This window comes from Aristolochia californica, unplaced genomic scaffold, assembly GCF_029961685.1.
Source record: "Aristolochia californica isolate CCGP_79_NKW_82.1479 unplaced genomic scaffold, dmAriCali1.0.hap1 SCAF_1, whole genome shotgun sequence".
Lineage (NCBI taxonomy): Eukaryota > Viridiplantae > Streptophyta > Magnoliopsida > Piperales > Aristolochiaceae > Aristolochia > Aristolochia californica.
The window spans coordinates 23,860,336-23,932,424 of NW_027181770.1; positions in this window are offsets into that span (position 1 = coordinate 23,860,336).

Below are 72,089 nucleotides of genomic sequence, written 5' to 3' on the forward strand. Positions count from 1 at the left end.
TAAGTCCTTTTTAGTTTTTATATATCAGGTTTTGCAATCGTCTGGAAAAGGGGGAGGCGAGGGATTTTTAACTGAGTGTTGACTCCCAATCCATATGACATTTATTTGGGAAATATTGCCCGTTACGCATGATAAATCACTTTACAATCATCTATGATCGCCAGGTCAGCTTTTTTTATATGGGTAAAATAACGAATTGTTTGACTCGGGTAAATATCCCACCACACGTTCATTTGAGAATTTAATGAGCCTTTGTTATTCTCTTTAAAAGGTTTGGATCCATAGGTGATTTTCATCTTTAACATGTTTCAAGCATGCATATCCATTTTTAAAGCATGTGTGGAAGAAATCTCTTTCTCATAAAATTCGAAGCTATTAGGGTCAACAACTAGTGGAATTTCCCAAAATTGGATAACAAAACTTTTGAGTTCATTTGTGGTGTGTGACTAAATTATCTTTACTTACATTTGTTATTGTTTAAAACTATTTCCATACATAAACTCTAAAAATTTCAATTTGTTGTGATCTATTTGCCTTATTTGCTTACGGGATGAAGGGACAGCGAAAACTAAAAGTTTTGATTTAAGAAAAAAGTGTACACCTAAAATTAAAAAGAAATGCACAAATATAGAGAGACATTATTCCAAAGAGTGTCTTTAATCTTTAGGGATTGTAAGCTCTTTTTATTTTTTATATATCCGGTTTTTCAATCGTCGAGCAAAGGGGGAGGCGGTGGATTTTTAACTGAGTGTTGACTCCCTATCTATATGAGATTTCTTAGCGTAATATAGCCCGTTACGCATGATAAATCACTTTACAATAATATATGATCGTCAGGTCTGCCTTTTGTATATGGGCAAAATATTGGCTTGTTTGACTGGGGAAAATATCCCACCGCACGTTCACTTGAGAATTTAATGAGCGTTTGTTATTCTCTTGAAAAGGTTTGGATCCATAGGTGATTTTCATCTTTAACATGTTTAAAGCATGCATATCCATTTTTAAAGCATGTGTGGTTGAAATTTCTTTCTTTTAAAATTCTAAGCCGTTAGGGTTGAACTAATGGAATTTCCCAAACTTGGACAACAAAACTTTTGTGTTCATTTGTGGTGTCTAAATAAATTTTCTTGACTTACATTTGTTATTCTTTTAAATTTTTTCCATACATAAACTCTAAAAGTTTCATTTTGTTGTGATCTATTTGCCTTTTATGTTTACGGCATGAAGGGAGAGCGAAAACTTAATGTTTTGATTTAAGAAAAATGTGTACATCTAGAATTGAAATGCACAATGGACAAATGTAGAGGGAGATAATTCAAAAGAGTGTCTGTAATTTAGGGATTGTAAGCACTTTTTAGTTTTTATTATCTGGTTTTGCAATCGTCGGGAAAAGGGGGAGGCGGCGGAGTTTTAACAGAGTGTTGACTCCCAATCCATAAGTCATTTCTTAGGGTAATAAAGCACGTTACTCATGATAAATCACTTTACAATCATCTATGATCGTTAGGTCAGCTTTTTGTAAATGGGAAAAATAATCGCTTGTTTGACTCGGTATATATCCCACCGCACGTTCACTTGCGAATTTAATGAGTGTTTGTTATTCTCTTTAAAAGGATTGGATCCATAGGTGATTTGCATCTTTAACATGTTTCAAGCATGCATATCCATTTTTAAAGCATGTGTGGATGAAATCACTTTCTAATAAAATTCCAAGCTGTTAGGGTTGAGCTAGTGGAATTTACCAAACTTGGACAACAAAACTTTTTTGTTCATTTATGGTGTGTGAATAAATTTTCTTTACTAACATTTTTTATTGTTTTAAATTTTTTCCATACATAAACTCTAAAAATTTTATTTGGTTGTGATCTATTTGCCTTTTTGGTTTACGGGATGAAGGAGAGCGAACACTAAAAGTTTTTATTTAAGAAAAAAAGTACATCTAAAATGGAAATGAACAATGCACAAATGTAGAGAGAGATAATTCCAATGAGTGTCTGTAATTTTTAGGGATTGTAAGCTCTTTTTAGTTTTTATATATCAGGTTTTGCAATCGTCGGGAAAAGAGGAAGGTGGGGGATTTTTAACTGAGTGTTGACTCCCAATCTATAAGTCATTTCTTAGGGTAATATATCCCGTTACGTATTAGAAATGACTTTACAATCATCTATGATTGTTAGGTCAGTCTTTTATAAATGGGAAGAATAATGGCTTGTTTAACTCGGGTTATTATCCCACTGCACATTCACTTGAGAATTTAATGAGCTTTTGTTACTCTCTTTAAAAGGTTTAGATCCATAGGTGATTTGCATCTTTAACATGTTTCGAGTATGCATATCCATTTTTAAAGCAAGTGTGGATGAAATCACTTTCTTATAAAATTTCAAGCTATTAGGGTTGAACTAGTGGAATTTCCCAAACATGGACAACAAAAATTTTGTGTTCATTTGTGTTGTGTGAATAAATTTTCTTTACTTACATTTGTTTTTGTTTAAAATTTTTTCCATACATAAACTCTAAAATTTTCCTTTTTTTGTGATATATTTGCCTTTATGGTTTACAGGATGATGGGAGAGCGAAAACTCAAAGTTTTGATTTAAGAAAAGATTGTACATCTAAAATTAAAGTGCACAATCCACAAATATAGAGAGAGATAATTCCAAAGAATGTCTGTAATTTTTAGGGATTGTAAGCTCTTTTTAGTTTTTATATATATGGTTTTGCAATCGTCGAGAAAGGGGGGAGGTGGGGGATTTTTAACTAAGTCATGACTCCCAAACCATATGACATTTCTTAGGGTAATATAGCCCGTTACGCATGATAAATCATTTTACAATCATCTATGCTCTTCAGGTCAGCTTTTGTATATGGGCAAAATAATGGCTTGTTTGACTCTGGCAAACATCCCATCGCACATTCACTTGAGAATTTAATGAGCGTTTGTTACTCTCTTTAAACAGTTTAGATCCATAGTTGATTTTCATCTTTAACATGTTTCAAACATGCATATCCATTTTTAGAGCATGTTTGGATGAAATCTCTTTCTTATAAAATTCGAAGATGTTAGGGTTGAACTAGAGGAATTTGCCAAACTTGGACAACAAAACTTTTGTGTTCATTTCTCGTGTGCGAATTTTCTTTACTTACATTTGTCATAGTTTAAAATTTTTCCCATATATAAACTCTAAAATTTTCATTTTGTTGTGATCTATTTGCCTTTTTGGTTTACGAGATGAAGGGAAAGAGAAAACTCAAAGTTTTAATTTAAGAGAAAAGTATACATCTAAAATGGAAAAGCAAAATGAACAAATATAGAGAGAGATAATTCCAAAGTGTGTCTGTAATTTTTAGGGATTGTAAGTCCTTTCTAGTTTTTATATATCAGGTTTTGCAATCGTCTGAAAAAGGGGGAGGCGAGGGATTTTTAACTGAGTGTTGACTCCCAATCCATATGACATTTCTTTGGGAAATATTGCCCGTTACACATGATAAATCACTTTACAATCATCTATGATAGTCAGGTCAGCTTTTTTTATATGGGTAAAATAACGAATTGTTTGACTCGGGTAAATATCCCACCACACGTTTATTTGAGAATTTAATGAGCCTTGGTTATTATCTTTAAAAGGTTTGGATCCATAGGTTATTTTCATCTTTAACATGTTTCAAGCATGCATATCCGTTTTTAAAGCATGTGTGGAAGAAATCTCTTTCTTATAAAATTCGAAGCTGTTAGGGTCAACAACTAGTGGAATTTCCCAAACTTGGACAACAAAAATTTTGAGTTCATTTGTGGTGTGTGAATAAATTATCTTTACTTACATTTGTTATTGTTTTAATTTTTTTCCATACATAAGCTCTAAAAGTTTCATTTTGTTGTGATCTATTTGCCTTTTTAGTTTATGGCATGAAGGGAGAGCAAAAACTCAAAGTTTTGATTTAAGAAAAACGTGTACATCTAAAATTGAAATGCACAATGGACAAATGTAGAGGGAGATAATTCAAAAGAGTGTCTGTAATTTTTAGGGATTGTAAGCACTTTTTATTTTTTATTATCTAGTTTTGTAATCATCGGGAAAAGCGGGAGGTGGGGGAGTTTTAACTGAGTCTTGACTCCCAATCTATAAGTAATTTCTTAGGTTAATATAGCACGTTACGCATGATAAATCACTTTACAATCATCTATGATCGTTAGGACAGCTTTTTGTGAATGGGAAAAATAATGGCTTGTTTGACTCGGGTAAATATCCCACCGCACGTTCACTTGAGAATTTAATTAGCATTTGTTATTCTTTTTAAAAGGTTTGGATCCATAGGTGATTTTCATCTTTAACATGTTTCAAGAATGCATATCCATTTTTAAAGCATGTGTGGATGAAATCTCTTTCTAATAAAATTCCAAGCTGTTAGGGTTGAACTAGAGGAATTTCTCAAACTTGGACAACAAAACTTTTGTGTTCATTTGTGGTGTATGAATAGATTTTCTTTACTTAAATTTGTTATTTTTTAAAAAAATTTCGATACATAAACTCTAAAATTTTCATTTTGTTGTTATCTATTTGCCTTATTGGTTTACGGGATGAAGGGAGAGCGAAAACTCAAAGTTTTGATTTAAGAAAAAAGTGTACATCTAAAATTAAAAAGCACAATGCAAAAATATAGAAAAAGATAATTCCAAAGAGTGTCTTTAATTTTTAGGGATTGTAAGCTCTTTTTATTTTTTATATATCCGATTTTTCAATCGTCGAGAGAAGGGGGAGGCGGGGGATTTTTAACTGAGTGATGACTCCCTATCCATATGAGATTTCTTAGGGTAATATAGCCCGTTACACATGATAAATCACTTTACAATAATCTATGATCGTCAGGTCTGCCTTTTGTATATGGGCAAAATATTGGCTTTTTGACTCGGGCAAATAACCCACCGCACGTTCACTTGAGAATTTAATGAGCGTTTGTTATTCTCTTGAAAAGGTTTCGATCCATAGGTGATTTGCATCTTTAACATGTTTAAACCATGCATATCCATTTTTAAAGCATGTGTGGATGCAATCTCTTTCTTTTAAAATTCTAAGCTGTTAGGGTTGAACTAGTGGAATTTCCCAAACTTGGACATAAAAACTTTTGTGTTCATTTGTGGTGTGAGAATAAATTTTCTTTACTTAAATTTGTTATTCTTTTAAATTTCTTCCATAATTAAACTCTAAAAGTTTCATTTTGTTGTGATCTATTTGCCTTTTTGGTTTATGGCATGAAGGGAGAGCAAAAACTCAAAGTTTTGATTTAAGAAAAAAGTGTACATCTAAAATTGAAATGAAAAATTGACAAATGTAGAGGGAGATAAGTCAAAAGAGTGTCTGTAATTTTTAGTGATTATAAGCACTTTTTAGTTTTTATTATCTGGTTTTGCTATCGTCGGGAAAAGGGGGAGGCGAGGGAGTTTTAACTGAGTGTTGACTCCCAATCCATAAGTCATTTGTTAGGGTAATATAGCACGTTATGCATGATAAATCACTTTACAACCATCTATGATCGTTAGGTCAGCTTTTTGTAAATGGGAAAAATAATGGCTTGTTTGACTCGGGTAAATATCCCATCGCACGTTCACTTGAGAATTTAATCAGCGTTTGTTATTCTCTTTAAAAGGTTTGGATCCATAGCTGATTTGCATCTTCAACATGTTTCAAGCATGCATATCCATTTTTAAAGCATGTGTGGATGAAATCTCTTTCTAATAAAATTCCAAGCGGTTAGGGTTGAGCTAGTGGAATTTACCAAACTTGGACAACAAAACTTTTGTGTTCATTTGTGGTGTGTGAATAAATTTTCTTTACTAAAATTTGTTATTCTTTTAAATTTTTTCCTTACATAAACTCTAAAATATTTTCCTTACTTAAATTTGTTATTTTTTAAAAATTTTTCGATACATAAACTCTAAAATTTTCATTTTGTTGTTATCTATTTGCCCTATTGGTTTACGATATAAAGGGAGAGCGAAAACTCAAAGTTTTGATTTAAGAAAAAACGTGTATATCTAAAATTAAAAAGCACAATGCACAAATATAGAGAGAGATAATTCCAAAGAGTGACTTTAATTTTTAGGGATTGTAAGCTCTTTTTATTTTTTATATATCCGATTTTTCAATCATCGGGAAAAGGGGGAGGTGGGGGATTTTTAACTGAGTGTTGACTCCCTATCCATATGAGATTTCTTTGGGTAATATAGCCCATTACGCATGATAAATCACTTACAATAATATATGATCGTCAGGTCTGCCTTTTGTCTATGGGCAAAATATTGGCTTGTTTGATTCGGGCAAATATCCCACCGCACGTTCACTTGAGAGTTTAATGACCGTTTGTTATTCTCTTGAAAAGCTTTGGATCCATAGGTGATTTGCATCATTAACATGTTTAAAGCATGCATATCCGTTTTTAAAGCATGTATGGATGAAATCTCTTTCTTATAAAATTCTATGCTGTTAGGGTTGAACTAGTGGAATTTCCCAAACTTGGACAACAAAAGTTGTGTTCATTTGTGGTGTGTGAATAAATTTTCTTTACTTACATTTGTTATTATTTTAAATTTTTCAACACATAAACTCTAAAAATTTCATTTTGTTGTTATCTATTTGCCTTTTTGGTTTACGGGATGAAGGGAGAGCGAAAACACAAAGTTTTAATTTAAGAAAAAAATGTACATCTAAAATGGAAATGCAAAATGCACAAATATAGAGAGACATAATTCCAAAGACTGTCTGTAATTTTTAGGGATTGTAACCTCTTTTTAGTTTTTATATATTAGGTTTTGCAATCGTCGGGAAAAGGGGGAGGCGGGTGAATTTTAATTGTGTTGACTCCCAATCCATATGAAATTTCTTTGGGTAATATAGCCCGTTACTTATGATAAATCACTTTACAATCATCTATGATCGTCAGGTCAGCTTTTTGTATATGGGTAAAATAATGGCTTGTTTGACTCGGGTAAATATCCCCCCTCACGTTCACTTGAGAATTTAATGAGCATTTGTTATTCTCTTTAGAAGGTTTGGATCCATAGGTGATTTGCATCTTTAACATGTTTCAAGCATGCATATCTGTTTTTATAGCATGTGTGGAAGAAATCTCTTTCTTATAAAATTCCAAGCTGTTAGGGTCAACAACTAGTGGAATTTCCCAAACTTGGACAACAATACTTTTGTGTTCATTTGTGGTGTGTGAATAAATTATCTTTACTTACATTTGTTATTGTTTTAAATTTTTTCCATAAATAAACTCTAAAAGTTTCATTTTGTTGTGATCAATTTGCCTTTTTGGTTTACGGCATGAAGGGAGAGCGAAAAGTCAAAGTTTTGATTTAAGAACAAAGTGTACATCTAAAATGGAAATGCACAATGCACAAATGTAGAGGGAGATAATTCAAAAGAGTGTCTGTAATTTTTAGGGATTGTAAGCTCTTTTTAGTTTTTATATATCAGGTTTTGCAATCGTCGGGAAAAGGGGGAGGCGGGGGATTTTTAACTGAGTGTTGACTCCCAATCCAGAAGTCGTTTCTTACGGTAATATAGCACATGACGCATGATAAATCACTTGACAATCATCTATGATCGTTAGTCAGCTTTTTGTAAATGGGAAAAATAATGGCTTGTTTGACTCCAGTAAATATCCCACCGCATGTTCACTTGAGAATTTATTGAGCGTTTGTTATTCTCTTAAAAAGGTTTGGATCCATAGGTGAAATGCATCTTTGACATGTTTCAAGCTTGCAAATTTATTTTTAAAGCATGTGTGGATGAAATCTCTTTCTTATAAAATTCCAAGCTGTTAGGGTTGAACTAGTGGAATTTCCTAAGCTTGGACAACAAAACTTTTGTGTTCATTTGTGGTGTGTGAATAAATTTTATTTACTTATATTTTTTTTTTTTTTAAATGTTTTCCTTACATAAACTCTAAAATTTTCATTTTGTTGTGATCTATTTGCCTTTTTGGATGACAGGATGAAGGAAGAGCGAAAACTAAAAGTTTTGATTTAAGAAAAAAGTGTACATATAAAATGGAAATGCACAATGCACAAATATAATGAGAGATAATTCCAAAGAGTGTTTGTAATTTTTAGGGATTGTAAGCTCTTTTTAGTTTTTACATATCAGGTTTTGCAATCGTCGAGAAAAGGGAGAGGCGGGGGATTTTAACCTGAGTGTTGACTCCCAATCCATATGACATTTCTTTTGGTAATATAGCCTGTTACGCATGATAAATCACTTTACGATCATCTATGATCATCAGGTCAGCTTTTTGTTTATGGGTAAAATAATGGCTTGTTTGACTCGAGTAAATATTCCACCGCATGTTCACTTGAGAATTGAATGAGTGTTTGTTATTCTCTTAAAAAGTTTGGATCCGTAGGTGATTTGCATCTTTAACATGTTTCAAGCATGCATATTCATTTGTTATTGTTTTAAATTTTTTCCATACTTAAACTCTAAAATTTTTATTTTGTTGTGATCTATTTGCCTTTTTGGTTTACAGCATGAAGGGAGAGCGAAAACTTAAAGTTTTGATTTTAGAAAAAGGCTTACATCTAAACTGGAAATGCACAATGCACTAATGTAGAGAGATATAATTCATAAGAGTGTCTGAAATTTTTAGGGATTGTAAGCTCTTTTTTGTTTTTATATATCTGGTTTTGCAATCGTTGGGAAAAGGGGGAGGCGGGGGATTTTTAATTGAGTGTTCACTCCCAATCCATATGTCATTTCTTAGGGTAATATAGCCCGTTACACATGATAATTCAATTTTAAATTATCTATGATCATTAAGTCAGCTTTTTGTGAATGGGCAAAATAATGGCTTGTTTTAGTCGGGTATATATCCCACCGCACGTTCACTTGAGAATTTAATGAGCATTTGTTATTCACTTGGATCCATAGGTGATTTGAATCTTTAACCTGTTTCAAGCATGCATATCCATTTTGAAGGCATGTGTGGAAAAAATCTCTTTCTTATAAATTTCCAAGCTGTTAGGGTTGAACTAGTGGAATTTCCAAAACTTGGACAACAAAACTTTTGTGTTCATTTGTGGTGTGTGAATAATTTTTTTTTACTTACATTTGTTATTGTTTTAATTTTTTTCCATACATAAACTCTAAAATTTTGATTTTTTTGTGATCTATTTGCCTTTTTGGTTTATGGGATGAAGGTAGAGCGAAAATTCAAAGTTTTGATTTAAGAAAAAAGAGTACATCTAAAATGGAAATGCACAATGCACAAATGTAGATACACATGATTCCAAAGAGTGTCTATGGCTTGTTTGACTCAGTAAATACCCCACAGCACGTTCACTTGAGAATTTAATGATTATTTATTATTCTCTTTAAAAGGTTTGGATCCATAGGTGATTTGCATCTTAAACATTTTCAAAGCATGCATATCCATTTTTATAGCATGTGTGGAAGAAATTTCTTTCTTTAAAATTCCAAGTTGTTAGGATTGAACTAGTGGTATTTCCCAAACTTGGACAACTAAACATTTGTGTTCATTTGTGGTGTGTGAATAAATTTTCTTTACTTACATTTGTTATTGTTTTAAATTTTTTCCATACATAATCTCTAAAATTTTCATTTTGTTGGGATCTATTTGCCTTTTTGGTTTACGGGATGAAGGCAGAGCGAAAAATCAAAGTTTTGATTTAAGAAATATGAGTACATCTAAAATGGAAATGCACAATGCACAAAATCAGGTTTTGCAATCGTTGGGAAAAGGGGGAGGCACGGGATTTTTAACTGAGTGTTGACTCTGAATCCATAAGTCATTTCATAGGGTAATATAGCCCGTTACGCATGATAAATCACTTTAAAATCATCTGTGATTATTAGGTCAGCTTCTTGTAAATGGGCAAAATAATGGCTTGTTTGACTAAAGTAAATATCCCACTGCACATTCGGTTGATAATTTAATGAGTGTTTGTTATTCTCTTTTAAAGGTTTGGATCCGTAGGTAATTTTCGTATTTAACATGTTTCCAGCATGCATATCCATTTTTAAAGAATGTGCGGAAGAAATCTCTTCCTTATAAAATTCCAACATGTTAGGCTCAATAACTTCTGGAATTTCAAAAACTTGGAGTACAAAACTTTTGTGTTCATTTGTGGTGTGTGAATAAATTTTCTTTGCTCGCATTTGTTATTTTTTAAAATTTTTTCCATACATAAACTCTAAAATTTTCATTTAGTGTTGATCAATTCGCCTTTTTGGTTTACTGGATGAAGGGAGAGCGAAAACTCAAAGTTTTGGTTTAAGAAAAAAGAGTACATCTAAAATTAAAATTGAAATGCATAATGCATCTAAACTCTTTTTAGTTTTTATATATTTCGTTTTGCAATCGTAGGGAAAAGGGGGAGCGGGGGATTTTTAACTGAGTGTTGACTCCCAATCCATAAGTCATTTATTAGGGTAATATAGTCTGTTACGCATGATAAATCACTTTGCAATCATCTATGATCATTAGGTCAACTTTTTGTAAATGGGCAAAATAATGGTTGTTTGACTCGGGTACATATTCCACAGCACGTTCACTTGAGAATTTAATGAGCGTTTTTTATTCTCTTTAAAAGGATTGGATGCATAGGTGATTTGCATCTTTAACATGTTTCAAGCATGCATATCCATTTTTAAAGCATGTGGGGATGAAATCTCTTTCTTATAAAATTCCAAGCTGTTAGGGTTGAACTAGTGGAATTTCCCAAACTTGGACAACAAAACTATTGTGTTCATTTGTGGTGTGTGAATAAATTTTTTTTACTTACATTTTTTTTGTTTTAAAATTTATCCATACATCAACTCTAAAATTCTCATATAGTTGTGATCTATTTGCTTTTTTTATTTACGGAATGAAGGGAGAGCGAAAACTCAATGTTTTGATTTAAGAAAAAAGAGTACATCTAAAGTGGAAATGCACAATGCACAAATGTTGGCAGAGATAATTCCAAAGAGTGTCTGTAATTTTTAGGGATTGTGAGCACCTTTTAGTTTTTGTATATCAGGTTTTGCAATCGTTGGGAAAAGGGAGAGGCGGGAGAGGCGGGAGATTTTTAACCGAGTGTTGACTCCCATTCCATAAGTCATTTCATAGGCTAATATAGCCCGTTACGCATGATAAATCACTTTAAAATCATCTTTGATCATTTGGTCAACTTTTTGTAAATGGGCAATATAATGGCTTGTTTGACTCGGGAAAATATCCCACAGCACGTTCACTTGAGAATTTAATGAGCTTTTGTTATTCTATTTAAAAGGTTTGGATTCATAGGTGATTTGCATCTTTAACATATTTCAAGCATGCATATCCATGTTTAAATCATGTGCGGAAGAAATCTCTTTCTTATAAATTCCAAGTTGTTAGGGTTGAACTAGTGAAATTTCACAAACTTGGACAACAAAATTTTTGCATTCATTTGTGGTGTGTGAATAAATTTTCTTTACGTACATTTGTTATTGTTTTAAATTTTTTCCATACATAAATTCTAAAATTTTCATTTTGTTGTGTTCTATTTGCCTTTTTTGTTTACGGGATGAAGGGAGAGTCAAAAATCAAAGTTTTGATTTAAGAAAAAAGAGTACATCTAAAAAGGAAATTCCTATGATCGTCAGGTCAGGTTTTCATAAATGGGAAAAATATTTGCTTGTTTGACTCAGGTAAATATCCCACAGCATGTTCACTTGAGAATTTAATGAGCGTTTGTTACTCTCTTTAAAAGGTTTGAATCCGTAGGTGATTTACCTCTTTAACAAGTTTCAAGCATGCATAACCATTTTTAAAGCATGTGTGGAAGAAATCTCTTTCTTATAAAATTCCAAGCTTTCAGAGTTGAACAAGCGGAATTTCCCAAACTTGGACAACAAAACTTTTGTCTTCATTTGAGGTGTATGTAACCATTTTCTTTACTTACATTTGTTATTGTTTAAATTTTTTTACATACATAAACTCTAAAATTTTCATTTTTTTGTGATCTATTTGCCTTTTTGGTTTACGGTATGAAGGGAGGGCAAAAACTCAAAGTTTTGTTTTAAGAAAAAAGAATACATCTAAAATGGAAATGCACAATGCACAAATGTAGAAAGATATAATTCCAAAGAGTATCTGTAATTTTTAGGGATTGTAAGCTCTTTTTATTTTTTTATATATCAGGTTTTGCAATTGTCGGGAAAAGGGGGAGGTGGGGGATTTTTAACTTAGTGTTGACTCCCAATCCATAAGTAATTTCTTAGGGTAATATAGCCCGTTACATATAATAAATCACTTTATAATCGTCTATGATCATTAGGTCAACTTTTTGTAAATGGGCAAAATAATGGCTTGTTTGACTCGAGTAAATATTCCACCGTATGTTCACTTGAGAATTGAATGAGTGTTTCTTATTCTCTTAAAAAGGTTTGGATCCATAGTGATTTGCATCTTTAACATGTTTCAAGCATGCATATCCATTTTTAAAGCATGTGTGGAAGAACTCTCTTTCTTATAAAATTCCAAACTGTTAGGGACAACAACTAGTGGAATTTCCCAAACTTGGACAACAAAACTTTTGTGTTCATTTGTGGTGTGTGAATAAATTTTCTTGACTAACATTTTTTTTTGTTTTAAATTTCTCCTTACATAAACTTTAAACTTTTTTATTTTGTTGTGATTTATTTACCTTTTTGGTTTACGAGATGAAGGGAGAGCGAATGCTCAAAGTTTTGATTTAAGAAAAAAGAGTACATCTTAAATTGAAATTCACAATTCACAAATGCAGAGAGAGATAATTCCAAAGAGTGTCTGTGGTTTTTAAGGATTGTATACTCTTTTTAGTTTTTATATATCAGTTTTTTCAATCATTGGGAAAAGGGGGAGGCGGGGGATTTTGAACTGAGTGTTGACTCCCAATCCATAAGTCATTTCTTAGATTAATCTAGCCCGTTCCGCATGATAAATCACTTTACAATCATCTATAATCATTAGGACAACTTTTTGTAAATTGGCAAAATAATGGCTTGTTTGACTCGGGTAAATATCCCATTACACGTTCACTTGACAATTTAATGAGCGTTTGTTATTCTCTTTAAAAGGTTTGGATCCATAGGTGATTTGCATCTTTAACATGTTTCAAGCATGCATATCCGTTTTTAAAGCATGTGTGGAAGAAATCTCTTTCTAATAAAATTCCAAGCTGTTAGGGGTTAACTGGTAGAATTTCCCAAACTTGGACAAAAATTTTTTTGTCTTGTATTGTGGTGTGTGATTTAATTTTCATTACTAACATTTGTTATTGTTTTAAATTTTTTCCATACATAAACTCTAAAATTTTCATTTTTTTGTGGTCTATTTGACTTTTTGGTTTACGAGAGGAAGGGAGAGAGAAAACTCAAAGTTTTGATTTAAGAAAAAAGAGTACATCTAAAATTGAAATGCACAATGCACAAATGTAGAGAGACATAATTCCAAAGAGTGTCTGTAATTTTTAGGGATTGTAAGCTCTTTTTAGTTTTTATATATCAGGTTTTGCAATCGTCGGGAAAAGGGGGAGGCAGGGGATTTTTAACTCAGTGTTGATTCTCAATCCATAAGTCATTTCTTAGGGTGATATAGCCCATTACGCATGATAAATCACTTTACAATCATCTATCATAGTTAGGTCAGCTTTTTGTAAATCGGCAAAATAATGGCTTGTTTGACTCGGGTAAATATCCCACTGCCTGTTCACTTGAGAATTTAATGAGCATTTTTTATTCTCTTTAAAATTTTTGGATCCATAGGTGATTTGCATGTTTAACATGTTTCAAGCATGCATATCCATTTTTAAAGCATGTGTGGAAGTAATCTCTTTCTTATAAAATTCCTAGCAGTTAGGGTTGAACTAGTGGAATTTCCAAAACTTGGACAACAAAAATTTTGAGTTTATTTGTGGTGCGTGAATTAATTTTTTTTACTTACATTGTTATTTTGAAATTTTTTTCCATACATAAGCTCTAAAATTTTTATTTTTTTGTGATCTATTTACCTTTTTGGTTTACGGGATGAAGGGACAACAAAAACTCAAAGTTTTGATTGAAGAAAAAAGAGTACATCTAAAATTGAAATGCACAATGCACAAATGTAGAGAGTGTCTGTAATTTTTTGGGATTGTAACCTCTTTTTAGTTTTTATATATTAGGTTTTGCAATTGTCGGGAAAAGGGGGTGGTGGGGGATTTTTAACTGAGTGTTGACTCCCAATCCATAAGTCATTTCTTAGGTTAATATAGTCCGTTTCACATGATAAATCACTTTGCAATCATCTATGATCGTTAGGTTAGCTTTTTTAAAATGGGCAAAATAATGGTTGTTTGACTCGGGTAAATATCCCACAGTACGTTCCCTCTAGAATTTAATGAGCGTTTGTTATTCTCTTAAAAAGCTTTGGATGCATAGGTGATTTGCATCTTTAACATGTTTCAAGCATGCATATCCGTTTTTAAAGCATGTGTGGAAGAAATCTCTTTCTAATAAAATTTCATGCTGTTAGGGGTTAACTAGCAGAATTTCCCAAACTTGAACAACAAAATTTTTGTCTTGTATTGTGGTGTGTGATTAAATTTTCTTTACTAAAATTTGTTATTGTTTTAAATTTTTTGTCTTGTCTTGTTTTGTGGCGTTTCATTTTTTTGTGATCTATTTGCCTTTTTTGTTTACGGGATGAAGGGAGAGCGAAAACTCAATGTTTAGATTTAAGAAAAAAGAGTACATCTAAAGTGAAAATGCACAAGGCACAAATGTAGAGAGAGATAATTCCAAAGAGTGTCTGTAATTTTTAGAAATTGTGAGCTCTTTTTATTTTTTTATATATCAGGTTCTGCAATCATCGGGAAAAGGGCGAGGCGGGGGACTTTTAACTGAGTGTTGACTCCCAATTAATAAGTCATTTCTTAGCGTAATATATCCCGTTATGCATGATAAATTACTTTATAATCGTCTATGATCAATAGGTCAGCATTGAAAATGGGAAAAATAATGGCTTGTTTGACTCGAGTAAATATTCCACCGCATGTTCACTTGAGAATTGAATGAGTGTTTGTTATTCTCTTAACAAGGTTTGGATCCGTAGGTGATTTGCATCTTTAACATGTTTCAAGCATGCATATCCATTTTTAAAGCATGTGTGGAAGAAATCTCTTTCTTATAAAATTTCAAGCTATTAGGGACAACAACTAGTGGAATTTCCCAAACTTGGACAACAAAACTTTTGTGTTCATTTGTGGTGTGTGAATAAATTTTCTTTACTAACATTTGTTATTGTTTTAATTTTTCTCCTTACTTAAACTTTAAATTTTTTTTATTTTGTTGTGATTTATTTTCCTTTTTGGTTTACAAGATGAAGGGAGAGCGAATACTCAAAAGTTTTGATTTATGAAAAAAGAGTACATCTAAAATGGAAATGCACAATGCACAAATGCTGAGAGAGATAATTCCAAAGTGTGTCTGTAATTTTTAAGGATTGTATGCCCTTTTAAGTTTTTATATATCAGGTTGTGCAATCATCGGGAAAAGGGGGAGGCGGGGGATTTTGAACTGAGTGTTGACTCCCAATCCATAAGTCATTTCTTAGGGTAATCTAGCCCGTTACGCATGATAAATCACTTTACAATCATCTATGATCTTTAGGCCAGCCTTTTGTGAATGGGCAAAATAATGGCTTGTTTGACTCGGGTAAATATCCCTCCGCACGTTCACTTAAGAATTTATTGAGCGTTTGTTATTCTCTTTTAAAGGTGTGGATCCATAGATGATTTGCATCTTTAACATGTTTCAAGCACGCATATCCGTTTTTAAAGCATGTGTGGAAGAAATCTCTTTCTAATAAAATTCCATGCAGTTAGGGGTTAACTAGTAGAATTTCCCAAACTTGGACAATAAAACTTTTGTCTTCAATTGTGGTGTGTGATTAAATTTTCTTTACTAACAATTGTTATTGTTTTAAATTTTTTCCATACATAAACTCTAAAATTTTCATTTTGTTGTGATCTATTTTCCTTTTTTGTTTACAAGATGAAGGGAGAGCGAAAACTCAAAGTTTTGATTTAAAAAAAAAGAGTACATCTAAAATGGAAATACACAATGCACAAATGTAGAGAGACATAATTCCAATGAGTGTCAGTAAGTTTTAGGGATTCTAAGCTCTTTTTAGTTTTTATATATAAGGTTTTGCAATCGTTGAGAAAAGGGGGAGGCAGGGGATTTTTAACCGAGTGTTGACTCCCAATCCATATGTCATTTCTTAGGGTAATATAGCCCGTTATGCATGATAAATCACTTTACAATCATCTATGATCGTTAGGTCAGCTTTTTGTAAATGGGAAAAATAATGGCTTGTTTGACTCGGGTAAATATCCCACTGCTCGTTCACTTGAGAATTTAATGAGCATTTGTTATTCTCTTTATAAGGTTTTGATCCATAGTTGATTTGCATGTTTAACATGTTTCAAGCATGCATATCCATTTTCAACGCATGTGTGGAAGTAATCTCTTTCTTATAAAATTCCAAGCTGTTAGGGTTGAACTTGTGGAATTTCCCAAACTTGGACAACAAAAATTTTGTGTCCATTTGTGGTGTGTAAATTAATCTTTTTACTTACATTTTTTATTTTTTAAAAAATTTTCATACATATACTCTAAAATTTTCATTTTTTTGTTATCTATTTGACTTTTTGGTTTACGGGATGAAGGGAGAGTGAAATTGAAAATTTTGATTTAAGAAAAAAGAGACATCCAAAATGGAAATGCACAATGCACAAATATAGAGAGATAAAATTCCAAAGAGTGTCTGTAATTTTTAGGGACTGTGAGCTCTTTTTAGTTTTTTTGTATCATATTTTCCAATCGTCAGGAAAAGGGGGAGGCAAGGAATTTTTAACTGAGTGTTGACTCCCAATCCATAAGTCATTTCTTAGGGTAATATAGCCCATTACGCATGATAAATCACTTTTGCATCATCTATGATTGTTAGGTCAACTTTTTGTAAATGGGCAAAATAATGGCTTGTTTGACTCGGATAAATATCCCACCGATCGTTCACTTGATAATTTAAAGAGTGTTTGTTATTCTCTTTAAAAGGTTTGGATCGGTAGGTGATTTGCACCTTTAACATGTTTCAAGCATGCATATCCATTTTTATAGCATGTGTAGAAGAAATCTCTTTCTTATAAAATTCCAAGCAGTTAGGGTCAACAACTAGTGGAATTTCCATACTTTGGACAAAAAAACTTTTGTGTTCATTTGTGGTGTGTGAATAATTTTCTATACTAACATTTGTTATTATTTTAAATTTTTTTGATACATAAACTCTAAAATTTTCATTTTGTTGTCATCTATTTGCCTTTTTGGTTTACGGGATTATGGGAGAGCGAAAACTCTAAGTTTTGATTGAAGAAAAAAAAGTACATCTAAAATGGAAATGCACAATGCAAAAATGTAGAGAGAGATAATACCAAAGAGTGTCTGTAATTTTTTGGGATTGTAAGCTCTTTTTAGTTTTTATATATTAGTTTTTGCAATCGTCGGGAAAAGGGGGTGGCGGGGGATTTTTAACTGAGTGTTGACTCCAATCCATAAGTCACTTCTTACGGTAATATAGTCCGTTACGCATGATAAATTACTTTACAATCATCTATGATCGTTAGCTCAGCTTTTATTAAATGGGCAAAATAATGGTTGTTTGAGTCGGGTAAATATCCCACAGCACGTTCACTTGAGAATTTAATTAGCGTTTGTTATTCTTTTTAAAAGGTTTGGATGCATAGGTGATTTGCATCTTTTACATGTTTCAAGCATGCATATCCATTTTTAAAGCATGTGGGGATGAAATCTCTTTCTTATAAAATTCCAAGTTGTTAGGGTTGAACTAGTGGAATTTCCCAAACTTGGACAACAAAACTTTTGTGTTCATTTGTGGTGTATAAATAAAATTTTTTTACTTTTATTTTTTATTATTTTAAAATTTTTCCATACATCAAGTCTAAAATTTTTATTTTGTTGTGATCTATTTGCCTTTTTTATTTATGGGATGAAGGGAGAGCGAAAACTCAGTGTTTTGATTTAAGAAAAAAAAGTACATTAAAAGTGAAAATGCACAATGCACAAATGTAGAGAGAGATAATTCCAAAGAGTGTCTGTAATTTTTAGGGATTGTGAGCTCTTTTTAGTTTTTTTATATAAGGTCTAGCAATCATTGGGAAAAAGGGGGAGGCGGGGAATATTTAACCGAGTGTTGAATCCCATTCCATAAGTCATTTCTAAGGGTAATATAGGCCGTTACGCAGGATAAATCACTTTACAATCTTCTATGATCATTAGGTCAACTTTTTTTAAATGGGCAAAATAATGGCTTGTTTGACTCGGGTAAATATCCCACAGCACGTTCACTTGAGAATTTAATGAGTGTTTGTTATTCTCTTTAGAAGGTTTGGATCCATAGGTGATTTGCATCTTTGACATGTTTCAAGCATGCATATCCATGTTTAAAGCATGTGTGAAAGAAATCTCTTTCTTATAAAATTCCAAGCGGTGAGGGTTGTAGTGAAATTTCACAAACTTGGAAAACAAAACTTTTGTGTTCTTTTGTGGTGTGTGAATAAATTTTCTTTACATACATTTGTTATTGTTTTAAATTTTTTCCATACATAAAATCTAAAAATTTCATTTTGTTGTGATCTATTTTTCTTTTTGGTTCACGGGATAAAGGGAGAGCTAAAACTCAAAGTTTTCATTTAAGAAAAAAGAGTACATCTAAAATAGAAATTCACAATCCACAAATGTAGAGAGAGATAATTCCAAATAATGTCTATAATTTTTAGGGATTGTGAGCTCTTTTTACTTTTTATATATTAGGTTTTTCAATCGACGGGAAAAGGGGGAGGGGGGGGATTTTTAACTGAGCGTTGACTCCCAATTCAAAAATCATCTCTTAGGGTAATATAGCTTGTTACGCTTGATAAATCACTTTACAATCATCTATGTTCGTTAGGTCAGTTTTTTTAAATGGGCAAAAATATTGGCTTGTTAGACTCGGGTAAATATCCCACAGCACGTTCACTTGAAAATTTAATGAGCGTTTGTTATTCTCTTTAAAAGGTTTGGATCCATAGGTGATTTGCATCTTTAATATGTTTCAAGCATGCTTATCCATTTTTAAAGCATGTGTGGAAGAAATCTTTTTCTTATAAAATTCCAAGCTGTTAGGGTTAAACTAGTGGTATTTCCCAAACCGGGACAACAAAACTTTTGTGTTCATTTGTGGTGTGTGAATAAAATTTTTTTACTGACATTTGTTATTGTTTAAATTTTTTTCCCTACATAAACTCTAAAATTTTCATTTTGTTGTGATCTATTTGCCTTTTTGGTTTACGGGATGAAGGGAGGGCGAAAACCAATAGTTTTGATTAAAGAAAAAAAAGTACATATAAAATGGAAATGCACAATGAACAAATGTAGCGAGTGATAATTCCAAAGAGTGTCTGTAATTTTAAGGGATTGTAAGCTCTTTTTAGTTTTTATATATCAGTTTTGCAATCGTCGAGAAAATGGGGAGGTGGGGGATTTTTAATTGAGTGTTGACTCCCAATCCATATGTCTTTTCTTAGGGTAGTATAGCCCGTTACGCATGATAAATCACGTTACAACCATCTATCATTGTTAGGTTAGCTTTTTGTAAATGGGCAAAGTTATGGCTAGTTTTACTCGGGTAAATATCCCACCGCACGTTCAATTGAGAATTTAATGAACGTTTGTTATTCTCTTTAAAAGGTTTTGATCCTAAGGTCATTTGCATCTTTAATATGTTTCAAGCATGCATATCCCTTTTTCAAGCATGTGTGGAAGAAATCTCTTTTTTTTTAAATTCCAAGCTGTTAGGGTCAACAACTTGTGGAATTTCCCAAACTTGGACAACAAAACTTTTGTGTTCATTTGTGGGGTGTGAATAAATTTTCTTTACTCACATTTTTTATTAATTTAAATTTTTTCCCTACATAAACTCTAAAAGTTTCATTTTGTTGTGATCTATTTGCTGTTTTTGTTTACGGGATGAAGGGAGAGCGAAAACTGAAACTTTCGATTGAAGAAAAAAGAGTACATCTAAAATGGAAATGAAAAATGCACAAATGTAGAGAGAGATAATTCCAAAGAGTTTTTTTAATTTTTTTGGATTGTAAAATCTTTTTAGTTTTGATATATTAGGTTTTGTAATAGTCGGGAAAAGGGGGAAGCATGGGATTTTTAATTGAGTGTTGACTCCCAATCCATAAGTCATTTCTTAGGGTAATATAACCCGTTACGCATGATAAATCACTTTACAATCATCTATGATCGTTAGGTCAGCTTTTTGTAAAGGGCAAAATAATGGTTGTTTGACTCGGGAAAATATCCCACCGGACGTTCACTTGAAAATTTAATGAGCGTTAGTTATTCCCTTTAAATGGTTTGGATCCATAGGTGATTTGCATCTTTAAAGCAAGTGTGGAAGAAATCTCTTTCTTATAAAATTCCAAGCTGTTAGGGTTGAACTAGTGGAATTTCCAAAACGTGGACAAAAAAACTTTTGTGTTCATTTGTGGTGTGAGATTAAATTTTGTTTACTTACATTTGTTATTTTTTTAAATTTTTTCCATACACAAACTCTAAAATTTTCATTTTGTTGTGATCTATTTGCCTTTTTGGTTTATGAGATGAAGGGAGAGCGAAAACTCAAAGTTTTTATTTAAGAAAAAATAGTACTTCTAAAATGGAAAAGCATCATGCACAAATGTAGATAGATATAATTCCAAAGAGTGTCTGTAATTTTTTGGGATTGTATGCTTTTTTTAGTTATTATATTTTAGGTTTTGCAATCATCGAGAAAAGGGGGAGGCGGGGGATTTTTAACTGAGCGTTGACTACCAATCCATAAGTCATTTCTTAGGGTATTATAGCCCTTTACGCATGATAAATCACTTTACAATCATCTATAAATGTTTGGTCAGCTTTTTGTAAATGGGAAAAATAATTGCTTGTTTGACTCAGGCAAATTTTCTACCGCACGTTCACTTGAGTATTTAATGAGCATTTTTTATTCTCTTTAAAAGGTTTGGATCCATAGGTGATTTGCCTCTTTAACATGTTTCAAGCAAGAAAATCCATTTTTAAAGCATGTGTGTATGAAATCTCTTTCTTATAAAATTTCAAGCTTTTAGGATTGAACTACCAGAATTTCCCAAACTTCGACAACAAAACATTTGTGTTCATTAGGTGTGTGAATAAATTTTCTTTACTTGCATTTTTTATTGTTTTAAATTTTTTTCATACATAAACTCTAAAAATTTTATTTTGTTGTGATCTATTTGCCTTTTTGGTTTACGGGATGAAGGGAGAGCGAAAACTCAAAGTTTTTATTTAAGAAAAAAGAGTGCATCTAAAATGGAAATGCACAATACGCAAACGAAGAGAGATATAATTCCAAAGAGTGTCTGTAATTTTTAGGGATTGTAAGCTCTTTTTATTTTTTTATATATCAAGTTTTGCAATCGTCAGGAATAGTGGGAGGTGGGGGATTTTTAACTGAGTGTTTACTCCCAATCCGTAAGTCATTTCTAAGGGTAATATAGCCTGTTACACATGATAAATCACTTTACAATCTTCTATGATCATTAGGTCATCTTTTTGTAAATGGGCAAAATAATGGCTTGTTTGACTCGACTAAATATTCCACCGCTTGTTCACTTGTGAATTTAATGAGCACTTGTTATTCTCTTAAAAAGGTTTGGATCCATAGGTGATATGCATCTTTAACATTTTTCAAACATGCATATCCATTTTTAAAGCATGTGTGGAAGAAATCTCTTTCTTATAAAATTCCAAGCTGTTAGGGTCAACAATTAGTGGAATTTCCCAAACTTGGACAGCAAAACTTTTGTGTTCATTTGTGGTGTGTGAATAAATTGCTTTACTAACATTTGTTATTATTTTAAATTTTTTCCATACATAAAATTAAATTTTTTGATTTTGTTGTGATCTATTTGCCTTTTTGGTTTACGAGATGAAGGGAGAGCGAATACTCAAAGTTTTGATTTAAGAAAAAAGAGTTCATCTAAAATGGAAATGCACAATGCACAAATATAGTTATAGATAATTCCAAAGAGTGTCTGTAATTTTTAGGGATTGTAAGCTCTTTTTAGTTTTTATATATCAGGTTCTGGAATCATCGGGCAAAGGGAGAGGCGGGGGATTTTTAACTGAGTGTTGACTCCCAATCAGTAAGTCATTTCTTAGTGTAATCTAGCCCGTTACGCATGATAAATCACTTTACAATCATTTATGATCGTTAGGTCAGCTCTTTTTAAATGGGAAAAATAATGGCTTGTTTGACTCGGGTGGATATCCCACCGTACGTTCACTTGAGAAATTAATGAGCGTTTGTTATTCTCTTTAAAAGGTTTGGATCCATAGGTGATTTGGATCTTTAACATGTTTCAAGCATGCATATCCATTTTTAAAGCATGTGTGGAAGAAATCTCTTACTCATAAAATTCCAAGCTATTAGGGGTTAACTAGTGGAATTTCTCAAACTTGGACAACAAAACTTTTGTCATCATTTGTGGTGTGTGAATAAATTTTATTTATTAAAATTTTTTATTTTTTTAGATTTTCTCCATACATAAATTCTAAAATTTTCATTTGGTTGTGATCTATTTGCCGTTTTGGTTTACGGTATGAAAGGAGAGCGAAAACTCAAAGCTTATATGTAAGAAAAAAGAGTACTTCTAAAATGGAAATGCATCATGCAAAAATGTAGAGAGACATAATTCCAAAGAGTGTCTATAATTTTTTGGGATTGTAAGCTCTTTTTAGTTTTTATATATTAGGTTATGCAATCGTCCAGAAAAAGGGGAGGCGGGGGATTTTTAACTGAGTGTTGATTCCCAATCAATAAGTCATTTATTAGGGTAATATAGCCCTTTATACATGATAAGTCACTTTATAATCATCTATGATTGTTAGGTCAGGTTTTTGTAAATGGGAAAAATAATTGCTGGTTTGACTCAGGTAAATATCACATCGCATGTTCACTTGAAAATTTAATGAGCGTTTGTTATTCTCTTTAAAAGGTTTGGATCCGTAGGCGATTTGCATATTTAACATGTTTCAAGCATGTATATCCATTTTTAAAGCATGTGTGGAAGAAATCTCTTTCTTATAAAATTCCAAGCTTTTAGGGTTGAACTAGCAGAATTTCCCAAACTTGGACAACAAAACTACTGTGTTCATTTGAGGTGTGTGTATAAATTTTCTTTACTTACATTTGTTATTGTTTTAAATTTTTTACATACATCAACTCTAAAATTTTCATTTTGTTGTGATATATTTGCCTTTTTGGTTTACGGGATGAAGGGAGAGCGAAAACTCAATGTTTCGATTTAAGAAAAAAGAGTACATCTAAAATGGAAATTCACAATGCACAAATGTAGAGAGACATAATTCCAAAGAGTGTCTGTAATTTTTTTGGATTGTAAGATCTTTTTAGTTTTTATATATCAGGTTTTGCAATCGTCGGGAAAAGGGGGAGGCGGGGGATTTTTAACTAAGTATTGACTCCCAATCCATAAGTTATTTCTTAGTGTAACATAGCCCGTTATGCAAGATAAATCACTTTACAATCATCTATAATCGTTAGGTCAGCTTTTTGTAAATGGGCAAAATAATGGCTTGTTTGACTCGGGTAAATATCCCACGGCCCGTTCACTTGAGAATTTAATGAGCGTTTGTTATTCTCTTTAAAAGGTTTTGATCCATAGGTGATTTGAATTTTTAACATGTGTCAACCATGCATATCCATTTTTAAAGAATGTGTGGAAGAAATCTCTTTCTTATAAAATTCCAAGCTATTAGGGTTGAACTAGTAGAATTTCCCAAACTTGGACAACAAAATTTTTTTGTTCATTTGTGGTGTATGAATTAAGTTTTTTTACTTACATTTGTTATTTTTTAAAAACTTTTCCATACATAAACTCTAAAATTTTTATTTTGTTGTGATCAATTTGCCTTTTTGGTTTACGGGATGAAGGGAGAGCGAAAACTCAAAGTTTTGATTTAAGAAAAAAGTGTACATCTAAAATTTAAGTGCACAATGCACAAATGTAGAGAGAAATAATTCCAAAGAGTGTCTGTAACTTTTAGGGATTGTTAGTTCCTTTTTGTTTTTGTATATCAGCTTTTGCAATCGTCGGGAAAAAGGGGGAGGCAATGAATTTTTCACTAAGTGTTGACTCACAATCCATAAGTCATTTTATAGGGTAATATATCCCGTTATGCATGATAAATCTCTTTTCCATCATCTGCGATCGTTAGGTCAACTTTTTGTAAATGGGCAAAATAATGGCTTGTTTGACTCGGGTAAATATCCCACTGATTGTTCACTTGATAATTTAATGAGTATTTATTATTATCTTTAAAAGGTTTGGATCGGCAGGTGATTTGCATCTTTAACATGTTTCAAGAATTCATATCTAGTTTTCAAGCATGTGTGGAAGAAATATCTTTCTTATAAAATTCCAAGCTGCAAGGGTCAACAACTAGTGGAATTTCCATGGACAACAAATAAATTTTTTAGACTTACATTTTTTATTGTTTTAAATTTTTTCGATACATTAACTCTAAAATTTTCATTTTGTTGTGATCTATTTGCCTTTTTGGTTTATAGAATGAAGGGAGAGCGAAAACTCAAAGTTTTGATTGAAGAAAAAAAAGTACATCTAAAATGGAAATGCACAATGCATAAATGTAGAGAGAGATAATACCAAAGAGTGTCTTTAATTTTTAGGGATTGTGAGCTCTTTTTAGTTTTTATATATTAGGTTTTGCAATCATCGGGAGAAGGGGGAGGCGGGGGATTTTTAATTGAGTGTTGACTCCCAATCCATAACTCATTTCTTAGGGTAATATAGTCCATTACGCATGATAAATCACTTTACAATCATCAATGATCGTTAGTTCAACTTTTTGTAAATGGGCAAAATAATGGTTGTTTCACTCGGGTAAATATCCCACAACACGTTCACTTGAAAATTTAATGAGCGTTTGTTATTCTCTTTAAAGGGTTTGGATGCATAGGTGATTTGTATCTTTAACATGTTTCAAGCATCCATATCCATTTTTAAAACATGTGGGGATGAAATCTCTTTCTTATAAAATTCCAAGCTGTAAGGGTTGAACACAATGTTTTTATTTAAGAAAAAAGAGTACATCTAAAGTGGAACACAATGCACAAATGTAGAGAGAGATAATTACAAAGAGTGTCTGTAATTTTTAGAGATTGTGAGCTCTTTTTAGTTTTTGTATATCAGGTTTTGCAATCGTTGGGAAAAAGGGGGAGGCGGGGGATTTTTAACCGAGTGTTGAATCCCATTCCATAAGCCATTTCTTAGGGTAATATAGCCCGTTACACATGATAAATCACTTTACAATCTTTTATGATCATTAGGTCAACTTTTTGTAAATGGCCAAAATAATGGCTTGTTTGACTCGGGTAAATATCCCATAGCACGTTCACTTGAGAATTTAATGAGCGTTTGTTATTCTCTTTAAAAGGTTTGGATCCAAAGGTGATTTGCTTCTTTAACATGTTTCAAGCATGCATATCCATGTTTAAAGCATGTGTGGAAGAAATTTATTTCTTAGAAAATTCCAAGTTGTTTCGGTAGAACTAGTGAAATTTCACAAACTTGGACAACAAAACTTTTGTGTTCATTTGTGGTGTGTGAAAAGATTTTCTTTACGTACATTTGTTATTGTTTTAAATTTTTTCCATACATAAACTCTAAAATTTTCATTTTGTTGTGATCAATTTGCCAGTTTGGTTTATGGGATGAAGGAAGAGTGAAAACTCAAAGTTTTGTTTTAAGAAAAGAGAGTACATCTAAAATGGAAATTCACAATACACAAATGTAGAGAGAGATAATTCCAAAGAGTGTCTGTAATTTTTGGGGATTGAGAGCTCTTTTTAGTTTTTATGTATCAGGTTTTGCGATCATTGGGAAAAGGGGGAGGCGGGGGATTTTTAACTGAGTGTTGACTCCCAATCCATAAGTCATTTCTTATGGTAATATAGCCCTTTACGCATGATAAATCACTTTACAATCTTCTATGATCGTTAGGTCAGTTTTTTTAAATTGGCAAATTATTGGCTTGTTTGACTCGGGTAAATATCCAACAACACGTTCACTATAGAATTTAATGAGTGTTTGTTATTCTCTTTAAAAGGTTTGGATCCATACGTGATTTGCATCTTTAACTTGTTTCAAGCATGCATATCCATTTTTAAAGCATGTGTGGAAGAAATCTTTTTCTTATAAAATTCCCAGCTGTTAGGGTTAAACTAGTGGAATTTCCCAAACTTTGACAACAAAACTTTTGTCTTCATATGAGGTGTGTGAATAAAGTTTTTTTAATTACATTTGTTCTTTTTTAAAAATTTTCCATTCATAAACTCTAAAAATTTCATTTTGCTGTGATCTATTTGCCTTTTTGGTTTACGGGATGAAGGGAGAGTGAAAACTAAAAGTTTTGATTTAAGAAAAAAGAGTACATATAAAATGGAAATGCACAATGAACAAATGTAGAGAGAGATAATTCCATAGAGTGTCTATAATTTTTAGGGATTGTGAGCTCTTTTTAGTTTTTATATATCAGGTCTTGCAATCGTCGGGAAAAGGGGAAGGCGGGGGATTTTTAACTGAGTGTTGACTCCCAATCCATATGTCAATTCTTAGGGTAATATAGCCCGTTATGCATGATAAATCACTTTCGAATCATCTATGATTGCTAGGTTAGGTTTTTGTAAATGGGCAAAATTATGGCTTGTTTTACTCAGGTAAATATCCCAACGCACGTTCACTTGAGAATTTAGTGAGCATTTTTTATTCTCTTTAAAAAGTTTTGATCCAAAGGTGATTTGCATCTTTAACATGTTTCAAGCATGCATATCCCTTTTTAAAGCATGTGTGGAAGAAATCTCTTTTTCTAAAATTCCAAGATGTTAGGGTCAACAACTTGTGGAGTTTCCCAAACTAGGACAGCAAAAGTTTTGTGTTCATTTGTTGGGTGTGAATAAATTTTATTTACTGATATTTTTTATTGTTTTAAATTTTTTCCCAACATAAACTCTAAAATTTTCATTTTGTTGTGATCTATTTGCCGTTTTGGTTTACGGGATGAAGGGAGAGCGAAAACGCAATGTTTTGATTGAAGAAAAAAGAGTACATATAAAATAGAAATGCAAAATGCACAAATGTAGAGAGAGATAATTCCAAAGAGTGTTCATAATTTTTGGGGATTGTAAACTCTTTCTTGTTTTTATATATTAGGTTATGCAATCATCAGGAAAAGGGGGAAGCGGGGGATTTTTAACTGGGTTTCGACTCCCAATCCATAAGTCATTTCTTAGGGTAATATAGCACGTTATGCATGATAAATCACTTTACTATCAACGATGATCATTAGGTCAGCTTTTTGTAAATGGGCAAAATAATGGCATCTTTGACTTGGGTAAATATCCAACCGCCTATTCACTTGAGAATTTAATGAGCGTATGTTATTCTCTTTAAAACGTTTTAATCCATAGGTGATTTTAATGTTTAACATGTTTCAAGCATGCATATCCATTTTTAAAGCATGTGTGGAAGAAATCTCTTTCTTATAAAATTCCAAGCTGTTAGGGTTGAACTAGTGGAATTTCCCAAACTTGGACAACGAAATTTTTTTGTTCATTTGTGGTGTGTGAATTAATTGTTTTTACTTACATTTGTTATTTTTTAAATTTTTTTTCCTTACATAAACTCTAAAAGTTTCATTTTGTTGTGACTTATTTGCCTTTTTCGGGGTGAAGGGAGAGCAAAAACTCAAATATTTGATTTAAGAAAAAATAGTACATCTAAAATGGAAATGCATAATGCAACAATGTATAGAGATATAATTCCAAAGTGTGTCCGTAACTTTTAGGGATTGTGAGCTCTTTTTAGTTTTTGTATATCAGGTTTTGCAATCGATAGGAAAAGGGGGAGGCAAGGAATTTTTAACTGAGTGTTGACTCCCAATCCATAAGTCATTTTTAAAGGGTAATATAGCCCGTTATGCATGATAAATCACTTTTCCATCATCTATGATCATTAGGTCAACTTTTTGTAAATAGGCAAAATAATGGCTTGTTTGACTCGGGTAAATATCCCACCGATCGTTCACTTGAGAATTTAAAGCGTTTATTATTCTCTATAAAAGGTTTGGATCGGTAGGTGATTTGCATCTTTAACATGTTTCAAGCATGCATATCCATTTTTCTAGCATGTGTGGAAGAAATCACTTTCTTATAAAATTCCAAGCTATTAGGGTCAACATCTTGTGGAATTTCCATAACTTGGACAACAAAACTTTTGTGTTCATTTGTGGTGTGTGAATAAATTTTCTACATTTACATTTGTTATTGTTTTAAATTTTTCGATATATAAACTCTAAAATTTTCATTTTGTTGTGATTTATTTTCCTTTTTGGTTTACTGGATGAAGGGAGAGCGAAAAATCAAAGTTTTGATTGAAGAAAAAAGAGTACATCTAAAATGGAAATGCCCAATGCATAAATGTAGAGAGAGATAATACCAAAGAGTGTCTGTAATTTTTAAGGATTTTAAGCTCTTTTTAGTTTGAATATATTAGGTTTTGCAATCATCCGGAAAAGGGGGAGGCGGGGGATTCTTAACTGAGTGTTGACTCCCAATCCATAAATCATTTCTTAGGGTAATATAGTCCGTTGCGTATCATAAATCACTTTACAATCATCTGTGATCGTTAGCTTAGCTTTTTGTAAATGGGCAAAATAATGGTTGTTTGACTCGGGTAAATATCCCACAGCACGTTCACTTGAGAATTTAACGAGCGTTTGTTATTCACTTTAAAAGGTTCAGATGCATAGGTGATTTGCATCTTTAACATGTTTCAAGCATTCATATCCATTTTTAAACCATGTGCGGAAGAAATCTCTTTCTTATAAAATTCCAAGTTGTTAGGGTTGAACTAGTGAAATTTCAAAAACTTGGACAACAAAACTTTTGTGTTCATTTGTGGTGTGTGAAAAAATTTTCTTTACGTACAGTTGTTATTGTTTTAAATTTTTTCCATACATAAACTCTAAAATTTTCATTTTGCTGTGATCTATTTAGCGTTTTGGTTTATGAGATAGAGGGAGAGTGAAAACTCAAAGTTTTGATTTCAGAAAAAAGAGTACATCTAAAATGGAAATTCACAATGCACAAATGTAGAGAGAGATAATTCCAAAGAGTGTCTGTAATTTTTAGGGATTGTGTGCTCTTTTTAAATTTTATGTATCAGATTTTGCAATCGTCGGGAAAAGGGGGAGGGGGGGATTTTTAACTGAGTGTTGACTCCCAATCCATAAGTTATTTCTGATGGTAATATAGCCCGTTACGCATGATAAATCACTTTACAATCATCTATGGTTGTTAAGACAATTTTTTTGAAATAGGAAAAATAATGCTTGTTTGACTCGGGTAAATATCCCACAGCTCGTTCACTATAGAATTTAAAGAGCGTTTGTTATTCTCTTTAAAAGGTTTGGATCCAAAAGTGATTTGCATCTTTCACTTGTTTCAAGCATGCATATCCATTTTTAAAGCATGTGTGGAAGAAATCTCCTTTTTATGAAATTCCAAGCTGTTAGGGTTAAACTAGTGGAATTTCCCAAACTGTGACAACAAAACTTTTGTGTTCATTAGTGCTGTGTGAACAAAATTTTTTTAATTATATTATTTATTTTTAAAAGTTTACCATACATAAACTCTAAAATTTTCATTTTGTTGTGATCTATTTACCTTTTTGGTTTACGAGATGAAGGGAGAGCGAAAAATAAAAGTTTTGATTTAAGAAAAAAGAGTACATATAAAATGGAAATGCACAATGAACAATGTAGAAAGAGATAATTCCATAGAGTGTCTGTAATTTTTTGGGATTGTGAGCTCTTTTTAGTTTTTATATATCAGTTCTTGCAATCGTTGGAAAAAGGCGAAGGCGGGGATTTTTAACTGAATGTTGACTCCCAATCCATATGTCATTTCTTAGGGTAATATAGCCCGTTATGCATGATAAATCACTTTCAATCATCTACGATTGTTAGGTTAGCTTTTGGTAAATGGGCAAAATTTAGCTTGTTTTACTCGGGTAAATATCCCACCGCACGTTCACTTGAGAATTTAATGAGCGGTTTTATTCTCTTTAAAAGGTTTTGATCCAAAGGTCATTTGCATCTTTAACATGTTTCAAGCATGCATATCCCTTTTTAAAGCAAGTGTGGAAGAAATCTCTTTTTGCTAAAATTCCAAGCTGTTAGGGTGGGGTGTGAAGCAATTTTATTTACTGACATTTGTTATAGTTTTAAATTTTTTCCCTACATAAACTCTAAAATTTTCATTTTGTTGTGATCTATTTGCCGTTTTGGTTTACAGGAAGAAGGGAGAGCGAAAACTCAGAGTTTTGATTGAAGAAAAAAGGGTACATCTAAAATAGAAATGCCAAATGAAAAAATCTAGAGAGAGATAATTCCAAAGAGTGTTTGTAATTTTTGGGGATTGTAAACTCTTTCTAGTTTTTATATATTAGGTTATGCAATCGTCGGGAAAAGGGGGAAGCGGGGGATTTTTAACTAAGTGTTGACTCCCAATCCATATGTCATTTCTTTGGGTAATATAGCCCGTTACACATGATAAATCACTTTACAATCATCTATGATCGTTAGGTCAGCTTTTTGTAAAGGGCAAAATAATGGCTTGTTATACCCAGGTAAATGTCCCATCGCACGTTCACTTGATAATTTAATGTGCGGTTGTTATTCTCTTTAAAAGGTTTGGATCCGTAGGTGATTTTCATCTCTAACATGTGTCAAGCATGCAGATCCATTTTTAAAACATGTGTGGAAGAAATATCTTTCTTATAAAATTCCAAGCTGTTAGGCTCAATTACTACTGGAATTTCCCAAACTTGGATAACAAAACTTTTGTGTTCATTTGTGGTGTGTGAATAAATGGGCAAAATAATGGCTTGTTTGACTCGGGTAAATATCCCACCGCTCGTTCACTTGAAAATTTAATGAGCATTAGTTATTCTCTTTAAATGGTATGGATCCATTGGTGATTTGCATGTTTAACATATTTCAAGCATGCATATCCATTTTTAAAGCATGTGTGGAAGAAATTTCTTTCTTATAAATTTCAAAGCTCTTAGGGTTGAACTAGTGGAATTTCCCAAACTTGGACAACAAAACTTTTGTGTTCATTTGTAGTGTGAGAATAAATTTTCTTTACTTACATTTTTTATTGTTTTAAAATTTTTCCATACATAAACTCTAAAATTTTCATTTTGTTTTGATCTATTTGTCTTTTTGGTTTACCGGATCAAGGGAGAGCGAAAACTCAAAGTTTTGATTTAAGAAAAAAGAGTACATCTATAATGGAAATGCACAATGCACAAATGTAGAGAGATATAATTCCAAAGAGTGTCTGTAATTTTTAGGGATTGTGACCTCTTTTTAGTTTTTGTATATCAGGATTTGTAATCGTCGGGAAAAGGGGGAGGCGGGGGATTTTTTACTGAGTTTTGACTCCCAATCCATAAGTCATTTCTTTGGGTAATATAGCCCGTTAGGCATGATAAATCATTTTACAATCATCTATAATCGTTAGGTCAGATTTTTTTTAAATGGGCAAAAAAATTGCTTGTTTGACTCGGGTAAATATCCCACCGCACGTTCACTTGAGAATTTAATGAGCTTTTATTATTCTCTTTAAAAGGTTTGGATCCGTAGGTGATTTGCATCTTTAACATGCTTCAAGCCTGCATATCCATTTTTCAAGCATGTGTGGAAGAAATCTCTTTCTGATAAAATTCCAAGCTGTTAGGGTAACCAACTAGTGGAATTTCCCACGCTTGGACAACAAAACTTTTGTTTTCAATTGTGGTGTTTGAATAAATTTTCTTTACTTACATTTTTTGTTGTTTTAAATTTTTTCCATACATAAACTCTAAAATTTTCATTTTCTTGTGATCATTTTTCCTTTTTGGTTTACTTGGGATAGCGAAAACTCAAAGTTTTGATTTAAGAAAAAAGAGTACATCTAAAATGGAAATGCACAATGCACAAATGTAGGGAGAGATAATTCCAAAGAGTATTTGTAATTTTTAGGGATTGTAAGCTCTTTTTAGTTTTTATTTATCACGTTTTCCAATCATCGAGAAAAGGGGGAGGCAGAGGATTTTTAGCTGAGTGTTGACTCCGAATCCATAAGTCTTTTCTTAGGGTAATATAGCCCGTTATGCATAATAAATCAGTTTATAATCATATATGATCGTAAGATCAGCTTATTGTAAATGGTAAAAATAATGTCTTATTTGACTCAGGTAAATGTCTCACAGCACGTTTGCTTGATAATTTAATGAGCAGTTGTTGTTTTCTTTAACAGGTTTGGATCCGCAGGTTATTTTCATCTTTAACATGTTTCAAGCATGCATATCCATTTTTAAAGCATGTGCAGAAGAAATATCATTCTTATAAAATTCCATGCTTTTAGGGTTGAACTAGTGGAATTTCCCAAACTTGGAAAGCAAAACATTTGTGTTCATATGGGGTGGGTGAATAAATTTTCTTTACTTGCATTTTTTATTGTTTTAAATTTTTTCCATACATAAACTCCAAAATTTTAATTTTGTTGTGATCTATTTGCCTTTTTGGTTTACGAGATGAAGGCAGAGCGAAAACTCAAAGTTTTGATTTAAGAAAAAAGAGTACTTATAAAATGGAAATGCACAATGTGGAAATGTAGAGAGACATAATTCCAAAAAGTGTCTTTTATTTTTAGGCATTGTAAGCTCTTTTTAGTTTTTATATATCAGGTTTTCCTATCGTCGGGAAAAGAGGGAGGGGGGAATTTTTAACTGAGTGTTGACTCCCAATCCATAAGTCATTTCTTAGGGCAATATAGCTCATTACGCATGATAAATCATTTTGCAATCATCTATGATCGTTAGGTCTGCTTTTTGTAAATGGGCAAAATAATGGTTGTTTGAATCGGGTAAATATCCCACAGCATGTTCACTTGAGAATTTAATGAGCGTTTGTTATTCTCTTTAAAAGGTTTGGATCCATAGGTGATTTTCATCTTTAACATGTTTCAAGCATGCATATCCATTTTTAAAGCATGTGTGGATGAAATCTCTTTCTTATAAAATTCCAAGCTGTTAGGGTTGAACAAGTGGAATTTCCAAAACTCGGACAACAAAACTTTTGTGTTCAATTGTGGTGTGTGAATGAATTTTATTTACTTACATATGAGATTGTATTAAACTTTTTCCATACACAAACTCTAAAATTTTCATTTTGTTCTGATCTATTTGCCTTTTTGGTTTACGGTATGAAGGTAGAGCGAAAACTCTAAGTTCTGATTTAAGTAAAAAGAGTGCATCTAAAATGGAAATGCACAATGCACAAATGTAGAGAGACATAATTCCAAAGAGTGTTTGTAATTTTTAGGGATTGTGAGCTCTTTTTAGATGTTGTATATTAGGTTTTGCAATCGTCGGGAAAAGGGGGAAAAGGGGATTTTTAACCAAGTATTGAATCCCAATCCATAAGTCATTTCTTAGGGTAATATAGCCCGTTACACTTGATAAAACACTTTACAATCATCTCAGGTCGTTAGGTCAGCTTTCTGTAAATGGGCAAAATAATGGTTTGTTTGACTCGGGTAAATGTCCCACAGCATGTTCACCTTAAAATTTAATGATTGTTTTTTATTCTCTTTAAAAGGTTTGGATCCATAGGTGATTTTCATCTTTAACATGTTCAAAGCATGCATATCCATTTTTAAAGCATGTGTGGAAGAAATCTCTTTCTTTAAAATTCCTAGTTGTTAGGATTGAACTAGTGGAATTTCCCAAACTTGGACAACAAAACATTTGTGTTCATTTAAGGTGTGTGAATAAAATCTCTTTACTTACATTTGTTATTGTTTTAAATTTTTTCCATACATAAACTCTCAAATTTTCATTTTGTAGTGAACTATTGGCCTTTTTGGTTTATGGGATGAAGGCAAAACGAAAACTCAAAGTTTTGATTTAAGAAAAAAGAGTACATCCAAAATGGAAATGCACGATGCACTAATGTAGAGAGAGATAATTCCAAAGAGTGTCTCTAATTTTAAAGGATTGTAAGCTCTTTTTAGTTTTTATATATCAGGTTTTGCAATCGTCAAGAAAAGGGGGAGGCGGGGGATTTTTAACTGAGTGTTGACTCTCAATCTATAAGTCATTTCTTAGGGTAATATAGCCCGTTACCCATGATAAATCACTTTACAATCATCTTTGATTGTTAGGTCAGCTTTTCTTAAAAGGGCAAAATAATGGCTTGTTATACCCAGGTAAATGTCCCACCGCACGTTCACTTGATAATTTAATGTGCGTTTGTTATTCTCTTTAAAAGGTTTGGTTCCGTAGGTGATTTTCATCTTTAACATGTTTCAAGCATGCAGATCCATTTTTAAAACATGTGCGGAAGAAATATCTTTCTTATAAAATTCCAAGCTGTTAGGCTCAATTACTACTGGAATTTCCCAAACTTGGACAACAAAACTTTTGTGTTCATTTGTGGTGTGTGAATAAATTTTCTTTGCTTACATTTGTTGTTGTTTTTAATTTTTTCCATACATAAACTCTAAAATTTTCATTTTGTTGTGATCTATTTGCCTTTTTGCTTTACGGGATGAAGGGAGAACGAAAACTCAAAGTTTTGATTTAAGAAAAAAGAGTAGATCTAAAATGGAAATGCACAATGCACAAATGTAGAGAGACATAATTCCAAAGAGTCTGTAAATTTTAGGGATTGTGAGCTTTTTTTAGTTTTTATATATCATGTTTTGTAATCGTCGGAAAAAGGAGGAGGCGGGGGATTTTTTACTTAGTGTTGACTCCCAATCTATAAGTCATTTCTTAGGGTAATATAGCCCGTTACGCATGACAAAATCTCTTTTCCATCATCTATGATCGTTAGGTCAGCTTTTTGTAAATGGGCAAAATAATGGCTTCTTTGACTCAAGTAAATATGCCACCGATCGTTCACTTGATAATTTAATGAGCATTTGTTGTTCTCTTTAAAAGGTTGGGATCGGTAGGTGATTTGCATCTTTAACATGTTTCAAGCATGCATATCCATTTTTAAAGCATGTGTGGAAGAAATCTATTTCTTATAAAATTCCAAGCTGTTAGGGTAAACAACTAGTGGAATTTCCCAAACTCTGACAACAAAACATTTGTGCTTATTTGTGGTGTGTGAATAAATTTTCTATACTTACATTTGTTATTGTTTTAAATTTTTTTGATACATAAACTCTAAAATTTTCATTTTATTGTGATTTATTTCCCTTTTTGGTTTACGGGTTGAAGGGAGAGAGAAAACTCAAAGTTTTGATTGAAGAAAAAAGAGTACATCTATAAAGGAAATACACAATGCATAAATGTAGAGAGTGATAATGCCAAAGAGTGTCTATAAATTTTAGGGATTGTAAGCTCTTTTTAGTTTTTATATATCAGTTTTGCAATCGTTGGGAAAAGGGGGTGGTGGGGGATTTTTAATTGAGTGTTGACTCCCAATCCATATGTCATTTCTTAGGGTAATATAGCCCGTTATGCATGATAAATAACTTTACAATCATCTATGATCATTAGGTCAGCTTTTTGTAAATGGGCAAAATAATGGTATTTTGACTCGGGTAAATATCCCATAACACGTTCACTTGAGAATTTAATAAGCATTTGTTATTCTCTTTAAAAGGTTTGTATCCATAGGTGATTTTCATCTTTAATATGTTTCAAGCATGCATATCCATTTTTAAAGCATGTGTGGATGAAATCACTTTCTTATAAAATTCCAACCAAACTTTTGTGTTCATTTGTGGTGTGTGAATAATGTTTTTTTACTTCCATTTGTTATTGTTAGAAAATTTTTCCATACATAAACTCTAAAAGTTTCATTTTGTTATGATCTATTTGCCTATTTTGTTTACGGGATGAAGGGAGAGCGAAAACTCATTGTTTTGATTTAAGAAAAAAGAGTGCATCTAAAATGGAAATGCACAATGCACAAATGTAGATAGACATAATTCCAAAGTGTGTCTGTAATTTTTAGGGATTGTGAGCTCTTTTTCGTTTTTGTATATTTGGTTTTGCAATTGTCGGGAAAAGGGGGATTTTTAACCGAGTGTTGACTCCAAATCCATAAGTCATTTCTTAGGGTAATATAGACCGTTACACATGACAAATCACTTTGAAATCATCTATGATCGTTAGGTCAGCTTTTTGTAAAAGGACAAAATAATGGTTTGTTTGACTCGGGTAAATGTCCCACAGCACGTTCACTTTAGAATTTAATGATTGTTTGTTATTGTCTTTAAAAGGTTTGGATCCATAGGTGATTTTCATCTTTAACATGTTCAAAGCATATATATCCATTTTTAAAGCATGTGTGGAAGAAATCTTTTTCTTATAAAATTCCAAGCTGTTAGGGTCAACAACTAGTAGAATTTAATGAGCGTTTTTTATTCTCTTTAAAAGGTTTGGATCCAAAGGTGATTTGCATCGTTAACATGTTTCAAACATGCATGTCCATTTTTAAAGCACATGTTGAAGAAGTCTCTTTTTTATAAAATTCCAAGCTGTTAGGGGGGAACTACTGGAATTTCCCAAACTTGGACAACAAAAGTTTTGTGTCATTAGTGGTGTGTGAATAAATTTTCTTTACTTACAAATTATTATTTTTAAAAAATTTTTCCATTCATAAACTCTAAAATTTTTATTCTTTTGTGATCTACTTGCCTTTTTGGTTTACCGGATGAAGGGATAGCGAAAACTCAAAGTTTTGATTTAAGAAAAAAGAGTTCATCTAATATGGAAATGCACAATGCACAAATGTAGAGAGAGATAATTCCGAAGAGTGTCTGTCATTTTTAGGGATTGTAAGCTCTTTTTAGATTTATATATCAGGTTTTGCAATCGTCGAGAAAAGGAGGAGGCGGGGGATTTTTAACAGAGTGTTGAGTCTAAATGCATAAGTCATTTCTAAGGGAAATATAGCCCGTTACACATGATAAATCACTTTACAATCATCTATGATCCTTAGGTCAGCTTTTTGTAAATGGGCAAAGAAATGGCTTGTTTGACTTGGGTAAAAATACCACCGCATGTTCACTTGATAATTTAATGAGCATTTGTTATACTCTTTAAAAGGTTTGGATCCGTAGGTGATTTGCATCTTTAACCTGTTTCAAGCTTGCATATCCATTTTTAAAGCATGAGTGGAAGAAATCTCTTTCTAAAAAAATTCCAAGATGTTAGGGTTGAACTAGTGGAATTTCCCAAACATGGACAACAAAAGTTTTGTGTTCATTTTTGGTGTGTGAAAAATTTTCTTTACTTACATTTGTTATTTTTTATAATTTTTTCCATCCATAAACTCTAAAATTTTCATTTTGTTGTGATCTTTTTGCCTTTTTGGTTTACGGGATGAAGGGAGAGCGAAAACTCAAAGTTTTGATTTAAGAAAAAAGAGTTCATCCAAAATGGAAATGCATAATGCACAAATGTAGAGAGAGATAATTCCAAAGAGTGTCTATAATTTTTAGGGATTGTAAGCTCTTTTTAGATTTATATATCAGGTTTTACAGTCGTCGAGAAAAGGAGGAGGCCGGGGATTTTAACTGAGTGTTGACTCTGAATCCATAAGTCATTTCTTAGGGTAATATAGCCCGTTATCCAAGATAAATCACTTTACAATCATCTATGATCGTTCGGTCAGCTTTTTGTAAATGGGCAAAGAAATGGCTTGTTTGACTCGGGTAAAAAAACCACCGCACGTTCACTTGATAAATTATTGAGCATTTGTTATTCTCTTTAAAAGGTTTGGATCCATAGGTGATTTGCATCTTTAACATGTTTCAAGCTTGCATATCCATTTTTAAAGCATGTGTGGAAGAAATCTCTTTCTTACAAAATGCCAAGCTATTAGGGTCAACAACTAGTGGAATTTCCAAAACTTGGACGACAAAAATTTTGTGTTAATTTGTTGGGTGTGAATAAATTTTCTTTACTTACATTAGTTATTGTTTTAAATTTTTTTCATCCATAAACTCTAAAATTTTCTTTTTGTTGTGCTCTATTTGCCTCTTTGGTTTACGGGAAGAAGGGAGACCGAAAACTCAAAGTTTTGATTTAAGAAAAAAGAGTACATCTAAAATGGAAATGCACAATGCACAAATGTAGAGAGAGTTAATTCCAAAGAGTGTCTGTAATTTTTAGGGATTGTAAGCTCTTTATAGTTTTTATATATCAGGGTTTGCAATCGTCGAGAAAAGGGGGAGGTGGGGATTTTTAACCGAGTGTTGACTCCAAATCCATAAGTCTTTTCTTAGGTAATATAGCCTGTTACGCATGATAAATCACTTTACAATTATCTAAGATGGTTAGGTCAGCTTTTTGTAAATGGGAAAAATAATGGTTTTGTTTGACTCGTGTAAATCTCCCACACAACGTTCACTTGAGAATTTAATGAGTGTTTGTTATTCTCTTTAAAAGGTTTGGATCCATAGGTGATTTGCATCTTTAACATGTTTCAAGCATGCATTTCCATTTTTAAAGTATGTGTAGAAGAAATCTCTTTTTTTATAAAATTCCAAGCTATTAGGGTTGAACTTGTGGAATTTCCCAAAGTTGAACAACAAAACTTTAGTGTTCATTTGTGGTGTGTGAATAAATTTTTTTACTTAAATTTGTTATTGTTTTAAATTTTCTCCAGACATAAACTCTAAAAGTTTCATTTTATTGTGATCTATTTGCCTTTTTGGTTTACGGGATGCAGGGAGAACAAAAACTAAAAGTTTCGATTTATGAAAAAAGAGTACATCTAAAATTTAAATGCACAATGCAAAAATGTAGAGAGAGATAATTCCAAAGAGTCTCTATAATTTTTAGGGATTGTGAGCTCTTTTTAGTTTTTATATATCAGGTTTTGCAATCGTCGGGAAAAGGGGGAGGCAGGGGATTTTTAACTGAGTGTCGACTCCTAATCCATAAGTCATTTCTTAAGGTAATATTACCCGTTACACAAGATAAATCACTTTACAATCATCTATGATCTTTAGGTGAGCTTTTTTTAAATGGGCAAAATAATTGCTTATTTGGCTCGGGTAAATATCCCACAGCACGTTCACTTGATAATTTAATGAGCGTTAGCTATTCTCTTTAAAAGGTTTGGTTCCAAAGGTAATTTGCATCTTTAACATGTTTCAAGCATGCATTTCCATTTTTAAATTATGTATTGAAGAATCTCTTTCTTATAAAATTCCAGGCTGTTAGGGTTGAACTAGTGGAATTTCCCAAACTTGGACAATAAATATTTTGTGTTCATTTATCGTGCTTGAATAAATTTTCTTTACTTACATTTATTTTTGTTTTAAATTTTTTCCATACATAAACTCTAAAATTTACATTTAGTTGTGATCTATTTGCCTTTTGGTTTACGGGATGAAGGGAGAGCGTAAACTAACAATTTTGATTTAAGAAAAAAGAGTACATCTAAAAGGGAAATGCACAATGCACAAATATAGAGAGAGATAATTCCAAACAGTGTCTGTAATATTTAGGGATTGTGAGTTCTTTTTAGTTTTTATATATCAAGTTTTGCAATCGTCGAGAAAAGGGGGAGGCATGGGATTTTTAACTGATTTTTGACTGCCAATCCATAAGTCATTTCTTAGGGAAATATAGTCCGTTACACATGATAAATCACTTTACAATCATCTATGATCGTTAGGTCAGGTTTTTGAAAATGGGTAAAATAATGGCTTGTTTGACTCGGGTAAATATCCCACATCACGATCACTTGAGAATTTAATGAGCGTTTGTTATTCTCTTTAAATTGTTTGGATCCATAGATTATTTGTATCTTCAACATGTTTCAAGCATGCATATCCATTTTTAAAGCATGTGTGGAAGAAATCTCTTTCTTATGAAAATCCATGAAGTAAGGGTTGAACTAGTGGCATTTCCCAAACTTGGACAACAAAAGTTTTGTGTTAATTTGTGGTGTGTGAATAAATTTTCATTACTTAGATTTTTTATTGTTTTAATTTTTTGCCAGGCATAAACTCTAAAATTTCATTTTGTTTTGATCTATTTGCCTTTTTGGTATACGGGATGAAGGGAGAGTGAAAACTCAAAATTTTGATTTAAGAACAAAGAGTACATCTAAATTGGAAATGCACAATGCAAAAATGTAGAGAGAGATAATTCCAAAGAGTGTCTATAATTTTTAGGGATGGTGAGCTCTTTTTAGATTTTATATATCAGGTTTTGCAATCATTGGGTAAAGGGGGAGGCGGGGGATTTTGAACTGGGGGTTGACAACCAATCCATATGTAATTTCTTAGGGTAATATAGCCCTTTACACATGATAAATCACTTTACAATCATCTATGATCGTTAGGTCAACTTTTTGTAATTGGCAAAATAATTAATTATTTGACTCGGGTAAATATCCCATAGCACGTTCACTTGAGAATTTAATGAGCGTTTGTTATTCTCTTTAAAAGGTTTGGATCCAAAGGTGATTTGCATATTTTACATGTTTCAAGCATGCATATCCATTTTTAAAGCATGTGTGGAAGAAATCTCTTTTTTATAAAATTCCAAGCTGTTTGGTTTGAACTAGTGGAATTTCCAAAACTTGGACAACAAAAGTTTTATGTTCATTTGTCGTGTGTGAATAAATTTTCTTTACATACATTTGTTAATGTTTTAAAATTTTTCGAGACATAAACTCTAATATTTTCATTTTGTTGTGATCTATTTGCCTTTTTGGTTTACGGGATGAAGGGAGTGCGAAAACTCTAAGTTTTGATTTAAGAAAAAAGAATTCATCTAAAATGGAAATGCACAATGCACAAATTTAGAGAGAGATAATTTCAAAGAGTGTCTTTAATATTTTGGGATTGTGAGCTCTTTTTAGTTTTTATATATCATGTTTTGCAATCGTCGGGAAAAGGGGGAAGCAGGGGATTTTTAACTTAGTGTTGGCTCCCAATCCATAAGTCATTTCTTAGGGTAATATAGCCTGTTACACATGATAAATCACTTTTCAATCATCTATGATTGTTAGGTCAGCTTTTTGTAAATGGGTGGAATAGTGGCTTGTTTGACTCGGGTAAATATCCCACACCACGTTCACTTGAGAATTTAATGAGCGTTTGTTATTCCCTTTACAAGATTTGGATCCATAGGTGATTCGCATCTTTAACATGTTTCAAGCATGCATTTCCATTTTTAATCCATGTGTTGAAGAAATCTCTTTCTTATAACATTCCAAGCTGTTTGGGTTGAACTAGTGGAATTTCCCAAACTTGGACAACAAAAGTTTAGTGTTCATTTGTGGTGTGTGAATAAATTTTCTTTACTTAAAATTTTTTATTGTTTTAAACTTTCTCCATACATAAACTCTAACATTTTCATTTTGTTGTGATCAATTTGCCTTTTTGGTTTACGGGATGAAGGGAGAGCGAAAACTCAAAGTTTTGATTTAAGACAAAAAAGTGTATCTAAAATGGAAATGCACAATGCACAATTGTAGAGAAAGATACTTCCAAAGAGTGACTATAATATTTAGCAATTGTGAGCTCTTTTTTCTTTTTATATATCAGGTATTACAATCGTCGGGAAAAGGGGGAAGCAGGGGATTTTTAACTGAGTGTTGACTCCCAATCCGTAAGTCATTTCTTAGGGTAATATAACCAGTTACACATGATCAATCACTTTATAATTCATCTATGATCGTAAGTTCAGCTTTTTGTAAATGGGTAAAATAATGGCTTGTTTGACTCGGGTAAATATCCCACAGCACGTTCACTTAAGAATTTAATGAGCATTTGTTATTCTATTTAAAAGGTTTTGATCCATAGGTGATTTGTCAAAAATGGAAATGCACAATGCACAAATATAGAGAGAGACAATTCCAAAGAGTGTCTGTAATTTTGAGGGATATTAAGCTCTTTTTATTTTTTACATATCAGGTTTTGCAATCGTCGAGAAAATTGGGTGGCGGTGGATTTTTAACTGAGTGTTGACTCCCAATCCATAAGTCATTTCTTAGGGTAATATAGCCCGTTACGCATGATAAATCACCTTACAATCACCTATGATCAATTGGTCAGCTTTTTGTAAATGGGCAAAATAATGGTTGTTTGACTCGGGTAAATATAACACCCCACGTTCACTTGAGAATTTAATGAGCGTTTATTATTATCTTTAAAATGTTTGGATCCATAGGTGATTTGAATCTTTAACATGTTTCAAGCATGCATATCCATTTTTAAAGGATGTGTGGAAGAAATCTCTTTCTTATAAAATTCCAAGCAGTTAGGGTTGAACTAGTGGAATTTCCCAAACTTGGACAACAAAACTTTTGTGTTCATTTGTGGTGTGTAAATAAATTTGTTTAGTTAAATTTGTTATTGTTTTAAATTTTTTCCATACATAAACTCTAAAATTTTCGTTTTGTTGTGATCTATTTGCCTTTTTGGTTTATGGGATGAAGGGAGAGCGAAAACTCAAGGTTTTGATTTAAGAAAAAAGAGTACATGTAAAATGGAAATGCACAATGCACAAATGTAGAGAGAGATAATTCCAAAAAGTGTCTGTAATTTTTAAGGATTGTAAGCTCTTTATAGTTTTTATATATCTGATTTTGCAATCGTCTAGAATAGGGGGAGGCAATGGATTTTTAACTGAGTGTTGACTCCGAATCCATCAGTCATTTTTTTGCGTAATATAGCCCGTTACGCATGATAAATCACTTTACAATCATCTATGATCGTTTGGTAAGCTTTTTGTAAATGGGCAAAATAATGGCTTGTTGGACTTGGGTAAATATCCCAGCACACGTTCACTAGAGAATTTAATGAGCGTTGTTATTCTCTTTAAAACGTTTGGATCGAAAGGTGATTTGCATCTTTAACCAATTTCAAGCATGCATATCCATTTTTAAAGCATGTGGGGATGAAATCTCTTTCTTATAAAATTCCAAGCTATAAGGGTTGAACTCAATGTTTTTATTTAAGAAAAAAGAGTACATCTAAAGTGGAAGAAATCTCTTTCTTATAAAATTCCAAGCTGTTAGGGTCAACAGCTAGTGGAATTTCCCAAACTTGCACAACAAAACTTTTGTGTTCATTTGTGGTGTGTGAATAAATTTTCTTTACTTCAATTTGTTAATGTTTTTAATTTTTTCCATACATAAACTATAAAAGTTTCATTTTGTTGTGATCTATTTGCCTTTTTGGTTTACTGGAAGAAGGGAGTGCGAAAACTCAAAGTTTTGATTTAAGAAAAAAGATTACAACTAAAATTGAAATGCATAATGCAAAAATGTAGAGAGAGATAATTCCAAAGAGTGTTTGTAATTTTTAGGGATTGTAAGATCTTTTTACTTTTTAAATATCAGGTTTTGCAATCGTCGAGAAAATTGGGAGGCGAGGGATTTTTAATTGAGTGTTGACTCCCAATCCATAAGTCATTTCTTAGGGTAATATTGCCCGTTAGAGAAGATAAATCACTTTACAATCATTTACGATCTTTAGGTGAGTTTTTTGTAAATGGGCAAAATAATGATTGTTTCACACGGGGAAATATCACACCGGACGTTCACTTGAGAATTTAATGAGCGTTTTTTATTATCATTAAAAGAATTAGATCCACAGGTGATTTGAATCTTTAACATGTGTCAAGCATGCATATCCTTTTTTAAAGCATGTGTGGAAAAAATCTCTTTCTTATAAAATTCCAAGTTGTTAGGTCTGAACTAGTGGAATTTCCCAAACATGGACGACAAACTTTTGTGTCCATTTGTGGTGTGTGAATAAATTTTCTTTACTTACATTTGTTATTGTTTTAAATTTTTTCCGTACATGAACTCTAAATTTTTCATTTTGTTGTGATCTATTTGCCTTTTTGGTTTATAGGATGAAGGGATAGCGAAAACTCAAAATTTTGATTTAAGAAAAAGGAGTACATCTAAAATGGAAATGCACAATGCACAAATGTAGAGAGAGATAACTCCAAAGAGTGTCTGTAATTTTTAGGGATTGTGAGCCCTTTTTTGTTTTTATATATCTAGTTTTGCAATCGTCTGAAAAAGGAGGAGGCGGGGGATTTTAAACTGAGTGTTGACTCCCAATCCATAAGTCATTTCTAAGGGTAATATAGACCATTACGGATGAGGAATCACTTTAAAATCATCTAGGATTGTTAGGTCAGCTTTTTTTAAATGGGAAAAATAATGGCAGTGTTTGACTCGGGTAAATATCCCACCGCACGTTCACTTGACAATTTAATGAGCGTTTGTTACTCTCTTTAAAAGGTTTGGATCCGTAGTCGATTTGCATCTTTATATTGTTTCAATCAAGCATATCCATTTTTAAAGCATGTGTGGAAGAAATCTCTTTCTTATAAAATTCCAAGCTGTTTGTAATTTCCCTAACTTGGACAACAAAACTTTGTGTTCATTTGTGGTGTGTGAATAAATTTTCTTTACTTAAATTTCTTATTGTTTTAAATTTTTTCCATACATAAACTCTAACATTTTCATTTTGTTGTGATCTATTTGCCTTTTTGGTTTACAGGATGAAGGGACAGCGAAAAACTCAAGGTTTTGATTCAAGACAAAAAAGTACTTCTAAAATGCAAATACACAATTCACAATAGTAAAGAGAGATAATTCCAAAGAGTGTCTGTAATTTTTAGAGATTATGAGCACTTTTAGTTATTATATATCAGGTTTTCCAATCGTCGAGAAAAGGGGGAGGCCGGGAATTTTTAACTGAGTGTTGACTCCCAATCCATAAGTCATTGCTTAGGGTAATATAGACCGTTACGCATGATAAATCACCTTACAATCATCTATGATCATTAGGTCAGCTTTTTTGTAAATGGGCAAAATAATGGTTGTTTGACACGGGTAAATATCACACCGGACGTTCACTTGAGAATTTAATGAGCATTTGTTATTATCATTAAAAGAATTGGATCCATAGGTGATTTGCATCTTTAACATGTGTCAAGCATGCATATCCTTTTCTAAAGCATGTGTGGAAAAAATGACTTTCTTATAAAATTCCAAGCTGTTAGGGTTGAACTAGTGGAATTTCCAAAACATGGATAACAAAACATTTGTGTTCATTTGTGGTGTGTGAATAAATTTTCTTTACTTACATTTGTTATTGTTTTAAAATTTTTCCGTACATGAACTCTAAATTTTTCATTTTGTTGTGATCTATTTGCCTTTTTGGTTTACAGGATGAAGGGATAGCGAAAACTCAAAGTTTTGATTTAAGGAAAATGAGTACATCTAAAATGGAAATGCACAATGCACAAATGTAGAGAGAGATAACTCCAAAGAGTGTCTGTAATTTTTAGGGATTGTGAGCTCTTTTTAGTTTTTATATGTCTGGTTTTGCAATCGTCGGGAAAAGGGGGAGTCGGAGGATTTTAAACGGAGTGTTGACTCCCAATCCATAAGTCATTTCTAAGGGTAATATAGACCATGACGGATGAGGAATCAGTTTAAAATCATCTATGATCGTTAGGTCAGCTTTTTTTTAATAGGAAAAATAATGGCTTTGTTTGACTCAGGTAAATATCCCACTGCACGTTCACCTGATAATTTGATGAGCGTTTGTTACTCTCTTTAAAAGGTTTGGATCCGTAGTTGATTTGCATCTTTATATTGTTTCAATCAAGCATATCCATTTTTAAAGCATGTGTGGAAGAAATCTCTTTCTTATAAAATTCCAAGCTGTTAGGGTCAACAACTAGTGCAATTTCCCTTACTTGGACAACGAAACTTTTGTTTTCATTTGTGGTGTGTGAATAAATTTTCTCTACTTTAATTTCTTATTTTTTAAAATTTTTTCCATATATAAACTCTGACATTTTCATTTTTTTGTGATCTATTTGCCTTTTTGGTTTACAGGATGAAGGGACAGCGAAAACTCAAGGTTTTGATTCAAGAAAAAAAAGTACTTCTAAAATGCAAATACACAATTCACAATTGTAAAGAGAGATAATTCCAAAGAGTGTCTGTAATTTTTAGAGATTATGAGATCTTTTTAGTTTTTATATATCAGGTTTTCCAATCGTCGGGAAAAGGGGGAGGCTGGGGATTTTTAACTGAGTGTTGACTCCCAATCCATAAGTAATTTCTTAGGGTAATATAGATCGTTACGCATGATAAATCACCTTACAATCATCTATGATCGTTAGGTCTGCTTTTTGTAAATGGGCAAAATAATGCGTGTTTGACACGGGTAAATATCACACCGGATGTTCACTTGAGAATTTAATGAGCGTTTGCTATTATCATTAAAATAATTGGATCCATAGGTGATTTGCATCTTTAACATGTGTCAAGCATGCATATCCTTTTTTAAAGCTTGTGTGGAACAAATGTCTTTCTTATAAAATTCCAAGCTGTTAGGGTTGAACTAGTGGAATTTCCCAAACTTGGACGACAAAACTTTTGTGTTCATTCGTGGTGTGTGAATAAATTTTCTTTCCTTACATTTGTTACTGTTTTAAATTTTTACCGTACATGAACTCTAAATTTTTCATTTTGCTGTGATCTATTTGCCTTTTTCGTTTACAGGATGAACGGATAGCAAAAACTTAAAGTTTTGATTTAAGAAAAAAGAGTACAACTAAAATTGAAATGCACAATGCACAATTGTAGAGAGAGATAATTCCAAAGAGTGTCTGTAATTTTTAGGGATTGTGAGCTCTTTTTAGTTTTTATCTATCTGGTTTTGCAATCGTCAGGAAAAGGGGGAGGCGGGGGATTTTAAACTGAGTGTGGACTCCCAATCCATAAGTCATTTCTAAGGGTAATATAGACCGTTACGAATGAGGAATCACTTTAAAATCATCTATGATCTTTAGGTCAGCTTTTTTTAAATGGGAAAAATAATGGCTTTGTTTGACTTGGGTAAATATCCCACCGCACGTTCACTTGACAATTTAATGAGTGTTTGTTACTCACTTTTAAAGGTTTGGATCCGTATTTGATTTGCATCTTTATAATGTTGCAATCAAGCATATCCATTTTTATAACATGTGTGGAAGAAATCTCTTTCTTTTAAAATTCCAAGCTGTTAGGGTCAACAACTACTGTAATTTCCCTAACTTGGACAACAAAACTTTTGTGTTCATTTGTGGTGTGTGAATGAATTGTCTTTACTTAAATTTCTTATTATTTTAAATTTTTTCCATACATAAACTCTGACATTTTCATCTTGTTGTGATCTATTGGCCTTTTTGGTTTACAGGATGAAGGGACAGCGAAAACTCAAGGTTTTGACTCAAGAAAAAAAAGTACTTCTCAAAAGCAAATACACAATTCACAATTGTAAAGAGAGCTAATTCCAAAGAGTGTCTGTAATTTTTAGTGATTATGAGCTCTTTTTAGTTTTTATATATCAGGTTTTCCAATCGCCGAGAAAAGGGGGAGGCCAGGGATTTTTAATTGAGTGTTGACACCCAATCCATAAGTCATTTCTTAGGGTAATATAGACCGTTACGCATGATAAATCACCTTACAATCATCTATGATTGTTAGGTCAGCTTTTTTGTAAATGAGCAAAATAATGGTTGTTTGACACGGGTTAATATCACACCAGACGTTCACTTGAGAATTTAATGAGCGTTTGTTATTATCATTAAAAGAATTGGATCCATAGGTGATTTGCATCTTTAAGATGCGTCAAGCATGCATATCTTTTTTTAAAGCATGTGTGGAAAAAGTGTCTTTTTTTCAAAATTCCAAGCTGTTAGGGTTGAACTAGTGGAATTTCCCACACTTGGACAACAAAAATTTTGTGTTCATTTGTGGTGTGTGAATAAATTTTCTTTACTTACATTTGTTATTGTTTTAAATTTTTTCCGTACATGAACTCCAAATTTTTCATTTTGTTGTGATCTATTTGCCTTTTTGGTTTACAGGATGAAGGGATAGCAAAAACTCAAAGTTTTGATTTAAGAAAAAAGAGTACATCTAAAATGGAAATGCACAATGCACAAATGTATAGAGAGATAATTCCAAAGAGTATCTGTAATTTTTAGGGATTATGAGCTCTTTTTAGTTTTTATATATCTGGTTTTGCAATCGTCGGGAAATGGGGGAGGCGGGGGATTTTAAACTGAGTGTTGACTTCCAATCCAAAAGTCATTTCTAAGGGTAATATAGACCGTTACGGATGAGGAATCACTTTAAAATCATCTATGATCGTTAGGTCAGCTTTTTTTAAATGGGAAAAATAATGGCTTTGTTTGACTCGGGTAAATATCCCACCGCACGTTCACTTGACAATTTAATGAGCGTTTGTTACTCTCTTTAAAAGCTTTGGATCCGTAGTTTATTTGAATCTTTATATTGTTTCAGTTAAGCATATCCATTTTTAAAGCATGTGTGGAAGAAATCTCTTTCTTATAAAATTCCAAACTATTAGGGTCAACAACTAGTGCAATTTCCGTAACTTGGACAACAAAACTTTTGTGTTCATTTGTTGTGTGTGAAAAAAATTTTTTTACTTAAATTTCTTATTGTTTTAAATTTTTTCCATACATAAACTCTAACATTTTCATTTTGTTGTGATCTATTTGCCTTTTTGGTTTACAGGATGAAGGGACAGCGAAAACTCAAAGTTTTGATTCAAGAAAAAAAAGTATATCTAAAATGCAAACACGCAATTCACAATTGTAGAGAGAGATAATTCCAAACAGTGTCTATAATTTTTAGAGATAATGAGCTCTTTTTAGTTTTTATATATCAGGTTTTCCAATCGTCGGGAAAAGGGGGAGGCCGGGGATTTTTAACTGAGTGTTGAGTCCCAATCCACATGTCATTTTTTAGGGTAATATAGCCCGTTACACATGATGATTACATTACAATCATATATGATTGTTAGGTCAGCATTTTGTAAATGGGCAAAATAATGGTTTTGTTTGACTCGGGTAAATATCTCACCGCACGTTCACTTGAGACTTTAATGAGCGTTTGTTAATCTCTTTAAAAGGTTTGGATCCAAAGGTTATTTGCATATTTAACATGTTTCCAGCTTGCATATCCATTTTTAAAGCATGTGTGGAAGAAATCTCTTTCTTATAAAATTCCAAGCAGTGAGGGTCAACAACTTGTGGAATTTCCCCAACTTGGACAACAAAAATTTTGTGTTGATTTTATGTGTGTGAATAAATTTTCTTTACTTACATTTGTTGTTGTTTTAAATTTTTTCCAGCCATAAACTTTAAAATTTTCATTTTGTTGTGATCTATTTGCCTTTTTGGTTTACGGGATGAAGGGTGAGTGAATACTCAAAGTTTTGATTTAAGAAAAAAGGGTACACCTCAAATGGAAATGCACAATACATAAATGTAGAGAGAGATAATTCCAAAGAGTGTCTGTAATTTTTAGGGATTATGAGCTCTTCTTAGTTTTTATATATCTGGTTTTGCAATCGTCGGGAAAAGGGGGAGGCGGGGGATTTTAAAGTGAGTGTTGACTCCCAATCCATAAGTCATTTATAAGGGTAATATAGAAAGTTACGGATGAGGAATCACTTTAAAATCATCTATGATCGTTAGAAAAACTTTTTTAAATGGGAAAAATAATGACTTTGTTTGACTCGGGTAAATATCCCACCGCACGTTCACTTGACAATTTAATGAGCGTTTGTTACTCTCTTTAAAAGGTTTGGATCCGTAGTTGATTTGCATCTTTATATTGTTTCAATCAAGCATATCCATTTTTAAAGCATGTGTGGAAGAAATCTCTTTCTTATAAAATTCCAAGCTGTTTGGGTCAACAAACTAGTGCAATTTCCCTAACTTGGACAACAAAACTTTTGTTTTCATTTGTGGTGTGTGAATAAATTTTCTTTACTTAAATTTCCTATTTTTTTCAATTTTTTCCATACATAAACTCTGACATTTTAATTTATTTGTGATCTATTTGCCTTTTTGGTTTACAGGATGAAGGGACAGTGAAAACTCAAGGTTTTGATTCAAGAAAAAAAAGTACTTCTAAAATGCAAATACACAATTCACAATTATAAAGAGAGCTAATTCCAAAGAGTGACTGTAATTTTTAGAGATTATGAGCTCTTTTTAGTTTTTATATATCAGGTTTTCCAATCGTCGGGAAAAGGGGGAGGCCCGGGATTTTTAACTGAGTGTTGACTCCAAATCCATAAGTCATTTCTTAGGGTAATATAGACCGTTACGCATGATAAATCACTTTACAATCATCTATGATCGTTAGGTCAGCTTTTTTGTAAATGGGCAAAATAATGGTTGTTTGACACGCGTAAATATCACACCAGACGTTCACTTGAAAATTTAATGAGCGTTTGTTATTATCATTAAAATAATTGGATCCATAGATGACTTGCATCTTTAAGTTGTGTCAAGCATGCGTATCCTTTTTTAAAGCATGTGTGGAAAAAATATCTCTTTTATAAAATTCCAAGCTGTTAGGGTTGAACTAGTGGAATTTCCCAAACTTCGACAACAAAACTTTTGTGTTCATTTATGGTGTGTGAATAAATTTTCTTCACTTACATTTGTTATTGTTTTAAATTTTTTCTATACATGAACTCTAAATTTTTCATTTTGTTGTGATCTATTTGCCTTTTTGGTTTACAGGATGAAGGGATATCAAAAACTCAAAGTTTTGATTTAAGAACCAAGAGTTCATCTAAAATGGAAATGCACAATGCACAAATTTAGAGAGAGATAATTCCAAAGAGTGTCTGTAATTTTTAGGGATTATGAGCTCTTTTTAGTTTTTATATATCAGGTTTTCCAATCGTCGGGAAACGGGGGAGATCGGGGATTTTTAACTGAGTGTTGACTCCCAATCCATAAGTCATTTCTTAGGGTTATATAGACCGTTACGCATGATAAATCACCTTACAATCATCTATGATCGTTAGGTTAGCTTTTTTGTAAATGGGAAAATAATGGTTGTTTGACACGGGTAAATATCACACCAGACGTTCACTTGAGAATTTAACGAGCGTTTGTTATTATCATTAAAAGAATTGGATCCATAGGTGATTTGCATCTTTAAGATGTATCAAGCATGCATATCCTTTTTTAAAGCATGTGTGGAAAAAATATCTTTTTTATAAAATTCCAAGCTGTTAGGGTTGAACTAGTGGAATTTCCCAAACTACGGCAACAAAACCTTTGTTTTTATTTGTGGTGTGTGAATAAATTTTCTTTACTTACATTTTTTATTGTTTTAAATTTTTTTCGTACATGAACTCTAAATTTTTCATTTTGTTGTGATCTATTTGCCTTTTTGGTTTACAGGATGAAGGGATAGCAAAAACTCAAAGTTCTGATTTAAGAAAAAAGAGTACATCTAAAATGGAAATGCACAGTGCACAAATGTAGAGAGAGATAATTCCGAAGAGTGTCTGTAATTTTTAGGGATCATGAGCTGTTTTTAGTTTTTATATATCAGGTTTTCCAATCGTTGGGAAAAGGGGGAGGCCGGGGATTTTTAACTGAGTGTTGACTCCCAATCCATAAGTCATTTCTTTGGGTTATATAGACCGTTACGCATGATAAATCACTTTACAATCATCTATGATCGTTAGGTCAGCTTTTTTGTAAATGGGCAGAATAATGGTTGTTTGACACGGGTAAATATCACACCAGACGTTCACTTGAGAATTTAATGAGCGTTTTTTATTATCATTAAAAGAATTGGATCCATAGGTGATTTGCATCTTTAAGATGTGTCAAGCATGCATATCCTTTTTTAAAGCATGTGTGGAAAAAATATCTTTTTTATAAAATTCCAAGTTGTTAGGGTTCAACTAGTGGAATTTCCCAAACTTGGATAACAAAACTTTTGTGTTCATTTGTGGTGTGTGAATAAATTTTCTTTACTTACATTTGTTATTGTTTTAATTTTTTTCCGTACATGAACTCTAATTTTTTCATTTTGTTGTGATCTCTTTGCCTTTTTGGTTTATAGGATGATGGGATAGCAAAAACCCAAAGTTTTGATTTAAGAAAAAAGAGTACATCTAAAATGGAAATGCACAATGCACAAATGTAAAGAGAGATCATTCCAAAGAGTGTCTGTAATTTTTAGGGATTATGAGCTCTTTTTAGTTTTTATATATCTGGTTTTGCAATCGTTGGGAAAAGGGGGAGGCGGGGGTTTTTAAACTGAGTGTTGACTCCCAATCCATAAGTCATTTCTTAGGGTAATATAGTCTGTTACGGATGAGGAATCACTTTAAAATCATATATGATCATTAGGTCACCTTTTTTTAAATGGGAAAAATAATGGCTTTGTTTGACACGGGTAAATATCCCACCGCAGGTTCACTTGACAATTTAATGAGCGTTTGTTACTCTCTTTAAAACGTTTAGATCCGTAGTTGATTTGCATCTTTATATTGTTTCAATCAAGCATATCCATTTTTAAAGCATGTGAGGAAGAAATTTCTTTCTTATAAAATTCCAAGCTGTTAGGGTCAACAACTAGTGCAATTTCCCTAACTTGGACAACAAAACTTTTGTGTTCATTTGTGGTGTGTGAATAAATTTTCTTTATTTAAATTTCTTATTGTTTTAAATTTTTTGCAAAACATAAACTCTGACATTTTTATTTTGTTGTGATCTATTTGCCTTTTTGGTTTACAGGATGAAGGGACTGCGAAAACTCAAGGTTTTGATTCAAGAAAAAAAATTACTTCTAAAATGCAAATACACAATTCACAATTGTAAAGAGAGATAATTCCAAAGAGGGTCTGTAATTTTTAGAGATTATGAGCTCTTTTTAGTTTTTATATATCAGGTTTTCCAATCGTCGGGAAAAGGGGGAGGCCGGGGATTTTTAACTGAGTGTTGACTCCCAATCCATAAGTCATTTCTTAGGGTAATATAGACCGTTACGCATAATGAATCACCTTACAATCATCTATGATCGTTCGGTCAACTTTTTTGTAAATGGGAAAAATAATGGTTGTTTGACACGGGTAAATATCACACCGGACTTTCACTTGAGAATTTAATGAGGGTTTGTTATTATCATTAAAAGAATTGGATCCATAGGTGATTTGAATCTTTAACATGTGTCAAGCATGCATATCCTTTTTTAAAGCATGTGTGGAAAACATGTCTTTTTTATAAAATTCCAAGATGTTAGGGTTGAACTAGTGGAATTTCCCAAACTTGGACAACAAAACTTTTGTATTCATTTGTGGTGTGTGAATAAATTTTCTTTACTTACATTTGTTATTGTTTTAAATTTTTTCCGTACATGAACTCTAAATTTTTCTTTTTGTTGTGATCTATTTGCCTTTTTGGTTTACAGGATGAAGGGATAACAAAAACTCAAAGTTTTGATTTAAGAAAAAAGAGTACATCTAAAATGGAAATGCACAATGCACAAATGTAGAGAGAGATAATTCCAAAGAGTGTCTGTAATCTTAGGGATTATGGGCTCTTTTTAGTTTTTATATATCTGGTTTTGCAATCGTCGGGAAAAGGGGGAGGCGGGGGATTTTAAACTGAGTGTTGACTCCCAATCCATAAGTCATTTCTAAGGGTAATATAGACCATTACGGATGAGGAGTCACTTTAAAATCATCTATGATCGTTAGGTCAACTTTTTTTAAATGGGAAAAATAATGGCTTTGTTTGACTCGAGTAAATATCCCACCGTACGTTCACTTGACAATTTAATGAGCGTTTGTTACTCTCTTTAAAAGGTTTGGATTCGTAGTTGATTTGCATCTTTATATTGTTTCAATGAAGCATATCCATTTTTAAAGCGTGTGTGGAAGAAATCTCTTTCTTATTCTTATAAAATTCCAAGCTGTTAGGGTCAACAACTAGTGCAATTTCCCTAACTTGGACAACAAAACTTTTGTGTTCATTTGTGGTGTGTGAAAAAAATTTCTTTACTTAAATTTCTTACTGTTTTAAATTTTTTCCATACATCAACTCTAACATTTTCATTTTGTTGTGATGTAGTTGCCTTTTTGGTTTACAGGATGAAGGGACAGCGAAAACTCAAAGTTTTGATTCAAGAAAAATAAGTACTTCTAAAATGAAAATACACAATTCACAATTTTAGAGAGAGATAATTCCAAAGAGTGTCTGTAATTTTTAGAGATTATGTGCTCTTTTTTTTTATATATTAGGTTTTGCAATCGTCGGGAAAAGTGGGAGGCCGGGGATTTTTAACTGAGTGTTGACTCCCAATCCACAAGTCCTTTTTTAGGGTAATATAGCCCGTTACACAGGATAAATTACATTACAATCATATATGATTGTTAGGTCAGCATTTTGTAAATGGGCAAAATAATGGTTTTGTTTGACTCGGGTAAATATCTCACCGCACGTTCACTTGAGACTTTAATGAGCGTTTGTTAATCTCTTTAAAAGGTTTGGATCCAAAGGTTATTTGCATATTTAACATGTTTCCAGCTTGCATATCCATTTTTAAAGCATGTGTGGAAGAAATCTCTTTCTTATAAAATTCCAAGCTGTTAGGGTCAACAACTTGTGGAATTTCCCCAACTTGGACAACAAAAATTTTGTGTTCATTTTTTGTGTGTGAATATATTTTCTTTACTTACATTTGTTATTGTTTTAAATTTTTTCCATACATAAACTGTAAAATTTTCATTTTGTTGTGATCTATTTGCCTTTTTGGTTTACGGGATGAAGGGAGAGTGAAAACTCAAAGTTTTGATTTAAGAAAAAAGAGTACACCTAAAATGGAAATGCACAATACATAAATGTAGAGAGAGATAATTCCATAGAGTGTCTGTAATTTTTTGGGATTGTAAGCACTTTTTAGTTTTTATATATCAAGTTTTGCAATCATCAAGAAAAGGGGAGGCGTGGGATTTTTAACTGAGTGTTGTCTCACAATCCATAAGTCATTTATTAGGGTAATACAACCCGTTATGCATGATAAATAACTTTACAATCATCTATGATCGTTATGATCGTTAGTTCAGATTGTTGTAAATGGCAAAAATAATAGTTGTTTGACTCAGGTAAATATCCCATAGCATGTTCACTAGGGAATTTAATGTGTGTTTGTTATTTTCTTTAAAAGCTTTGGATCCATAGGTGATTTGCATCTTTAACATGTTTCAAACATGCATATCAATTTTTAAAGCATGTGTGGAAGAAATTTCTTTCTTATAAAATTCCAAGTTGTTACGATTGAACTAGTGGAATTTCCCAAACTTGGACAACAAAACTTTTGTGTTCATTTGTGGTGTGTGAATAAATTTTCTTTACTAAAATTTTTCATTGTTTAAATTTTTACCATACATAAACTCTAAAATTTTCATTTTCTTGTGATCTATTAGCCTTTTTGGTTTACAGGATGAAGGGAGAGCAAAAAGTCAAAGTTTTGATTTAAGAAAAAAGAATACATCTAAAATGGAAATGAACAAAGCACAAATGTAGAGAGAGATAATTCCAAAGAGTGTTTGTAATTTCTTTGGATTCTAAGCTCTTTTTAGTTTTTATATATCAGGCTTTGCAATATTCAGGAAAAGGGGGGCGAGGGGATTTTTAACTGAGTGTTGACTCCCAATCCATAAGTGATTTCTTAGGGTAATATAGCCAGTTACACATCATAAATCACTTTACAATCTTCTATGATCGTTAGGTCAGCTTTTTGTAAAGGGGCAAAATAATGGCTTTTTTTACTCGGACAAATATCCCACCGCACGTTCACATGATAATTTAATGAGCGATTGTTATTCTCTTTAAAAGATTTGGATCCATAGGTGATTTGCATCTTTAACATGTTTCAAGCATGTGTGGAAGAAATCACTTTCTTATAAAATTCCAAGCTGTTAGGGTCAACAACTAGTGGAATTTCCCAAACTTGGAAAACAAAACTTTTGGGTTCATTTCTGGTGTGTGAAGAAATTTTCTTTACTTACATTTGTTAATGTTTTAACTTTTTTCAATACATAAACTCTAAAATTTTCATTTTTATGGGATCTATGTGCCTTTTTTGTTTACGGGATGAAGGGAGAGCGAAAAATCAAAGTTTTGATTTAAGAAAAAAGTGAACAACTAATAGCGAAATGCACAATTCAAAAATGTAGAGAGACATATTTCCAAAGAGTGTCTATAATTTCTAGGGATTCTAAGCTCTTTTTAGTTTTTATATTTCAGGTTTTGTAATCGTCTGGAAAAGGGGGAGGCGGGGGATTTTTAACTTAGTGTTGAGGCTCAATCCATAAGTCATTTCTTAGGGTAATATAGCCCGTTACGCATGATAAATCACTTTACAATCATCTATGATGGGTAGGTCAGTTTTTTGTAAATGGGCAAAATAATGGTTGTTTGACTCGGGTAAATATCCCACAGCACGTTCACTTGAAAATTTAATGACCGTTTGTTATTCTGTTTAAATGGTTTGGATCCAAAGGTGATTTGCATCTTTAACATGTTTCAAGCATGCATATCCTTTTTAAAGCATGTGTGGAAGAAATCTCTTTCATATAAAATTCCAAGCTGTTAGGGTCAACAACTAGTGGAATTTCCCAAACTTGGAAAACCAAACTTTTATGTTCATTTGTGATGTGTGAATAAATTTTATTTACATACATTTGTTATTTTTTTAAATTTTTTCCATACATAAACTCTAAAATTTTCATTTTTTGTCATGTATTTACCTTTTAGGTTTATGGGAAGATGGGAGAGCGAAAACTCAAAGTTTTGATTTAAGAAAAAAGAGTACATCTAAAAGGTAATAGCATAATTCACAAATGTAAAGAGAGATAATTCCAAAGAGTGTCTGAAATTTTAAGGGATTGTGAGTTCTTTTTTAGTTTTTATATATCAGGTATTCCAATCGTCGGGAAAAGGGGGAGGCGGGGTATTTTTAACTAAGTGTTGACTCCCATTCCATAACTCATTTCTTAGGCTAATAAAGCCCTTTAAGCATGATAAATCACTTTACAATCATCTAAGATTGTTAGGTCAGCTTTTAGTAAATGGGCAAAGTAACGGCTTGTTTGACTTGGGTAAGTATCCCACAGCACGTTCACTTGAGAATTTAATGAGCGTTTGTCATTCTCTTTAAAATGTTTGGATCCATAGGTGATTTGCATCTTTAACATTTTTTAAGCATGCATATCCATTTTTAAAGCATGTGTGGAAGAAATCTTTTTTCTTATAAAATTCCAAGCTGTTAGGGTCAACAACTAGTGGAATTTCCTAAACTTAGACAATAAACTTAGACAACAAAACTTTTGTGTTCATCTATGGTGTTTGAATAAATTTTTTTTACTTATATTTGTTATTGTTTTAAATTTTTTCCATACATAAACTCTAAAATTTTCATTTCGTTGTGATCTATTTGGCTTTTATGTTTACGGGATGAAGGGAGAGCGAAAACTCAAAGTTTTTATTTAAGAAAAAAGAGTACATCTAAAATGGAAATGCACAATGCACAAATGTAGAGAGAGATAATTCCAAAGAGTGATTGTAATTTTTAGTGATTGTGAGCTCTTTTTAGTTTTTATATATCAGGTTTTGCAATCGTTAGGAAAAGGGGGAAGCGAGGGATTTTTAACTGAGTGTTGATTCCTAATCCATTAGTCATTTCTTAGGGTAATATAGCCCGTTACACATGATAAATCACTTTACAATCATCAATGATCATTAGGGCAACTTTTTGTAAATGGGCAAAATAATGGATCTCGGACTCGGGTAAATTTCCCACAGCACGTTCACTTGAAAATTTAATGAGTATTTGTTATTCTCTTTGAAAGGCTAGGATCCATTGGTGATTTGCATCTTTAACATGTTTCAAGCATGCATATCCATTTTTAAAGAATATGTGGAAGAAATCTCTTTCTAATAAAATTCCAAGCTGTTAGGGTTGAACTAGTGGAATTTCCCAAACTTGGACAACAAAACTATTGTGTTCATTTGTGGTGTGTGAATAAATTTTCTTTACTAATTTTTTTAATTGTTTTAAATTTTTACTATACATAAACTCTAAAATTTTCATTTTGTTGTGATCTATTGGCTTTTTTGGATTACGGGATGAACGGAGAGCGAAAACTCAAACTTTTGATTTAAGAAAAAAGAGTAGATCTAAAATGTAAATTCACAATGCAAATATGTAGAGAGAGATAATTGCAAAGAGTGTCTATAATTGTTAGGGATTGTAAGCTCCTTTTAGTTTTTATATATCAGGTTTTGCAATCGTAGGGAAAAGGGGAAGGCGGGGGATTTTTAACTTAGTGTTGACTCCCAATCCATAAGTCATTTCTTAGGGTAATATAGCCCATTTCGCATGATAAATCATTTGACAATCATCTATGATTGTTAGGTCAGCTTTTTGTAAATTGGTAAAATAATGGCTTGTTTGAGTCGGGTAAATATCTCATCGCACGTTCACTTGAGAATTTAATGAGCGTTTGTTATTTTGTTTAAAAGGTTTGGATCCATAGGTGATTTGCATCTTTAACATGTTCCAAGCTTTCATCCATTTTTAAAGTAAGTGTGGAAGAAATCTCTTTCTTATAAAATTCCAAGCTGTTAGGGTTGAACTTGTGGAATTTCCAAAAGTTGGACAACAATACTTTTGTGTTCATTTGTGGTGTGAGAATAAATTTTCTTTACTTACATTTGTTATTGTTTTAAATTTTTTCCATACATAAACTCTAAAAGTTTCATTTTGTTGTGAACTATTTACCTTTTGTTTATACGGGATGAATGGAGAGCGAAAACTCAATGTTTTGATTTAAGAAAAAAGAGTACATCTCAAATGGAAATACACAATGGACAAATGTAGAGAGAGATAACTCCAACGAGAGTCTGTAATTTTTAGGAATTGTGAGCTCTTTTTAGTTTTTATATATCAGGTATAGCAAACGTTGGGAAAAGGGGGAGGCGAGGGATTTGTAACTGAGTGTTGACTCCCAATCCATAAGTCATTTCGTAGGGTAATATTGCCCGTTATGCATGATAAATCACTTTACAATCATCTATGATCGTTAGGTCAGCTTTTTGTAAAAGGGCAAAATAATAGTTGTCAGACTCGGTTAAATATCCCAGAACACGTTCACTTGAAAATTTAATGAGGATTTGTTATCCTCTTTGAAAGGCTAGGATCCATTGGTGATTTGCATCTTTAACATGTTTCAAGCATGCATGTCCATTTTTAAAGCATGTATGGAAGAAATCTCTTTCTTATAAAATTCCAAGCTGTTGGGGTCAACAACTTGTGGAATTTCCCAAACTTGGACAACAAAAATTGTATTCATTTGTGGTGTGTGAATAGATTTTCTTTACTAACATTTGATATTGTTTTAAATTTTTTCCATTGATAAACTCTGAAATTTTGATTTTGTTCTGATCTATTTGCCTTTTGGTTTACAGGATGAATGGAGAGCAAAAACTCAAAGTTTTGATTTAAGAAAAAAGAGTACATCTAAAATGGAAATGCACAAGCCACAAATGTAGAGAGAAATAATTCCAAAAAGTGTTCATAATTTTTGGAGATTGTGAGCTCTTTTTAGTTTTTATATATCATGCATTGCAATCGTCGGGAAAAAGGGGAGATGGGGGATTTTTAACAAAGCGTTGACTTCGAATCCATAAGTCATTTCTTAGGGTAATAGAGCCTATTAAGTAAGATAAATCACTTTACAATCATATATGATTGTTAGGTCAGCATTTTGTAAATGGGCAAAATAATGGCTTGTTTGACTCGGGTAAACATCCCATCGCACGTTCACTAGAGAATTTAATGAGCGTTTCTTATTCTCTTTAAAACATTTCAATCCAAAGGTGATTTGCATCTTTAACAAGTTTCAAGCATGCATATCCAATTTTAAAGCATGTGTGGAGGAAATCTCTTTCTTATAAAATTCCAAACTATTAGGGTCAACAACTAGTGGAATTTCCCAAACTTGGACATCAAAATTTTTGTGTTCATTTTTGGTGTGTGAATAAATTTTCTTTACTTATATTTTTTATTGTTTTAAATTTTTCCCTACATATACTTTAAAATTTTCATTTTGTTGTGATCTATTTGCATTTTTTGTTTACGGGATGAAGGGAGAGCGAAAACTCAAAGTTTTGATTTAGGAAAAAAGTGTACATCTAAAATGGAAATGCACAATGCACAAATGTAGATAGTGATAACTCCAAAGAGTGTCTATAATTTTTTGGGATTGCGAGCTCTTTTTAGTTTTTATATATCAGGTTTTGCAATCGTCGGGAAATGGGGTGGCGGGGGATTTTTAACTGAGTGTTGACTCCCAATGCATAAGTCATTTCTTTGGTTAATATATCCCGTTACGCATGATAAATCACTTTACCATCATCTATGATCGTTAGGTGAACTTTTTGTAAATGGGCAAAATAATGGCTTGTTTGACTTGGGTAAATATCCCATCGCACGTTCACTTGAAAATTTAATGAGCGCTTTTTATTCTCTTACAAAGGTTTGGATCGTTAAGTGATTTGCATCTTTAACATGTTTCAAGCATGCATATCAATTTTTAAAGCATGTGAGGAAGAAATCTCTTTCTTATAAAATTCCAAGTTGTCAGGGTCAACAACTAGTGGAATTTCCCAAACTTAGACCTAAAAAATTTTGTGTTCATTTGGGGTGTGTGAAAAAAATTTCTTTACTTACATTTGTTATTGTTTTAAATTTTTTCCGTACATAAACTCTAAAATATTCAATTTGTTGTGATCCTTTATGGTTTACGGGATGAAGGGAGAGCGAAAATTCAATATTTTGATTTAAGAAAAAAGAGTACATCTAAAATGGAAATTCACAATGCACAAATGCAGAGAGAGATAATTCCAAAGATTGTATATAATTTTTAGGGATTGTTTGCTCTTTTTTTTTTTTATATATCATTTTTTGCAATCGTTGGGAAAAGTGGGAGGCATGGAATTTTTAACTAAGTGTTGACTCCCAATCCATAAGTCATTTCTTCGGGTAATACAGCCCGTTACCCATGATAAATCACTTTACAATCATCTATGATCGTTAGGTCATCTTTTTGTAAATCGGCAAAATAATGGTTGTTTGACTCGGGTAAATATCCCACAGGATGTTCACTTGCGAATTTAACGAGCGTTTGTTATTATCTTTAAAAGGTTTGGATCCATAGGTGATTTTCATCTTTAACATGTTTCAAGCATGGATATCCATTTTTAGTGCATGAGTGGACGAAATCTCTTTTTTATAAAATTCCAAGTTGTTAAGATTTTACTAGTGGAATTTCCCAAACTTGGACAACAAAACTTTTGTATTCAGTTGTGGCTGGTGAAAAAAAAATTTTTACAGATATTTTTTATTGTTTTAAATTTTTTCCATACATAAATTCTAAAATTTTCATTTTGTTGTGATCTATTTGCCTTTTTAGTTTACGGGAAGAAGGGAGAGCGAAAACTCACAGTTTTGATTTAAGAAAAAATAGTACATCTAAAATGGAAATGCACAACGTCCAAATTTAGAGGCAGATAATTCCAAAGAGTGTCTGTAATATTTAGAGATTGTGAGCTCTTTTTAGTTTTTATATATCAGGTTTTGCAATCGTCGGGAAAAGGGGGAAGCAAATGATTTTTAACTGAGTGTTGACTCCCAATCCATAAGTCATTTCTGAGGGTAATATAGTCTGTTACGCAGGATAAATCACTTTACAATCATCTAGGATCATTAGGTTAGCTTTTTGTAAATGGGCAAAATAATGGCTTGTTTGACTCGGGTAAATATCCCACAGCACGTTCACTTGAGATTTTAATGAGTGTTTCTTATTCTCTTTAAAAGGTTTCGATCGATGGGTGATTTTCATCTTTAACATGTTTCAAGCGCATATCCATTTTTGAAACATTTGTGGAAGAAATCTCTTTCTTATAAAATTCCAAATTGTTAGGGTTGAACTAGTGGAATTTATAAAACTTGGACAACAAAATTTTTGTGTTCATTTGTGGTGTGAGTATAAATTTTCTTTAATTACATTTGTTATTGTTTTAAATTTTTTCCATACATAAACTTTAAAATTTTCATTTCATTGTGATTTATTTGCCTTTTGTGTTTACGGGAGGAAGGGAGAGTGAAAACTCAAAGTTTGTATTTAAGAAAAAAGAGTACATCTAAAATGGAAATGCACAATGCAGTAATGTAGAGAGAGATAATTCCAAAGAGTGTCTGTAATGTTTTTGGATTGTGAGCTCTTTTTAGTTTTTATATATCAGGCATTGTAATTGTCTGGAAAAGGGGAAGGCGAGGGATTTTTAACTGAGTGTTGACTCCCAATCCATAAGTCATTTATTAGGGTAATACAGCCCGTTACTCATGACAAATTAATTTATCTATGATCGTTAGGTCAGCTTTTTGTATATGGGCAAAATAATGGTTGTTTGACTAGGGTAAATATCCAACAACACGTTCACTTGCGAATTGAATGAGTGTTTGTTATTCTCCTTTAAAGGTTTGAATCCATAGGTTATTTGGATCTTTAACATGTTTCAAGCATGCATATCCATTTTTGGAGCATGTGTGGAAGAAATCTCTTTCTTATAAAATTCCAAGCTGTTAGGGTTGAACAAGTGGAATTTCCCAAACTTGGACTAAAAAACTTTTGTGTTCATTTGTAGTGTGTGAATAAATGTTTTTTATTTACATTTGTTATTTTTTTATTTTTTTCCATACATAAACTCTAAAATTTTCATTTTGTTGTGATCTATTTGCATTTTTAGTTTACGTGATGAAGGGAGAGCGAAAACTCACGGTCTTTGTACAAGAAAAAAGAGTATATCTAAAATGGAAATGCACAACACACAAATGTAGAGAGAGATAATTCCAAAGAGTGCCTGTAATTTTTAGGGATTGTGAGCTCTTTTTAGTTTTTATATATCAGAATTTGCAATCGTCAGGAAAAAGGGGAGGCGTGGGATTTTTAACTGAGTGTTGACTCACAATCCATAAGTCACTTCTTAGGATAATATAGCCTGTTACACATGATAAATTACTTTACAATCACCTATGATTGTTAGGTCAGCTTTTTTTAAATAGGCAAAATAATGGCTTGATTGACTCCGGTAAATATCGCAAAACACATTCACTTGAGAATTTAACGTGTGTTTGTTATTCTCTTTAAAAGGTATGGATCCATGGGTGATTTGCATCTTTAACATTTTTCAAGCATGCATATCCATTTTTAAAGAATGTCTGGAAGAAATCTCTTTCTTATTAAATTCCAAGCTGTTAGGGTTCAACTAGTGGAATTTCCCAAACTTGGACGACAAAACTTTTGTGTTCATTTGTGGTGTGAGAATAAATTTTCTTTACTTACATTTTTTATTACTGTAAATCTTTTTTCGGACATAAACTCTAAAATTTTCATTTTGTTGTGATCTATTTTCCTTTTCTGTTTACGGGATGAAGGGAGAGGGAAAACTCAAAATTTTGATTTAATAAAAAAGAGTACATCTAAAATGGAAATGCATAATGCACAAATGTAGAGAGAGATAATTCCGAAGAGTGTCTGTAATTTTTAGGGATTGTGAACTCTTTTTAGTTTTTATATATCAGATTTTGCAATCGTTTGGAAAAGGGGGCGGCGGGGGATTTTTAACTGAGTGTTGACTCCCAATCCATAAGTCATTTCTTTGGGGAATATAGCCCGTTACGCATTATAAATCACTTTACAATCATCTATGATCGTTAGGTCAGCTTTTTGTAAATGCGCAAAATAATGGCTTGTTTGACTCGGGTAAATATCCTACCGCACGCTCACTTGATTATTTAATGAGCGTTTGTTATTCTTTTTAAAAAGTTTGGATCCGTAGGTGATTTGCATCTTTACCATGTTTCAAGCACGCATATCCATTTTTAAAGCATGTGTGGAAGAAATCTCTTTCTTATAAAATACCAAGCTGTTAGGGTCAACAACTAGTTGAATTTCCGAAACTTGGACAACAAAAATTTTGTGCTCATTTGTGGTGTGTGAATAAATTTTCTTTATTTGCATTTTTTATTATTTTAAATTTTTTCCATACATAAACTCTAAAATTTTCATTTTGTAGTGATATATTTGCCTTCTTGATTTACGGGATGAAGGGAGAGCGAAAACTCAAAGTTTTGATTTAAGAAACAAGAGTACATCTAAAATGGAAATTCACAACGCACAAATGAAGAGAGAGATAATTCAAAAGAGTGTCTGTAATTTTGAGGGATTGTGAGCTCTTTTCAGTTTTTATATATCAGGTTTTGCAACTATCGGGAAAAGGGGGAGGCGGGGGATTTTTAAATAAGTGTTGACTCCCAATCCATAAATCATTTCTTTGAGTAATACAGCCCGTTACGCATGATAAATCACTTTACAATCATCTATGATCGTTAGGTCAGCTTTTTGTAAATGGGCAAAATAATGGTTGTTTGACTCCTGCAAATATCCCACAACATGTTCACTTGCGAATTTAATGAGTGTTTGTTATTCTCTTTAAAAGGTTTGAATCCATAAGTGATTTGCATCTTTAACATGTTTCAAGCACTCATATCTATTTTTAGAGCATGTGTGGAAAAAATCTCTTTCTGAAAAAATTCCAAGCTGTTAGGGTTGAACTAGTGAAATTTCCCAAAATTGGACAACAAAACTTTTGTGGTCATTTGTAGTGTGTGAATAAATTTTTTTTACTTAAATTTGTTATTGTTTTAAATTTTTTACATACATAAACTCTAAAATTTTCATTTAGTTGTGATTTATTTGTCTTTTTGGTTTATGGGATGAAGGGGAGCGAAAACTCAAAGTTTTGATTTAAGAAAAAAGAGTACATCGAAAATAGAAATGCACAATGCACAAATGTAGAGAGAGATAATTCCAAATAGTATCTATAATTTTTAGGGATTGTATGCTCTTTATAGTTTTTATATATCAGCTTTTGCAATCATGAGGAAAAAGGGGAGGCGGGGTATTTTTAACTGAGTGTTGACTCCCAATCCATAAGTCATTTCTTAGGGTAATATAGCCCATTACGCATGATAAATCACTTTACTATCTATGATTGTTAGGTCAGTTTTTTGTAGATGGGCAAAATAATGGCTTGTTTGACTCGGGTAAACATCCCATAGCACGTTCCTTAAGAATTTAATGAATGTTTATTATTCTCTTTAAAAGGTTTGGATCCATGGGTGATTTGCATCTTTAAAATGTTTCAAGCATGCATACCCATTTTTAAAGCATGTGTGGAAGAAATCTCTTTCATATAAAATTCCAAGCTGTTAGGTTTGAACTAGTGGAATTTGCCAAACTTGGACAACAAAACTTTTTTGATCATTTGTGGTGTGTGAATAAATTTTCTTTACTTACATTTGTTACTATTTTAAATTTTTTCCACACATAAACTCTAAAATTTTAATTTTGATGTGATCTTTTAGCCTTTTTTGTTTGCGGGATGAAGGTAGAGCGAAATCTCAAAGTTTTGATTTAAGAAAAAAGAGTACATCTAAAATGGAAATGAAATATGCACAAATTTAGAGAGATATAATTCCAAAGAGTGTCTGTAATTTTTTGGCATTGTGACCTCCTTTTAGTTTTTATATATCATTTTTTACAATCTTCGGGAAAAGGGGGAGGCGAGGTATTTTTAACTGAGTGTTGACTCCCAATCTATAAGTCATTTCTTAGGGTAATATAGCCTATTCCGCCAATCACTTTACAATCATCTATGATTGTTAGGTCAGCTTGTTGTAAATGGGCAAAATAATGGCTTGTTTGACTCGGGTAAAAATCCCACCGCATGTTCACTTGAAATTTAATGAGCGTTTGTTATTCTCTTTAAAAGGTTTGGATCCAAAGGTGATTTGCATCTTTAACATGTTTCAATCATGCATATCAATCTTTGAAGCAAGTGTGGAAGAAATCTCTTTCTTACAAAATTCCAAGCTGTAAGGGTCAACAACTAGTGGAATTTCCCAAACTTGGACAAGAAAACTTTTGCTTTCATTTGTGGTGTGTGAATAAATTTTCTTTACGTACATTTTTTATTGTTTTAAATTTTTTTCATACATAAACTTTAAAATTTTTATTTTGCTGTGATCTATTTTCCTTTTTGTTTACTGGATGAAGGGAGAGCGTAAACTCAAAGTTTTGATTTCAGAAAAAAGAGTACATCTGAAATGGAAAAGCACAATGCACAAATGTAGAGAGATATTATTCCGAAGAGTGTCTGTAATTTGTAGAGATAGTGAGCTCTTTTTAGTTTTTATATATCAGGTTTTGCAATCGTTGGGAAAAGGCGGAGGCGGGGGATTTTTAACTGAGTGTTGACTCCCATTCCATAAGTCAATTCCTAGGGTAATATAGCCCGTTACACATGATAAATCACTTTAAAATCATTTATGATCGTTAGGTCAGCTTTTTGTAAATGGGCGAAATAATGGCATGTTTGACTCGGTTAAATATCCCACCGCACGTTCACTTGATAATTTAATGCGTGTTTATTATTCTCTTTCAAATGTTTGGACGCGTAGGTGATTTGCATCTTTAACATGTTTCAAGCATGCATATCCATTTTTAAGCATGTGCGGAAGAAATCACTTTCTTGTAAAATTCCAACCTATTAGGGTCCACAACTAGTGGAATTTCCCAAACTTGGACAACAAAAATTTTGTGTTCATTGTGGTATGTGAATATTTCTTTACTTACATTTGTTATTGTTTTATATCTTTTCCATACATAAACTCTAAAATTTTCATTTTGTTGTGATCTATTTGCCTTTTTGGTTTACGGGATGAATGGAGAGCGAAAACACAAAGTTTTGATTTAAGAAAAAAGAGTAGATCTAAAATGGAAATGCACAGTGCACAAATGTAGAGAGAGATAATTGCAAAGAGAGTCTATAAATTTTAGGGATTGTGAGCTCTTTTTATTTTTTATATATCCGGTTTTTCAATCGTCGGGAAAAGGGGGAGGTGGGGGATTTTTAACTGAGTGTTGAATCCCTATCCATAAGTAATGTCTTAGGGTAATATAACTCTATAACCCATTACGCATGATAAATCACTTTACAATCATCTATGATTGGTAGGCCAACATTTTGTAAAAGGGCAAAATAATGGCTAGTTTGACTTGGCTAAATATCCCATAACATTTTCACTTGAGAATTTAAATGCGTTTGTTATTCTCTTTAAAAGGTTTGGATCCATGGGTGATTTGCATCTTTAACATGTTTCAAACATGCATTTCCATTTTTAAACCATGTGTGGAAGAAATCTCTTTCTTTAAAATTTCAAGCAGTTAGGGTTGAACTAGTGGAATTTCCCAAACTTGGACTACAAAATTTTTTTGTTCATTTATGGTGTGTGAATTAATTTTCATTACTTACATTTTTTATTGTTTTAAATTTTTTTGATACATAAACTCTAAAATTTTCATTTTGTTGTGATATATTTGCCTTTTCGTTTACGGGAAGAAGGGAGAGCGAAAACTCAAAGTTTTGATTTAATAAAAAAGAGTACATCTAAAATGGAAATGCATAATGCACAAATGTAGAGATAGATAATTCTAAAGAGTGTCTGTAATTTTTAGGGATTGTGAGCTCTTTTTAGTTTTTATATATCAGGTTTTGCAATCCTTGGGAAAAGGGCGGGAGGCGGGGGATTTTAAACTGAGTGTTGACTCCCAATCCATTAGTTATTTCTAAGGGTAATATAGCCCGTTACACATGAGGAATGACTTTACAATCATCGATGATCGTTAGGTCAGCTTTTTTTAATTGGGCAAAATAACTGCTTGTTTGAAGCGGGGAAATATCCCACCGCACGTTCACTTGAGAATTTAATGAGCGTTTGTTATTCTCTTTAAAACGTATGGATCCATAGGTGATTTGCATCTTTAACATGTGTCAAACAAGCATATCCATTTTTAAAGCACGTGTGGTAGAAATATCTTTCTCTTAAAATTCCAAGTTGTTAGGGTTGAACTAGTGGAATTTCCCAAAAAAGGACAACAAAACTTTTGAGTTCATTTGTGGTGTGTGAATAAATTTTCTTTACTTACATATGTTATTGTTTTAAATTTTTTCCATACATAAACTCTAAAATTTTCATTTTGTTGTGATCTATTTGCCTTTTTGGTTTACGAGATGAAGGGAGAACAAAAACTCAAAGTTTTGATTTTAGAAAAATGAGTACATTTAAAATAGAAATGTGCAATGCACAAATGTAGAGAGAGATAATTCCAAAGAGTGTCTGTAAATTTTATGGATTGTGAGCTCTTTTTATTATTTGTATATCAGGATTTGTAATTGTCGAGAAAAGGGGGAGGCCCGGGATTTTTAACTCAGTGTTGACTCCCAATCGATAAGTCATTTCTTATGGTACTATAGCCCGTTACGCATGATAAATCACTTTACAACTATGATTGTTAAGTCAGCTTTGTGTAAATGGGTAAAATAATGGCTTGTTTGACTCGGGTAAGTATCCCACCGTACGTTCACTGGAGAATTTAATGAGCATTTGTTATTCAGTTGGATGCATATCCATTTTTAAAGCATGTGTGGAAGAAATCTCTTTCTTTTAAAATTCCAAGCTGTTAGGGTTGAACTAGTGGAATTTCCAAAACTTGGACAACAAAACTTTTGTGTTCATTTGTGGTGTGTGAATAAATTTTCACTACTTACATTTGTAATTGTTTTCAATTTTTTCCATACATAAATTCTAAAATTTTCATTTTGTTGTGATCTGTTTTCCTTTTTGGTTTATCGGATGAAGGGAGAGCGAAAACTCAAAGTTTTGATTTAAGAAAAAAGTGTACGTCTAAAATGTAGATGCACAATCCACAAATGTAGAGAGAGATAATTTGAAAGAGTGTCTATAATTTTTAGGGATTGTGAGCTCTTTTTTGTTTTTATATATATGTTGTGCAATCGTCGGGAAAAGGGGGATGCGGGGGATTTTTAACTGAGTATTGGCTCCTTATCCATAAGTCATTTCTAAGGGTAATATAGCCCATTACGGATGATGAATCACTTTGCAATCATCTATGATCGTTAGGTCATTTTTTTGTAAATGGGCAAAATAATGGCTTGTTTGACTCGGGGAAATGTCCCATAGCACGTTCACTTTAGAATTTATTGAGCGTTTGTTATTCTCTTTAAAAGGTTGGGATCCATAGGTGATTTGCATCTTTAACCTATTTCAAAGAAGCATATCCATTTTTAAAGCATGTGTGGAAGAAATATCTTACTCATAAAATTCCAAGCTGTTAGGGTTGAACTAGTGGAATTTCCCAAACAAGGACAACAAAAATTTTGTGTTCATTTGTGGTGTGTGAATAAATTTTCTTTACTTACATATGTTATTTTTTAAAAAAATTTCTATACATAAACTCTAAAATCTTATTTTGGGTGTGATCTATTTGCCTTTTTGGTTGACGGGATGAAGGGAGAATGAAAACTCAAAGTTTTGATTTAAGAAAAAAGAGTACATCTAAAATGGAAATACACAATGCACAAATGTAGAGAGAGATAATTCCAAAGAGTGTCTGTAATTTTTAGGGATTGTGAACTCTTTTTAGTTTTTATATATCATGTTTTGCAATTGTCGAGAAAAGAAGATGGCAGGGGTATTTTAACTGAGTGTTGACTCCCAATCCATAAGTCATTTCTTAGGGTAATATAGCCCGTTACGGATGATAAATCACTTTACAATCATCTATGATTGTTAGGTCAGCTTTTTGTAAATGGGAAAAATATTGGCTTGTTTGACTGGGGTAAATATCCCGCCATAAGTTCACTTGAGAATTTAATGAGCGTTAGTTATTCTCATTAAAATTTTTGGATCCAAAGGTGATTTGCATCTTTAACATGTTTCAAGCATGCATATCCATTTTTAAAGCAAGTGTGGAAGAAATCTCTTTCTTATAAAATTCCAAGTAGTAAGGGTCAACAACTAGTGGAATTTCCCAACATTGCAGAGAGTGTCTGTAATTTTAAGGGATTGTAAGCTCTTTTTAGTATTTATATATCAGGTTTTACAATCTTTGGGAAAAGGGGGAGGCGTGGGATTTTTAACTGAGTGTTGACTCCCGATCCATAAGTCATTTCTTAGGGTAATATAGCCCGTTACACATGATAAATCACTTTACAATCATCAATGATCGTTAGCTCAGCTTTTTGTAAATGGGCAAAATAATGGCTTGTTTGACTTGGGTAAATATTCCACTGCACGTTCACTTGAGAATTTAATGGGCGTTTGTTATTCTCTTTAAAATGTTTGGATCCAAAGGTGATTTGCATCTCTAACATGTTTCAAGCATGCATATCCATTTTTAAAGCATGTGTGGAAGAAATCTCTTTCTTACAAAATTCCAAGCTGTTAAGGTATACAACTAGTGGAATTTCCCAAACTTGGACAACAAAACTTTTGTGGTCATTTGTGCCATGTGAATAAATTCTCTTTACTTACATTTGTTATTGTTTTAAATTTTTTCCATACATAAACTCTAAAATTTTCATTTTGTTGTGATCTATATGCCTTTTTGGTTTACGGGATAAAGGGAGAGCGAAAAATCAACATTTTGATATAAGAAAAAAGAGTACATCTAAAATAGAAAAGCACAATGCACAAATATAGAGAGAGACAATTCCAGGGAGTGTCTGTAATTTTTAGGGATTGTAAGCTCTTTTTAGTGTTTATATATCAAGTTTTGCGATCGTCGGGAAAAGGGGGAGGCGGGGGATTTTTAACTGAGTGTTGACTCCCAATCCATAAGTCATTTCTTACGGTAATATAGCTGTTATGCATGATAAATCAATTTACAATCATCTATGATCGTTAGGTCAGCTTTTTTTAAATGGGCAAAATAATGGCTTGTTTGACTCGGGTAAATATCCCACCGCACATTCACCTGAGAATTTAATGAGCGTTTGTTATTCTCTTTAAAAGGTTTGGATCTATAGGTGATTTGTATGTTTAACATGTTTCAAGCATGCATATACATTTTTAAAGCGTGTGTTGAAGAAATATCTTTCTTATAAAATTCCAAGCTGTTAGGGAATTTCCCAAACTTGGACAACAAAACTTTTGTGTTCATTTGTGGCATGTGAATAAATTTTACTTACTTACATTTTTTAATGTTTTAAATTTTTTCCAAGTATAAACTCTAAAATTTTTATTTTGTTGTGATCTATTTGCCTTTTTGGTTTACGGGATGAAGGTAGAGAGAAAACTGAAGGTTTTGATTGGGTAAAAAAGAGTACATATAAAATGGAAATGCACAATGCACAAATGTATAGAGAGATAATTCCAGAGAGTGTCTATAATTTTTAGGGACAGGTTTTGAAATTGTCGAGAAAATGGGGAGGCGGGGGATTTTTAACCCAGTGTTGACTCCCAATCCATAAGTCAATTATTAGTGTAATATAGCCCGTTACGCAAGATAAATCACTTGACATTCATCTATGATTGTTAGGTCAAGTTTTTCTAAATGGGCAAAATAATGGCTTGTTTGACACGGATAAATACTCCACCGCACATTCACATGAGAAATTAATGAGCGTTTGTTATTCTCTTTAAAAGGTTTCGATCTATAGGTGATTTGCATCTTTAACAAGTTTCAAGCATGCATATCCCTTTTTAAAGCAAGTGTGGAAGAAATCTCTTTCTTATAAAATTCCATGCAGTTAGGGAATTTTAAAAACTTGGACAACAAAAGTTTTGTGTTCATTTCTGCATGTGAATAAATTTTCTTTACTTACATTTCTTATAATTTTAAATTTTTTCCATACATAAACTCTTAAATTTTCATTTTGTTGTGATCTATTTGCCTTTTTGGTTTACAGGATGAAGGGAGAGCGAAAACTCAAAGTTTTG